At 42.8% G+C, this 72,089-nt stretch overlaps 3 protein-coding genes across 3 annotated transcripts in view; 1 reads left to right on the top strand and 2 right to left on the bottom strand.

Moving 5' to 3' along the window:
- The first annotated feature begins 577 nt into the window (after positions 1–577).
- LOC100492852 (IgGFc-binding protein-like) lies at positions 578–41,062 on the top strand. Its single transcript, XM_002940533.5, has 22 exons — positions 578–627; positions 6,485–6,532; positions 7,903–8,237; positions 9,845–10,733; positions 12,780–13,120; positions 14,727–15,300; positions 16,047–16,645; positions 17,228–17,792; positions 19,155–19,753; positions 20,893–21,448; positions 21,562–21,761; positions 21,904–22,045; positions 23,531–23,859; positions 25,195–25,768; positions 28,436–29,034; positions 30,337–30,898; positions 31,446–32,041; positions 32,703–33,273; positions 33,364–33,563; positions 35,456–35,836; positions 39,386–39,672; positions 40,162–41,062. Exons 2-22 carry the CDS (start codon positions 6,487–6,489, stop codon positions 40,169–40,171), a joined length of 8,955 nt encoding a protein of 2,984 aa, XP_002940579.4. The 5' UTR covers positions 578–627; positions 6,485–6,486; the 3' UTR covers positions 40,172–41,062.
- A 7,934-nt stretch (positions 41,063–48,996) lies between these two features.
- Positions 48,997–50,201, bottom strand: LOC116412267 (protein qua-1-like; the record flags this gene model as incomplete). Its single annotated transcript, XM_031906122.1, has 4 exons — positions 48,997–49,109; positions 49,181–49,450; positions 49,658–49,720; positions 49,754–50,201. Coding segments are annotated over 4 exons (894 nt in total), but the record flags the coding sequence as incomplete, so codon positions are not given.
- A 6,790-nt stretch (positions 50,202–56,991) lies between these two features.
- The window catches only part of fcgbp (Fc fragment of IgG binding protein), a 29,355-nt gene continuing 14,257 nt past the window's right edge, over positions 56,992–72,089 (bottom strand). The window contains exons 8-20 of the mRNA XM_012967593.3: positions 70,708–71,287; positions 70,085–70,284; positions 69,249–69,390; positions 68,834–69,162; positions 67,158–67,731; positions 65,331–65,929; positions 63,654–64,221; positions 61,852–62,447; positions 61,200–61,770; positions 60,120–60,319; positions 59,626–59,997; positions 58,749–59,032; positions 56,992–57,382 (exon numbers count right to left, since the gene is read on the bottom strand). Of these exons, the coding sequence (XP_012823047.2) occupies positions 57,373–57,382; positions 58,749–59,032; positions 59,626–59,997; positions 60,120–60,319; positions 61,200–61,770; positions 61,852–62,447; positions 63,654–64,221; positions 65,331–65,929; positions 67,158–67,731; positions 68,834–69,162; positions 69,249–69,390; positions 70,085–70,284; positions 70,708–71,287 (5,025 nt within the window). The 3' untranslated portion in view covers positions 56,992–57,372. The remainder of the gene's footprint in view (positions 57,383–58,748; positions 59,033–59,625; positions 59,998–60,119; positions 60,320–61,199; positions 61,771–61,851; positions 62,448–63,653; positions 64,222–65,330; positions 65,930–67,157; positions 67,732–68,833; positions 69,163–69,248; positions 69,391–70,084; positions 70,285–70,707; positions 71,288–72,089) is intronic.

The raw sequence follows: 72,089 nt of genomic DNA on the forward strand, positions 1-72,089 counted from the left end.
TATTCTCTGCCCGATTGGCTCTGTATCATTATAGTTATTTTGCCCCTGTATCCTCCATGGGTGCCCGGGGGCTATTCTCTGCCCGTTTGGCTCTGTATCATTATAGTTATTTTGCCCCTGTATCCTCCATGGGTGCCCGGGGGCTATTCTCTGCCCGATTGGCTCTGTATCATTATAGTTATTTTGCCCCTGTATCCTCCATGGGTGCCCGGGGGCTATTCTCTGCCCGATTGGCTCTGTATCATTATAGTTATTTTGCCCCTGTATCCTCCATGGGTGCCCGGGGGCTATTCTCTGCCCGATTGGCTCTGTATCATTATAGTTATTTTGCCCCTGTATCCTCCATGGGTGCCCGGGGGCTATTCTCTGCCTGATCCCAGCTGATGGCAATAAAGACTTTCCCCAATCCTTATAACAGTGAGCGGGGGGTCGGCTTGGGATCCTCGCACAACTGGATATTATATTGGCCGCACTTCCAGCAAGGCCCTGGGGACACTGATCCTTTCTCACATTTGGTGGAAATACCGGCGGCGCAGGTTTGACTCGTTGTGTGACGAGAGCGACTGATACGGGAACAAAACCCCTGGGACCCAGCGCTGGGCGGCAGTCAGGGGAAGCCACCGGCAGGTAAGGGACTCTCCTACTCCTCTCTGGCCAATGGGCCGGCTGCTCACTTACCCTTTATCCCCCCCCCACACACTTGCCTCCCGTATTCCTATTATTCACTGTATTTGGGGCAGAGAATAGAATTTATTTCCTGCACAGAATTTAGATTTTTCATAGGTTTTTGTACTGTTTTTCCTTCAATGTGATTTTTTTTTTGATAAAATATTATGGGGCAGATTAGAAAGGAATGGGTTACCAGCAATTCTGCCCCCTGTGCCCCCGGAGGCAATTAGTTATTTCATAGCGAAGGGGACTTTTTTATAATAAGATATCAAGACAGAAGGCAAAAAAAATGTAAAATTACCTACAAAAAAAGCCAATAATGCCCAATTCTGTTGCTCCACGTCGGGCAGATATTGACCTGATAATGCCTATTCTTAGCAACTTTTCAATTGGTCTTTATTTTTTATCTTTTATAGTTTTTCAATTATTTGCCTTCTTCTTCTGACTATTTGCAGCTTTCAAATGGGGGTCACTGACCCCGGCAACGAAACCCTATTGCTCTGTGAGGCTCCAGTTTTATTGTTATTGTTACTTTTTATTACTTATCTTTCTATTCAGCCCCACCTCTATTGATATTCCAGTTTCTCTTTCAAATCACTGCCTAGTTGCTAGGTTAAATTGGACCCTAGCAACTAGATAGCTGCTGAATTTCCAAACTTAATAGCTACTGAACTCAGAGCTAAATAGTTAAAAAAAAAACAGATAAAAAACAATGATGACCAATTGCAAATTGACTCCAGGGTGACCAGGGTTTTACCCCCTTTGGAAATGTTCCTGAGATGCTGGGTATTTGCCCCTGCAGCAAAAATAAGAATGACAGTCTTTCAAATTCTGTTTTGCTTCACTTGCAGAACCTCTGCCCTATATAATGTCTAATAACGGCTAAGTCACTGGTGGGGGGGTTTGGGATTGTGCGTGAAAAGTAGTGTAGAATTTTCCGCACTGTCACTGTCCGTCTAGGATCTCCTGGAGGGCTCATAGTTGTTTTATAACAATTTGTGGGTAAAAAATGCAAAATACTTCTGCCACAGCTGATATGCAATACCCCCCAGCAACTAGCATTCTGCCCCACTCCCAAAATTCTGCACTAGATCCAGATGTAAAATAAAACAGAACCTTGGACTTGATCCCAACTAAGATATAATTACCCCTTATTGGGGGCAGAACAGCCCTATTGGGTTTATTTCATGGTTAAATGATTCCCTTTTCTCTGTAATAATAAAACAGTACCTGTACTTGATCCCAACTAAGATATAATTACCCCTTATTGGGGGCAGAACAGCCCTATTGGGTTTATTTCATGGTTAAATGATTCCCTTTTCTCTGTAATAATAAAACAGTACCTGTACTTGATCCCAACTAAGATATAATTACCCCTTATTGGGGGCAGAACAGCCCTATTGGGTTTATTTAATGGTTAAATGATTCCCTTTTCTCTGTAATAATAAAACAGTACCTGTACTTGATCCCAACTAAGATATAATTACCCCTTATTGGGGGCAGAACAGCCCTATTGGGTTTATTTAATGGTTAAATGATTCCCTTTTCTCTGTAATAATAAAACAGTACCTGTACTTGATCCCAACTAAGATATAATTACCCCTTATTGGGGCAGAACAGCCCTATTGGGTTTATTTAATGGTTAAATGATTCCCTTTTCTCTGTAATAATAAAACAGTACCTGTACTTGATCCCAACTAAGATATAATTACCCCTTATTGGGGCAGAACAGCCCTATTGGGTTTATTTCATGGTTAAATGATTCCCTTTTCTCTGTAATAATAACAGTTATACAGCCATATGAGTTTTTTTTCTCAAAAAAATGGAATTATGAAATACAATCTTACTCAAACGTTGATAACTCTCCCTTCAGTGTTTTTCTTGATGTAATTTTTAGCCCCACTGTTACATTAGATGTATGATCTAGGAAAGAATGGATAATATGTACTTGTTTTATTCAAGTTTTTCCTAAATGTATCATGTTCTTGTTTAATTCCATAAATTACCAAATAATTTCATTTTGCCCCCTAAATTTAAAAAATTAATTATTATTATTAACATTTATTTATAAAGCGCCAACATACCCCGCAGCGCTGTACAATAAGTGGGTTCCATACATTGGGCATACAGAGTAACATATAAAGCAATCAGTAACCGATACAGGAGGGGAAGGGAGCCCTGCCCAAAAGAGCTTACACTCTACAAGGAGAAACATATAAAGCAACCAATAACCGATACAGGAGGGGAAGGGAGCCCTGCCCAAAAGAGCTTACACTCTACAAGGAGTAACATATAAAGCAATCAGTAACCGATACAGGAGGGGAAGGGAGCCCTACCCAAAAGAGCTTACACTCTACAAGGAATAACATATAAAGCAATCAGTAACCGATACAGGAGGGGAAGGGAGCCCTGCCCAAAAGAGCTTACACTCTACAAGGAGTAACATATAAAGCAATCAGTAACCGATACAGGAGGGGAAGGGAGCCCTGCCCAAAAGAGCTTACACTCTACAAGGAGTAACATATAAAGCAATCAGTAACCGATACAGGAGGGGAAGGGAGCCCTGCCCAAAAGAGCTTACACTCTACAAGGAGTAACATATAAAGCAATCAGTAACCGATACAGGAGGGGAAGGGAGCCCTGCCCAAAAGAGCTTACACTCTACAAGGAGTAACATATAAAGCAATCAGTAACCGATACAGGAGGGGAAGGGAGCCCTGCCCAAAAGAGCTTACACTCTACAAAATGAACTTGTTTCCTTAACTCTTTCCTTAAAAAATTCTCATCTTCTTGTTTCATTTCATAAATTACCTAATAATTTAATTTTTTCCCCTAAATTTCAAAAAATGAACTTGTTTCTTTAACTCTTTTTCTAAAAAATTCTTATCTTGTTTAATTTCATAAATTACCAAATAATTTCATTTTGTCCCTTAAATTTCAAAAAACGAACTTTTTTCTTTAACTCTTTTTCTAAAAAATGTTCATGTTCTTATTCAATTTTATAAATTACCAAATAATTTCATTTTTTTCCCTAAATTTTAAAAAATGAACTTGTGTCTTTAACTCTTTTTCTAAAAAATTCTCATCTTTTTGTTTCATTTCATAAATTACCTAATAATTTCATTTTGTCCCCTAAATTTCAAAAAATGAACTTTTTTCTTTAACTGTTTTTCTAAAAAATGTTCATATTCTTGTTTAATTTTATAAATAACCAAATAATTTCATTTTGTCCCCTAAATTTCAAAAAATGAGCTTGTTTCTTTAACTCTTTTTCTAAAAAATGCCCATTTTCATGTTTAATTTCATAAATTACCAAATAATTTCATTTTTTCCCCTAAATTTCAGAAAATGTTCTTGTTTCTTTAACTCTTTTTCCAAAAAATTCTCATTTTCATGTTTAATTTCATAAATTACCAAATAATTTCATTTTTTCCCCTAAATTTCAGAAAATGTTCTTGTTTCTTTAACTCTTTTTCCAAAAAATTCTCATTTTCATGTTTAATTTCATAAATTACCAAATAATTTCATTTTTTCCCCTAAATTTCAGAAAATGTTCTTGTTTCTTTAACTCTTTTTCCAAAAAATTCTCATTTTCATGTTTAATTTCATAACTTTCCAAATAATTTCATTTTGTCCCCTAAATTTCAAAAAATAAACTTTTTTCTTTAACTCTTTTTCTAAAAAATCTCATGTTCTTGTTTAATTTCATAAATTACCCAATAATTTCATTTATGGGGACCCCTGTGAGTTTCCTGCAGGTTTTTAGTCAAACAAAATCATGACACACCCCAAATAACAAGGGGTCAAAGATTTTATATCCCAAGGAAGGATTTGATTTATATCAATTTGGACTGAATCCATGTTCTTAGCCGATGGATCAAATCCAAGTTTGAATTTTGCCATGATCAGTTGTGTCATTGTTATGGGTCATGGGTCGACCAGAACCATGAAGTCAGAGTAGAAAAAAGAAATATAGAGAATTCACCATCAGCTTTTTTATATTATAAAGACAAGTAGGGAACTGATATCCTTTTCATCAAATGGGGGAAGAACGAGTGAGTATTGGTGGGTGAGTGAGAAGGAGATTTTACCATCAGCACAGGAAGGGTTCCTTTACTAAAAGAGCAGTCAAGTTATCTTGTTCCTTGCTCAGACAGGTGTTTAAAGGAGAACTAAAGCCTACAAATGAATATGGCTAGAAATTCTATATTTTATATACAGAACTCACTGTACCAGCCCAGAGGTTCAGTAGCCCTATGGCAGTAATGGTCCAGCTCCCCATCTTGGATCTTATTGGGCCACTATGGGAGCACTGGGCTGGTTCTGAAGCTCAGCACATAAGGTGTAGTATATTCTATATACATACATAAATACATAGTAATAAAAGTTGGTTAAATATTGTTCAGGGGGTTCGTCAAAGGAATGATCAGATTGTTAGCTCTTGGTGTTTTAGCTTTTCATACTGCCTGTTGTCCTGTGAGGGTGGAGTTTATTTGCTTTTCTTCTGCTCTATGAAAACTCAGGTTGATGGATCTCTGTGTTTGTTATAGTAGCAATAATACATTAGTTATGGTTACCCGAGCTCTTGGCATGAATAGAGGATTCACCCCCTGCTCTTTCTTGGAAAGAAAGCTTATGATAAGAATGGCTGGTATGTAGGGTGTTGGGCAGGACTTTCTGCCTGAAATAATACGTTTATTTGAAAAGTAAATTTTCACACAAAATATGAGCAAAATATGTATAGTACCCCAACTGGTGCCTTTGGCCTGTCTCTGTGGGCTTTGTGCCTTTATATGGGCACAGAACCCCTCTGTGACTGCTAATATCCTTATCATTTACAGTAGGGGGTACATTATCCCTTATAATACATGAGTGATACTCAGAGTTCCCTGTATAACTCAGCCTGCAGCCTTGTGCCTTTATATGGGGGGCACAGAACCCCTCAGTGACTGCTAATATCCTTATCATTTACAGTAGGGGGTACATTATCCCTTATAATACATGAGTGATACTCAGAGTTCCCTGTATAACTCAGCCTGCAGCCTTGTGCCTTTATATGGGGGGCACAGAACCCCTCAGTGACTGCTAATATCCTTATCATTTACAGTAGGGGGTACAGTATCCCTTATAATACATGAGTGATACTCAGAGTTCCCTGTATAACTCAGCCTGCAGCCTTGTGCCTTTATATGGGCACAGAACCCCTCAGTGACTGCTAATATCCTTATCATTTACAGTAGGGGGTACAGTATCCCTTATAATACATGAGTGATACTCAGAGTTCCCTGTATAACTCAGCCTGCAGCCTTGTGCCTTTATATGGGCACAGAACCCCTCAGTGACTGCTAATATCCTTATCATTTACAGTAGGGGGTACATTATCCCTTATAATACATGAGTGATACTCAGAGTTCCCTGTATAACTCAGCCTGCAGCCTTGTGCCTTTATATGGGCACAGAACCCCTCAGTGACTGCTAATATCCTTATCATTTACAGTAGGGGGTACATTATCCCTTATAATACATGAGTGATACTCAGAGTTCCCTGTATAACTCAGCCTGCAGCCTTGTGCCTTTATATGGGGGGCACAGAACCCCTCAGTGACTGCTAATATCCTTATCATTTACAGTAGGGGGTACATTATCCCTTATAATACATGAGTGATACTCAGAGTTCCCTGTATAACTCAGCCTGCAGCCTTGTGCCTTTATATGGGCACAGAACCCCTCAGTGACTGCTAATATCCTTATCATTTACAGTAGGGGGTACATTATCCCTCCCTATAGCATAATTGTTGCTTTCTGTTTATTTCAGCAATGGGGGTGAGTCTGCGCTCATTCTTCCTGCTGAGCCTGGGATACGGTAAGTGAAAGATATGGCGTGTGTATAACTGAGCTTTGTTAAGCAATATAAATCCTTAGTAACCAATAATGGCCTGTGTATACAATGAAAGAGCTATGGATCTTCATGAAGGAAGACAGAGAAAGACACCATGAGAATATGAACTCAGCAATGTAAATGGTGCAACTATTCCTCTCCAACCCACTACTTTCCAACCTACTCCCAACTCATCTACCTTGTGACCTATGCAGGACTCCTCTCTGAGGACTCCTATATGGGTGTAACCAACCACCCAAGGGAGGGGTCAGCACTATTACATCACCAAAGGGTGGGGCCCTGCTTCAATTTTGCCTGAACCCTCCCAACTTGTGGGTAAACCCCAAGTGGGCACCATTTCAACCCAGGTCAACCCACTCAAAACAAAAAGACAAGAACCTCAGGGAGAAGAATTGAAACCACAGATGAGTGGCATTTGAAACCTTTGTGTATATATATATTACAATATATATATACTATATGTTACAATAGGGGGCACTTTATTCACTATATATTATAAGGAACTCCTCTGTGACTTTTAATATCCCTATATGTTACAATAGGGGGTACTTTATTCACTATATATTATAAGGAACTCCTCTGGGGCTTATAATATCCCTATATGTTACAATAGGGGGCACTTTATTCACTATATATTATAAGGAACTCCTCTGGGGCTTATAATATCCCTATATGTTACAATAGGGGGCACTTTATTCACTATATATTATAAGGAACTCCTCGGGGGCTTATAATATCCCTATATGTTACAATAGGGGGTACTTTATTCACTATATATTATAAGGAACTCCTCGGGGACTTATACTATCCCTATATGTTACAATAGGGGGCACTTTATTCACTATATATTATAAGGAACTCCTCGGGGGCTTATAATATCCCTATATGTTACAATAGGGGGTACTTTATTCACTATATATTATAAGGAACTTCTGGGGGACTTTTAATATCCCTATATGTTACAATAGGGGGTACTTTATTCACTATATATTATAAGGAAATCCTCGGGGGCTTATAATATCCCTATATGTTACAATAGGGGGCACTTTATTCACTATATATTATAAGGAAATCCTCGGGGGCTTATAATATCCCTATATGTTACAATAGGGGGTACTTTATTCACTATATATTATAAGGAACTCCTCGGGGGCTTATAATATCCCTATATGTTACAATAGGGGGCACTTTATTCACTATATATTATAAGGAACCCCTCTGTGACTTATAATATCCCTATATGTTACAATAGGGGGCACTTTATTCACTATATATAATACTATTATAATCCCTGTACCGTATGTTAGTTGAAAGGCTACTGCTCTGTGTTTCAGGCCTTTGCATGGCTGGTGTTCCAGGAACAGAATTTGTCACCGTGTTTATCCCGAACACTAACTACCAGACCGGGTACCCAGACCTTCAGCTGATTATCACTGCCCTTTCCCCCTCTACCACCGTTACAGTCAGAGTCAATAAATACAACTTTAAAAAAATACTCACATTGGATAAAGGGGAGGAGAACACAGTTGCGCTGCCAAACAAAATACAGACCCAACCCGGCGTCTCTTTCCCCTATTCGGTTATTGTGATCTCAGACAACCCTGTGTCCGTTGTCTCTCGGAACATGAAGAAAGGAACCTCTGACAGTGCATCTCTCTATCCAGTAGAGGTTGGTATAGTCTTCTTTCTGTCTTTTCTGAACAGGTTCTTCAAGTTTCTTTGCATAGACACAATTTGGGAATGGGCTGCTGAGCATGGGCAGTGACCATCGAAACCCATGGACTACTGTAATATGATTTTTCCCCAGGTCTAGGAGCCCACAGCAACCAACCATCAAGCAGAAATTACTGCCCCCTTGTTCCGTAGCAAAAGTCTAATAGATTGCTATAGTTTAGAAGCCTGAAGTTTCCCATAGCATGAAGAAAGATGTAGGGTCAGTAGTATAACAATTAGAGAATGGGCAGCCAAGATTCCCACGTTACAAACAAAGAAGCTAGTACTGAAGAAGAGCTTGGGATAGAGACTGGACTCTTTAGGCATGATGTAAGTTCAATTGTCTGATCTCAAGCAGTTAAGGCTAGTGGGCCAGTGATTGTAGAAACATAGGACCCAGGAGGGGAAGAAGACATGGGATAGGCTCTGAAATCTTTTAGGCATGATGTAAAATGTAACATTAATGGTCTGATCCAAGGGGTTAGAGAATTAGCAGCCCAGTTGAGCCAGTGACCATAAAAGCAGTAGGGGAAGAAGATGTAGGATAGACACTGGACTCCTTTAGGAATGATGTAAGATGTAACATTAATGGTGGGATCTCATACAGTTAGGGCCTTTGGGCCAGTCACCATAGAAACACAGGAGGGAAGAAGACATGGGATAGACTCTGGACTCTTATAGGCATGATGTAAGATGTAACATTAATGGTCTGATCCAAGGGGTTAGAGAATTAGCAGCCCAGTTGAGCCAGTGACCATAAAAGCAGTAGGGGAAGAAGATGTAGGATAGACACTGGACTCCTTTAGGAATGATGTAAGATGTAACATTAATGGTGGGATCTCATACAGTTAGGGCCTTTGGGCCAGTCACCATAGAAACATAGGAGGGAAGAAGACATGGGATAGAAACTGGACTCTTTTAGGCATGATGTAAAATGTAACATTAATGGTCCAATCTCAGGTAGGGCCTGTGAGCCAGTGGCCATAGAAACATAGTACCCAGGAGGGGAAGAAAACTTGGGATATACACTGGAGCCCTTTAGGCACAATGAGGATGTAACATTTATGGACTGACCCAAGGCAGCTAGGGAATAGGCAGCACATTTGGGCCAGTGACCTACCAATGGATAGGTCTTATTTGGGTGAAGATAAGCAATGGGCTCTTAAGCATGAAATAGGACATATCATTAATCATTGATCCCAGGCATTTATGGAAAAGCCGGAGTAGTTAGGACAATAACAATAGAAATAAAGAACCCAGTAAGGAAGATGGGGCATTAATAGTCTGGTCCTTCCCAGTCTATTTAGGGCACCCCTAAGTTTGATGTAAGGGGGGGAAATAAAAGTTATATTGCAGGCAGTTAGGAAACTGGAGTCCAATTTGGATATTAAATATAGATAGAAACCAGAAAAATGCTTTGGATAAACCCAGTGCTCCCTAGCACTACAGTGTTTAAACAGCAACACAGAACCATGTGATCCATAATCCCATTGATGTCTTAACCAATGATGCCCCCCATGTCATACCCTCCTTATTGTAATGTATCTTTCTTTCTAATCCTAGGAACTCGGTACTGAGTATTATGTATTCACACCGCCTAGAGGTCCGGCGGGTTCCTACAAAGAGTTTGCTGTAGTTACTAAGGAACCCACCACAGTAACCATTTCCCTCACTGGATCAGTTACCTTCCAAAACCGTCAGTATCGCAAAGGGAGCAAACTTACAGTTAACCTTGAACCTTACGAAGCCGTGTCTCTTCAGAGTGAAGACGACCTAACTGGAACCAAGGTGGTCTCAGTTAAGCCGGTGGCTGTCCTGAGCGGTCACTCATGTGCCACGCTGAAGACTAGGTGCAGCCACGTCTACGAGCAACTCCAGCCTGTGCCTGTGTGGGGCAGCACTTACCTTATAGCGCCACTTGCTTACCAGACCTCGTTTGACCTGGTTTATATAACAGCTGCGCAAGATACCCTCGTGACATATCAGATTGACGACGAGAAGAACACCTTTAAGATGTCTGAAGGAGACACCACTGAAATTGAGCTCAAGTCCAACGCACCTATTTCCATAAGCTCAACGGAGGGCATCCAGGTCTTCCTATTCTCAGCAGGGGGAAGGCAAGACACCAGAGTATTTGACACCTTCCTACTAGGGGTTCCAGATGTAACATCATTTTGTACGTCCTACCAAGCAGTAGGCAAAGACACACCCAACAATGTAGCCTACATTGTAGCCAAAACGTCATCGTTGCAAGGAGTGACTGTCGACAAACAACCACTGGGGAAAGCCAACTGGCAGAACATCGTAGGAACTGGGTACTCATGGGGAAGTTTCCTGTTGAATTCTGATGATAGAAACTACATGGTTGAGAACACAGGCAGCACCTTTGGACTCATCGTGGTTGGAGTTTCTACAACAAATGTCTATGGAGAGCTTGCTACGTGTGTTGGTGGTAAGTGTAGTTAAATCAGTAATAAAACAGTATCTGTACTTGATCCCAACTAAGATATAATCACCCCTTATTGGGGCAGAACAGCCCTATTGGGTTTATTTAATAATTAAATGACTCCCTTTTCTCTGTAATAATAAAACAGTACCTGTACTTGATCCCAACTAAGATATAATTACCCCTTATTGGGGGCAGAACAGCCCTATTGGGTTTATTTAATGGTTAAATGATTCCCTTTTCTCTGTAATAATAAAACAGTACCTGTACTTGATCCCAACTAAGATATAATTACCCCTTATTGGGGCAGAACATTCCTATTGGGTTTATTTAATGGTTAAATGATTCCCTTTTCTCTGTAATAATAAAACAGTACCTGTACTTGATCCCAACTAAGATATAATTACCCCTTATTGGGGGCAGAACAGTCCTATTGGGTTTATTTAATGGTTAAATGATTCCCTTTTCTCTGTAATAATAAAACAGTACCTGTACTTGATCCCAACTAAGATATAATTACCCCTTATTGGGGCAGAACATTCCTATTGGGTTTATTTAATGGTTAAATGATTCCCTTTTCTCTGTAATAATAAAACAGTACCTGTACTTGATCCCAACTAAGATATAATTACCCCTTATTGGGGGCAGAACAGTCCTATTGGGTTTATTTAATAATTAAATGACTCCCTTTTCTCTGTAATAATAAAACAGTACCTGTACTTGATCCCAACTAAGATATAATTACCCCTTATTGGGGGCAGAACAGTCCTATTGGGTTTATTTAATGGTTAAATGATTCCCTTTTCTCTGTAATAATAAAACAGTACCTGTACTTGATCCCAACTAAGATATAATTACCCCTTATTGGGGGCAGAACAGCCCTATTGGGTTTATTTCATGGTTAAATGATTCCCTTTTCTCTGTAATAATAAAACAGCACCTGTACTTGATCCCAACTAAGATATAATTACCCCTTATTGGGGCAGAACAGCCTATTGGGTTTATTTAATGGTTAAATGATTCCCTTTTCTCTGTAATAATAAAACAGTACCTGTACTTGATCCCAACTAAGATATAATTACCCCTTATTGGGGCAGAACAGCCCTATTGGGTTTATTTAATGGTTAAATGATTCCCTTTTCTCTGTAATAATAAAACAGTACCTGTACTTGATCCCAACTAAGATATAATTACCCCTTATTGGGGCAGAACAGCCTATTGGGTTTATTTAATGGTTAAATGATTCCCTTTTCTCTGTAATAATAAAACAGTACCTGTACTTGATCCCAACTAAGATATAATTACCCCTTATAGGGGCAGAACAGCCCTATTGGGTTTATTTCATGTTCAAATTATTTTTATTGGATTAAGTGGTAACTGTAATGAGCACCAACATGGCCCCTATATATTTGAATTAATAATTCTAAGTAAAGTTTCTTGGGATGAACAAGGACACTGAGCCATGAGCTAACCTTACCCCGGTATCTCCATTGCAAGGAGATGTAGAGGGACTTCAAGTCAAATGATAGTTTATAATGAAATTAAAATATATTATATTTATATTTCATCATAAATATAATAAATAAATCTTGGAAACTTTTTACATGGAAACTGCACTCAGTTCAACCCTGTTTTTGAGACCCGTCTTGATGTTTCACCTACGGTGGAGGAGTTTTTCTAGTCGGACAAGTAGCGTAGTTGGCCTTGTAGTAAATCAAGTGTAGATGTTATCAAGAGCTGATGTGACACCTGAAGGGTTTACAACCAAAATAACCTACAAGTAGGGTGGGACTGGGGTATCCAGGGCCCACAGAACTGATCCCCACTCCAGTCATGGTGTCAAACCCCCTGTCGCATTGGGTGGAAGATTCACTGGCTCCAGCAGTTGGAGGAAGGAGTGGGCCTGGGGCTGTTGTGACCACTGGTTTTGCCCTATTACCCCATTGGCTCACAAAACAAAAGACTTTCCTCTTCTGAGTTCTGGGTAAATGGGGGTGCTCTCCCTATTTTTAGTGAATTTGTTTTTTCCTTAATTTTTTCATTTTTTTTTAGGATCAACCAGGCAATCATGCAGCCAACTCAAATGTAGAAAATACGAGACCTGCAAAATTGTACATGGCCAAGCCTTGTGTATCGCCAATGGCGAGGCCGTGTGTTGGGCATGGGGTGACCCACATTACCACACTTTCGACTCGAGAAACTACGACTTCCAGGGAACGTGTACATACACGATGTCCAAGACCTGCGGAACCGACCCGGACTTGCCTCCCTTCAACATAGAGACGACCAATGAGAACAGAGGCTCTTCGCTCGTGTCCTACATTAGCAACGCTCTGGTCCAGGTCTATGGGTACAATATCACCAGCTATAGGGCAGAAATTGGCATAGTGAGGGTGAGTATGGGCAAAGGGAAAATGTACAACTACAAATCGGAAAAACGGAAAAGTTGCAAATTCCACACTAGTGATGTGCGGGCCAGACCGATACCCGCATGTCGGGCGGGTTGGGGTCAAGTTGAGCTCTTCTGTCTGTTCTCCCCGCCCATGACCTTACACTGCCGGCTTCCAGCTTCCAAATTTATAGGCCCGTGTCTGCTATGCCCCACCCCGTTTGTGACATCATCAGTGGGGTGGGTCGGGGCGGGTCTATAAATTGAGGGGAGAAGCAGGTCGGATAGGGTTCAGGTTGGCAGGGGACAGGTTAGGATCACTAGTCCACACACATTATATTAATGTTTACTTTTGTCTCCATCTCAAAGCCTTTCCAATAGGCTGTGGTGCAACTTGAAAGGTGAATTGTGGCTCAGCAATGTTCTATATGGCAAATAGGTGGTTATATATTGCCCCATCTGTAGTTCCCAATTCATTGATTAACCAAGAAGTAAAGATTAATCTCATTAACTTTTAAGGGGAAGTAAACCCAACCATAAGGAAAGTAACTGAGTAACATTTGGTTGAGCAGTGTGGCGTAGTAGGGTTTAGTTCTTTAGGAGAGAGGTCAGAAGCAGGAGATAATTCATAACATGGTTCCAACTAAATTTCTTGGCACTGAAACCAACATAATGGTGAACCGAAGCTTTAGAGAGTTCACTCATTTCTAGTTATTTTAGTACTGGTCAATTTAAGTACACAAATAGGGCATTGGGGAATTAGGGACATTCCAAAGAGTGGCAACATGGCTAATAAAGTGTATGCATGATAAGTTAAGAGCTCTGTCATTTATGAGGTTGCTAAATGAGTGGATGTTTGCTCAGTCTGACCACCATCTTGCTTGGCCTAATGAGGATAAATTTGATCGTTTGGCCCTCAAAGTGTATAAAAGGTCTCAGCTAAGCTGACATACATGTAAAGATCTGCTCATTTGGGGAGGCCACCAGTCAATTCCCCAACCCACAATCAGGGAGAAGATCTGCTCATTTGGCGAGGCCACCAGTCAATTCCCCCAACCCACAATCAGGGAGAAGATCTGCTCATTTGGCGAGGCCACCAGTCAATGCCTAATTTTCCCCAGCCCACAATCAGATCTTAGGTGGGCATATCGGGACAAGATCTGCTCATTTGGCGAGGCCACCAGTCAATGCCTAATTTGCCCCCAGCCCTCAATCAGATTTTAGGTGGGCATATCGGGAGAAGATCTGCTCATTTGGCGAGGCCACCAGTCAATGCCTAATTTTCCCCAGCCCACAATCAGATCTTAGGTGGGCATATCGGGACAAGATCTGCTCATTTGGCGAGGCCACCAGTCAATGCCTAATTTGCCCCCAGCCCACAATCAGGTCTTAGGTGGGCATATTGGGAGAAGATCTGCTCATTTGGTGAGGCCACCAGTCAATGCCCCCAGCCCACAATCAGATCTTAGGTGGGCATATCGGGAGAAGATCTGCTCATTTGGTGACCTCACCAAAGCAACGGATCTTGCCATTTATGGCCACCTATTAAGTCTCCTGTAAATTGATTGTGCTGCAACATGACACAGTCTGATGCACTCCATTTATTGTAGGTGAATAACCAGAGGGTCCAACTTCCAGTCACACTGAAGGGCGGAAACCTGACCCTGCAGCAGAGCGGATCGTTACTGGTTCTCGTTACTGACTTTGGACTCCGAGTGTTCTATGACTGGAACATGCTCTTCAAAATTTACCTTCCAAGCAGCTTCTCTGAGAACGTTTGTGGCTTGTGTGGCAATTTCAACAATATCCCTGGAGATGACCTCTACTCCCAAGACCACGTCTCTCTCGATCCTATCGCGTATGGACAACTGTGGAAGGTCCAAGGCAGCAGCTCCAGTACGTGCTGGGATGACTGCAATGGGCCGTGCAAGACATGTTCTCCTTCCGATAAGCAGAAATATGCTGATCCGTCCTCGTGCGGCATCATTGCCCTAAAGGAAAATGGGCCCTTCAGATTGTGCCACGCGGCGGTCGACCCAAGAATTTACTTGGACAACTGTATCTACGACCTCTGCCTAAATGATGGCTTCCAGCAGATCTTGTGTCAAACCCTGAAGACTTACAGTGATGCCTGCCGAAGGGAGAATGTCCAAGTCTTTGAATGGAGAAATGCTACAGGATGCAGTAAGTGAGAAAAACCAAAACTTCTTTATATGTATATATGACATGATGTTTCTAGGGTAGTGATCCCCAACCAGTAGCTCGGGGGCAAAATATTGCTCACCAACCCCTTGGATGTTGCTCCCAGTGGCCTCAAAGCAAGTGCTTATTTTTGAATTCCTGGCTTGGTGGCAAGTTTTGGTTGAATAAAAACAAGATAAACTATCAAGCTGTCAGCCCCCTGTAGGGTGATAGTGCGCATAGAGGCTACCAAATAGCCAATCACAGCCCTTATTCTGTGCTCCCATGAACTTTTGTGATGCTTGTGTGGCACCCTAACTCTGTGCGAAGTGCCAAAAATAGCCATAATCTGCCACTTTTTGCACTTTTCATGAGAATAGAGAGATACTTTTTTGACGCCCACTGAGGAGACCATTTCCCTTGGGTGCCATCACCTTAAACCACATGAGCACAAGTACCCTCATTTATCTGCCCCTCTAGGAAGGGCTTTTACTACTTTTCCAAAAAGTTGGGTTCCTTGGACCTTGCTGGTTCATTTGTAATCAGAACATGGCTTTGGGGCGGGGGGGATAACCTATAACAACCAATCAGAAAGCAAACAAAGGTTGATATCTACCTTGAGCAAATTTATAGTAATAACATTTGTATCTGCATGGTGTATATGGCCCTGGTCTGGCAGGAAGTCATCCGTGAACATGTCTCCAGCTATAGATCTCAATGACGTTCATACATTTTTTGAATGTTTTTAGATATGGAATGCCTGCCCAACAGTGCCTACAAGTTCTGTGGGAGCGCTTGCTCTCCAACCTGCGAGGATCCAGATGCCCCATCGAAATGCACGGAGCCCTGTATCGAGACTTGCGAGTGCAACGCGGGGTTCGTTATGATCGAAGGAAAGTGCATGCCGAAGGAAAACTGTGGCTGCCTCTATCAAGGGCGGTTCCTTGCCCCCAACCAAACGTTCTGGGCAGATACCGGGTGCAAGCAGCGCTGCACTTGTGACGCCAACACCCGCACTGTGACGTGTAAAAAGACTGGATGTAGAAGCGGAGAGGAGTGCGTGGTAAAAAATGGCATCCAAGACTGCTACGCCATCAGCTACGGCCAGTGCTCCGCGTCCGGGGACCCTCACTATATCACGTACGATGGTCTTCACTACAACTTCCAGGGGACTTGCCAGTACAAGCTCTCGGGGCTTTGTAAGCAAAACAAGGGGCTGACGGATTTCCAGGTCAATGTGCGCAACCAGAATCGGGGGAGCCGCGCTGTCTCTTACGTCACGGCCGTTAATCTGACCATTTATTCCATGGAGATCCAGATTCGCAGGGACTATCCTGATCAAGTACTGGTAAGGTCAAAGTCAACTAGTGTTGCCAAATACGAAATTGATGTTTGTATCAGTGATGCAAGCCTGACCCTAAACCACCCTCTTTCAGCCTAACCCGGCATGTCATCAACGAGTGGGACATAAAGGGGTACATAAATTATGACCACCCGCTATTAAATAAAGTGCTCTTTGGGGTGTATAGAGCCCTTTCTTTCTTGGTTTTTATATTGGGCTACCTCCTTGTTACTGGCAAACTTGACTTTTTGAAGGGTGTGAATGAGCAACCAACCCCAGAAATCAGTTGCTCTGAAATCTCATGAAATACCGTCTCCATCTTCCATCATTCCTGCCAAACCACAGTAATGTTCTGATGCCATGGTCTGCAGTATTTGGTGCAACCCATATACCTCCTATTGGCCCTGTTCCATGAGCACTATTACATCTCATAGGTGTTCCACCCTCAATTCCTTTTTTAAAGTGGTAGCATCTATTATCATGGTTGCTGACCTGCATCTCAATGGATTCTTCTGGCTTGTTAGAAGATAGAAACCACTGCCTGACCATAACTAAACTATAATACTACTGTCTTTGTTTTCTTTGCAGGTTGATGGTTTATTGTCAAATCTCCCTCTGACCTTGAGCTCTGGCCGTATCTCAGTGTTCCGTTCTGGGCGACACTGTATCATTCAATCACAGCTTGGACTTCGCGTTGCTTTTGACTGGGATGCACGTGTTGCCGTCACCATTCCATCTTCTTACGCTGGGTCCGTTTGCGGCCTTTGCGGAAACTTCAACAACCAGCCCGATGACGACTTGATGACCCTGGATGGAAGTATTACCACTGACTCAATTGAATTTGGAAATAGCTGGAAAGTTGCTGACTTACCAGGTTGCTCTGGAGGTGCCCCTGAAAACTGTAACCTGACTGCTCTGGAAAAAGTTCAGAGGAAAAGCAAAACGGAATGCGGAATGATATTGGACAAGAAGGGTCCCTTCAGAGAATGTCACTCAATCATCCCACCTGAAGATTATTTCCAGGACTGTATCTTTGATATGTGTGCTTACGGGAAAAGGCCAGATATCAGCTGCCGCCTTATTAATGGATACACCTCTGCATGTCAAGAAGCCGGAGCCAATATCTATCCTTGGAGATCGGAAGAGTTCTGCAGTGAGTATCAACCTTTAACGACTGATTATTTCATTATTCTTGATTGATGTTGACAGGGAATCGTACTTTTCACCTTTAGTAAGATTTAATAAATTGCCAGTACCGTTGACCCAACAACGTTTTGGCTTAGGGCCCCAAGGAGCAGAGGGCCCTTTGGTAAGGAGAACATAGGTAAAAGCACAGAGCCTATATTATATTATGTAACGACTGTTAAAAATTTTCATCAGGGATGTCCAGCTGCAGTTTATATTGCAACTCCCAGACTTAATTGAAAGATATCTAAAAAAAAATAAATCAATAAGTTATAATATTATTATTATCATCATCACTGTAGCAATGAAGACCATGGCTCCATCATCTACCTTCACACCAGTGCCAACAGCACTTTTCATTTTAGAATGTCTGGAAACAACCTAAAACTTCTGTCTTCAGCAGAATACCTAATTTGTATGTGAAGCTTAATTATCTATCTCAGTGATCCCCAACCAGTGGCTCTGGGGCAACATGTTGCTCCCCAACCCCTTGGATGTTGCTCTCAGTGCCCCCAAACCAGGGAGTTATTTTTGAATTCCTGACTTGGGGGCAAGTTTTGGTTGAAAAAAAACAAGATTTCCTACCAAATAAAGCCCCCTGTAAGCTGATAGGGTGCATAGAGGCCCCTAATAGCCAATCACAGCCCTTATTTGGCACCTCCATGAACTTTTCTGGTGCTTGTGTTGCTCCCCAAGTCTTTTTACATTTGACTGTGGCTCACGAGTAAGAAAGGTTGGGGATCTCTGATCTATCTAGTCTGAACATATATAACAGTAGTGGTTTCTGATTTGTTTGATTTAAGACCCATTTGAACATTTGATCAGGACCCCGTTATCTCGTACCAAGGTTGCAGATGCCATATTAGCCACAGTAGAAAGACTACCTAGAACAGCAAATATATGTCATCGCCCTTATCACCATTATTGAGCTTTAAGCTGGGCTTCCAGGAGTACCGAGGAGATCATTTGATCTCCTCATTACTCTTGGAAGCCCAGCCTAAAGCTCAATTATGGTGATATGACCTTCCCCCAAATCCCAGCCACATTATGTAGAGGTTAAACAGCCCACGAACCCCATAGTCTATGAAGAACTACTCTAGGGTGTAAGAAATACAAGAGCAACTCTGAAATGCACCAGTCTCGCTAAATAACACTCATGATTTTCACGCTCGTTCATGAAATGCCAAGCTTCATGTTACATTGTTGGACATCCCATGATGTTACTTCTTTATACCACATTGAGACATTAGTAACCTATTAAGGAATACAGATATCCAAATTGCTTAATTTGCCCTTTTGTGAGCTTTAACGCTAATGTATTGTATTACAGAACTTCCATGTGACGACAACAGTCACTACAACGTGTGCACAAGTGCGTGCCCTTCCACCTGTCTTTCTCTGGCGTCCCACACAACCTGTGACATTAAGTGCCAGGAAGGCTGTGCCTGCGATGATGGCTATGTGCTGAGCGGTGGCCATTGTGTTCCCTTGTCCGATTGTGGCTGCACTTATAACGGAAAGTACTATAAACCAGAAGAAGTCTTCTTCCCGGAAGACAATTGTGACAAAAAGTGTTCTTGCGCCTATGGCGGCATCGTGACTTGTTCATCCTTCTCTTGTGATCCCTATGAAGAGTGCCGAGTAGAAAAAGGAGTTCAGAGCTGTCAACCAGTTGGATCCTCCACGTGCTCTGTTGTAGGAGATGGCAGCTACTGGACTTTTGATAATCAGAAATATGAGTTCTATGGAAATTGCTCGTATATTTTATCAAAGTCCTGTCTGCCTGACGGATCTAAGCTTACTCCATATGTCATCCATTTGCAAAATCAAGAAGTGGTCACCGGTGGGGTCACCAAGAGGAAGGTCCTAACATTAGAGGCTTATGGATATAACGTTACTATTTACATTGAGTCGGAAATTACAATGCTGGTAAGTACATAAATGTATATGTATTAAACTGCAGTTCATTAACTTCACAAGGAGTGGATTAGTTGTGTAATGCATATATATCAAACTATATGTTACAAAGGAGGCAGGACCCTTTCATGAAGTTAAGGTGGTCATACACAGTGTTGGACTGGGGTGCCAAGAGCCCACCAGAAAACCTTAGACTTTAGGCCCACTCTCCCCCAAGGCCAGAACTAGGGGTAGGCAGAAGAGGCAGCTGTCTAGGGCACAACGATTGAGGGGCGCCCCCAATCTTGCTTACCCCTAGACTGTGCTCCAGTTTTGACTCGGCCAGCCCCTGCTCTCCCCTTCTCTGTTTACTTACTTTCTTTAAACTCTTCATTACTTCTTTTTACATTCTATTATCTATCCTTTCCTCCATTTCTTTTGTTTCTTCTCATATAGAATTGAGTATTGGCCATGGTATAGGCATACAAGGCAAATGGCTGGGTGAGCAAGAGGGCCCACTGACACCTTGGCCTACCGGGAGTTTTCCTGGTATCCTGGTAGGCCAGTCTTACACTGCATACACAACAGATTTCAGCTGCCGATTCCGATCCTTCAGACTGATTCGGCCTGTGTATGGTCACCCTGAGGGGCCTACCCAACTGATATCTATCCTAAAATTGGGCCAATCTCAATTGGACAGGTTTCATTTTCCCATTGGATCGGGGACCACATCGGCTTGTTGATTCGGTCTGACAGTGGCATATTGGGAGAAGATTGGGCAACCTCCCCAAACGAGTAAATCTTCTAATGTATGGCCACCGTTACTTTATTGCCCCAGGGCCTGTTTAATAGTAAATCACTTCAATAGAAAGTAAATGCACAGTGTCAATATGTTGGTCCTAAACAAAGAACAATCCTCAAACGGAGGAGTGTTGAGGAAGGTCATCTGCACCTTGAGTAAGGACATCTATGGAAGATCCAAACCTGTGCTTTTATCTTCTGTTTTATATAACTACACCCTTATATGTATGCATTATATTTATTCTTCCTTCCAAAATCAGCACTAATTGGCCTGTAGCAAGCTGAACAGGTATATGACTAGTTACTTTATGAAGATACAAGGATTTACAATCACAACTGTGGTACCTAAAATGATGTTGTTCTTCTCTTAGGTCAACGGAATTCTTCAAAATCTTCCCTTTGATCTCGAATCTGGCAAGCTGAGAGGAGACCATCAAGGTTTAGGCGTAGTCCTCCGCGCTGACTTTGGTTTGGTGATAACCTCTGACTTCTCCCTTCACGTCACAGTGCCCGGAAACTACCATAACTACACCTGTGGTCTATGCGGTGATTACAACGAGATCCCTCAAGATGACATCAGCCCGGCTGATGATGTTGTCACGTTTGCCGATTCTTGGAAGGATTCAAATTCCGACATGTTCTGCGGTTCCAGTGAATTATGCGGTGGGGAAAATCAAACCTGCCCCATCTGCCCCTCAAATAAAGCAAAGATCTTAAAAGGAAATAACTACTGCGGCATTCTAGTGAAATCTGACGGGCCATTTGCTGCCTGCCACGGAACTATCGATCCTAAGATGTATCGAGCCAGTTGTGTGAATTCCCTCTGCGATGGGACTGGGGACCTATGCTTGATCCTTCAGAACTACGTAGCAATCTGCCAGGCTTCTGGGGTACAAATGAATTCATGGAGAACTCCAAGTTTTTGTCGTGAGTATCTTTTCCAAAAAATATCAAGAGTACCCAGTAGGAAACATGTTTAGAGGAAACCATTCACTTCCAAAGTTCTACTTCACTAATACTTTCCCCTTTTGTTTCTGTAGCACTCACCTGCCCAGAGAACAGCCATTTTGAATCCTGCGTTGATCTCTGTACAACCAGCTGCTCATCGCTCTACGACACCTCCATCTGCCCAACATCTTGCTCGGAGGGTTGCGAATGCGATGAGGGGTATTTATTCCAGGGAGGACAGTGTGTACCCCCAAAACAATGCGGCTGCTACATGAGTAATTCTTACTATAAGGTAAAAGATATTACAGACGCTACTGGTGTCTCAAAATAGGGGATGATCCCCCCTTGTTTCATCATAGTCAATAGGGATCTTGAGCAATGTTTGATGATGATAATGCAAAATACGTGACTTTCCATTTGATTCATGGTTTCAGGCCAATCAAACGGTTGTTTCCCAAGACTGCTCTCAGACCTGCACTTGCTATTCCAACCGAGGGATGATCTGTGAGCCCTACAGCTGTGGCCCCAAGGAAGTTTGCACCATCATAGAGGGAATTGTTGGATGCATTAATGTGGGTACGTAAGCAAGGAAGCCTTTACCCTGGAGATAAACTTAACTCCTCACATGGGGGGCAGATACGTTGCGTGTATGGTGGGTTGGAGACCAAAAGCCTTGGCTATTGGTCGTCTTGTTGATCAGGCAGGTCTGAAAATTTTGATAGGCACCTTTGAAGGCCCTAGGGCAGTGGTTCTCAACCTTTCTAATACAGTTCCTCATGTTGTGGTGACCCCCAACCATAAAATTATTCCTAAGACCATTGGAAATACGTGTTTTCCGATGGTCTTAGGAGACCCTCTGTGAAAGGGTTGTTTGACCCCAAAGGGGTCCCGACCCACAGGTTGAGAACCGCTGCTCTAGGGGTAGAATTCCTATAGTTCCTAGCTGCATCTGATGATTCAACTCTTAAGGTTAGTGGAATGGTTGAACAATCATTCCAGCGACCAATAAGGAAAGATCGTTATTGTAATGTGTATGGCCATCTTAAAACCTGGATCCTTGGCAGAATTCATCTCTAGGACTGTAGATAGGCAACAAATGTTGATTACTGGATATAGAGCCCCTTTTTTTTTCAAACTTACACCCAAAGTTGAAATAGGGTGAAGCTGCATCCATATAATTCAGCGGTTCTCAACCAGTGGGTCGGGACTAGTGATGAGCACATTTTTTGCGCCATGCATCGATTCACAGCGAATTTCCGCATTTTGCCATTTGAGAATTTTTTTTGCGAGATTTACGTCAAAATTCGCAGCGGAAAAATTCATTTCGCAAATTTTTTTTGTTTTGTGTCAAATTGGGCGCGGTCATGACAAAAAAGGGTGTGGTCGCATCAAATTGGGCGGAGCCACTTCAAAAAAGGGCGCATCGATTTGCAGTGAATTTCCGCATTTTGCCATTGGAGAATTTTTCCGTGACATTTACGTGAAAATTTGCAGCGGAAAAATTCATTTCACAGATTTTTTGGTTGTGTGTCAAATTGGGCGCGGTCATGACAAAAAAGGGTGTGGTCGCATCTAATTGGGCGGAGCCACTTCAAAAAAGGGCGCAGTTGCGTAAAAAAGGGCGCGGTCATGTCAAAAAGCACGGGTGACAAAGAAATATTGACGCAGGCGACAAAAAATAGACGGGGGGCTACAAAAAAAAATTTCGCAACAAATGCGTTTCACAAATTTTATGGCAAAGCGAAACGGGACAGATTCGCTCATCACTAGTCGGGACCCCTTTGGGTCGCCTAAGACCATGGGAAAACACATATTTCCGATGGTCTTAAGAATAATTTTATGGTTGGGGGTCACCACAACATGAGGAACTGTATTAAAGGGTCGCGGCATTAGGAAGGTTGAGAACCACTGTTATAACTAATAAGCCCCTTCATAGCGAAATAATGGAATTCATTCTAAATTTCAATGATTTCATACAATTCTAAAATAGAATTAGATTTTTTTTTTACATCAAACTCGTTGCTTTTCATTCATATAACCTGCTTGCGTCTCTAATTCCAGATCCGTGCAAGTCTGTAACATGCAGGAATAAAGAATCATGCAAAGTTCAAGATGGAACCCCAGTTTGTGTCCCCGATTATACAGGCGTTTGCTGGGCTTGGGGGGCGCCACACTATCAAACCTACGACAACTTCAACTATCAGTTTGAGGGAACCTGCACGTATGTCCTGACCGAGTACATTGGTCAAGATACGACCTTGGTCCCATTCCGGATTGAGGAGCAGAAAGAGAACCGGGGAAGTCCAATCATCTCCTTCATCAGACAGATTGACGTCTTTGTTTATGGCTACAAGATTTCTGTGGCCAAAGGAGAATATGGCAAAGTCAGGGTAAGTAACTGAGACTCCAGAACGTTTGCAAGAATTTCTAGACTGATGGTTATTTTCGGCTGCAGTTGGCAAATGCCCTTGTTCTTCAGATATTCTCATTGCCGATGATTCCAGATATTGCTAGCCTGTAGGCATCAACATTTTTATTGATTGACTATATTATTATTGTGGAAAAATAACTCAACTCGAAGTTTTTGCCATCGCTTATAAATGCAATCATGTTTTTTCTGCAATCGTGTTCATATTAAGAAAAAAAGTTAGGTCAATCATGGGAAATTGTGACGAAAAATCCAGAATCATATTTTTCCGATATATTTTTCAGATTTATAAACAAAATTTGTGATGAGCAAATCTGTCCCATTTCACTTCGCCATTAAATTCACGAAATGGCAAGAAAATTCGCGAAACGCATTTGCCGCACGATTTTTTTGTCGCCGTGTCTATTTTGTCCCCGGTGTCTTTTTTGGTTGACCGCGTCTTTTTATTTGTTGCTTGTGTTTTTTTTTTATGCGACCGCGCCCAATGTGACGTGACCGCGCCCAATTTTTACGCGAGCACGCCCAATTTGACACGCAACAAAATGTTTTTACACGCACCCAATTTTCACAGACATTTTACAAAACAATTGCCCAATGGCGAAATGCGGAAATTCGTACGCGAATCCATGCCTGCTGAAAAAATCACTAAACAAGATAATTCATTGACAGTAGGTGAGCCTTACCCCTTTCTTTTGTCATTTAAGGGGGCATTTACTGAACTGCAACTTTTTCAGGTTGCAGAAAACCCAAATTTGTTGCAGAACCCCCTCCCACAATATTTCCAAGATTTATTATGCAACAAAACGGAGACAATTCAGAATCCAAAAATACACCAGCTAAAACATGTCGAGATCATGTAGAAGTCCTTTTACAATTGGAAAATCTTTCATTGCTTCATGGTTTTAGAGGTTTTTGGGGTTTTCGACGCTGTCTTTTGTGCAATAATTCAAAAAGTTGTGCTTATCATGCAACGAGTTGAAAAAATCAAGGTTTTTGTGACTTTTCTGCAACTTTTTTTCATCCATGATCTTTTGATAATGTTTTTCTAGAGCCTTTTTTATAATTAAGATGAAAAAAGTTCAAAAAGACTAAACAGTAATGCATATACATGTTTTGGAAATGTTCTATTTCCGATGGTGTTGGGAATAATTTTATGGTTGGGGGGTCACCACAACATGAGGAACTGTATTAAAGGGTCGCGGCATTAGGAAGGTTGAGAACCACTGACATAGACAAAGGTACAAAGGCCATACTGTATTGTATCTCAAATTCTGTATTTTCTTATCTCTAACTCAAGGTAAATGATGAAATTGGCAACACCCCAGTGACCTTGCTGAATGGAAAGATCTCAGTAACATTCAGTGGATCTGAAGCTATATTGAACACCGATTTTGGCCTTCAGGTGACCTACGACTATAACACCAAAGTGATGGTCTCCATCCCCAGCAGTTACTATGCAAGCACTGGAGGTCTCTGTGGAAACTTTAACCAAGACCCTGATGATGAAAAAGTCTCCTCGGATAATAAACCAGTAGAATCTGTCACAGAATGGGCCAAGAGCTGGAAAGTGAACGTAAATGATTCATTCTGTTGGGACGCCTGTGAAGGGAACTGCACCGCCTGTGACGACAACATGATCAGTCAGTATTCTCAGGATAACGCCTGTGGGCTCCTTAACAAAACCATCAATGGACCATTCAGAGAGTGCCTCTCCATTATCAACCCAGAGAGGTTCTTCAGTAATTGCTTATATGATCTTTGCAATAGCGGGCAAGCGCTGAACATTCACTGTACCACCCTTCAGTCCTACGCTGAGATGTGTAGAAGCCAAGGGGTCACGATTTATGACTGGAGGACTTCCTCTGAATGCCGTAAGTAATGGGCTGGGGGTTTCGATGTGGGAATGCCAACATTTGAGATAAGCAAATATAGATTAAGAGATTGGGATTGATATGTATAGAGTCATTTATAAGTATGTGGAACAGGGAGAAGACATATTTTGTAGTATTATTTGTGGTGGGAGATACCAAAAGAAGGTCCATACTCTTCTCATATAAAGCATCTGATCTTCAATATATCTAACATAAACCAGATAAACAAGATTGTTATTTACAAATAAATACCTACTCTTCCTATGAACCCTCTCCCTGCCGGTGGTCTACAAGACCACTCCTGAGCTGTATATTGCAAATAAATACCTGCTCTTCTTATGAACCCTCTCCCTGCCGGTGGTCTACAAGACCACTCCTGAGCTGTATATTGCAAATAATTACCTACTCCTCCTATGAACCCTCTCCCTGCCGGTGGTCTACAACACCACTCCTGAGCTGTATATTGCAAATAATTACCTACTCCTCCTATGAACCTTCTGCCTGCCGGGGGTCTACAAGGCCACTCCTGAGCTGTATATTGCAAATAACTACCTACTCCTCCTATGAACCCTCTCCCTGCCGGGGGTCTACAAGGCCACTCCTGAGCTGTATATTGCAAATAATTACCTACTCCTCCTATGAACCTTCTGCCTGCTGGTGGTCTACAAGACCACTCCTGAGCTGTATATTGCAAATAAATACCTGCTCCTCCTATGAACCTTCTCCCTGCCGGTGGTCTACAAGACCACTCCTGAGCTGTATATTGCAAATAAATACCTGCTCCTCCTATGAACCTTCTGCCTGCCGGTGGTCTACAAGGCCACTCCTGAGCTGTATATTGCAAATAAATACCTGCTCCTCCTATGAACCTTCTGCCTGCCTTTGGTCTACAAGACCACTCCTGAGCTGTATATTGCAAATAAATACCTGCTCCTCCTATGAACCTTCTGCCTGCCGGTGGTCTACAAGACCACTCCTGAGCTGTATATTGCAAATAAATACCTACTCCTCCTATGAACCTTTTCCCTGCCAGTGGTCTACAAGACCACTCCTGAGCTGTATATTGCAAATAAATACCTACTCCTCCTATGAACCTTCTCCCTGCCGGTGGCCTACAAGACCACTCCTGAGCTGTATATTGCAAATAAATACCTGCTCCTCCTATGAACCTTCTGCCTGCCGGTGGTCTACAAGACCACTCCTGAGCTGTATATTGCAAATAAATACCTGCTCCTCCTATGAACCTTCTGCCTGCCGGTGGTCTACAAGACCACTCCTGAGCTGTATATTGCAAATAAATACCTACTCCTCCTATGAACCTTCTCCCTGCCGGTGGCCTACAAGACCACTCCTGAGCTGTATATTGCAAATAAATACCTGCTCCTCCTATGAACCTTCTGCCTGCCGGTGGTCTACAAGACCACTCCTGAGCTGTATATTGCAAATAAATACCTGCTCCTCCTATGAACCTTCTGCCTGCCGGTGGTCTACAAGACCACTCCTGAGCTGTATATTGCAAATAAATACCTACTCCTCCTATGAACCTTTTCCCTGCCGGTGGTCTACAAGACCACTCCTGAGCTGTATATTGCAAATAAATACCTACTCCTATGAACCTTCTCCCTGCCGGTGGCCTACAAGACCACTCCTGAGCTGTATATTGCAAATAAATACCTGCTCCTCCTATGAACCTTCTGCCTGCCGGTGGTCTACAAGACCACTCCTGAGCTGTATATTGCAAATAAATACCTACTCCTCCTATGAACCTTCTCCCTGCCGGTGGTCTACAAGACCACTCCTGAGCTGTATATTGCAAATAAATACCTACTCCTCCTATGAACCTTCTCCCTGCCGGTGGTCTACAAGACCACTCCTGAGCTGTATATTGCAAATAAATACCTGCTCCTCCTATGAACCTTCTCCCTGCCGGTGGTCTACAAGACCACTCCTGAGCTGTATCCCATTGATATAAACAGAACCCACAAATAATAACATGTTTTTATTTTAAAGATCAAATGGATTGAGGCTTAGTTTTAGTCCGTACTCTTAATAATATGATTTTATTTTCTTTGGGGCAACAGTGGGTACATTGTTTGTTAAAGAGCCCCACCCAACACAGAAACCCCTAATATACCTATCACTGTAATCTGTTCCTTCTCAAAGTAGGAATAAATACCATTTTTATATGCTGAAATCCAGCTGCAAAACAGTTCTTCTCCGTCTGCATCATTTGAAATCCTGAGGGGGAGGAGGGACTAAAACACTGATGTTACAGATTGTAACAACTTCTCCACAGCTTACAGACAGCATGCAGGAACTACATAACCCACAATGCATTGCACAGTGATGTTCCTTACCTTATTGTGGGATTGGGAGAATGCAGGCTGAAGTCTCAAAGTAGTCAGCCAGATCAGCAGTAGAACAGGGGGGCGGGACTTATGGAACAGGAGGCGGGGCTTAGGGAACTCTTCCAAACCATATTATTACATATTTTTTAATTGATGTATATTGCCAAGTTGCTTAAACTTATGCTTAGGTTGTGTTTGGGTGGAGTTCCCCTTCAAGAAACTTATGTAATTGTTTCCCCTAATTTTATTCTATGGTAGGAACTGTTATTCTTATAGCATTTTTGCTCGTATTTATTTTTTAATTTCTTGACGTTTCCAGCCTTCCCATGTCCGGAGAACAGCCACTACGAAGTCTGCGGCACTTCTTGCCCGGCCTCTTGCTTTGACAGAAATGCCCCCAACAGATGCACGGAAGCCTGCGTGGAGACCTGCCAATGCGATGACGGGTTCATCCTCAGCGCCGGCAAATGTGTCCCCATAGAAAGCTGCGGCTGCAGCCAAAATGGTTTCTACTACCAACCCAACCAGGAGTTTTGGAACGACGACAAATGCAGTGTCCATTGCAAATGCAACCCTCTCCTGGGATTGGTGGAGTGCAAAGACTCCAGCTGCAAAGCCGGTGAGAGATGTGCGTTGGTTGACGGTGTCCAAGGATGTTATCCTGAAGACTACACCACCTGCGTATCATCTGGGGACCCCCATTACACCACCTTTGATGGACGGAAGTATAACTTCATGGGAACCTGCATATACCAACTGGCCGGAGTCTGCTCCACTGACCCAACCCTAACACCCTTCCAGGTCAATGTTCAGAACGAGGCAAGAGGCAAAAAAACGGTGTCGTACACGAAAGCGGTGACCCTACAGGTCTACGGCCAGAACATCACTTTAACCAGAAATTATCCTCTTCAGATCCTGGTACGTGTTCTGTTTTGGTTAATGGGGGGGGGGGGGGGGGGTGAAAAGTCCATATATACTCAATCCTCTGTATTTATAAATCATAAAAATAGAATTTATTTATAGTTTGCCCATTTAAAAAATTATTACATTCAGAAGAAATAGCAACAGGAATGGGGTTATTCATAAACTATAAAAAAAAGAGTATTGCTATTATTGGGGAGTTCACCCCTCGGAGTATATACCCAAATAGGGTGCAATTGCTGGACCTTGTATAGGAATCAATATACAATCATAAAAAAATCCAGTAGCCCCAATATATAATCGTAAAAAATCCAGTAGCCCCAATATATAATCGTAAAAAATCCAGTAGCCCCAATATATAATCGTAAAAAATCCAGTAGCCCCAATATACAATCGTTAAACTCCAGTAGCACCAACATACATTTGTAAATATCCAGTAGCTCCAATATACAATCATAAAAAATCCAATAGCCCCAATACACAATCAGAAAAAATCCAGTAGCCTCAATATTCAATAGTAAAAAAAACAGTAGCCCCAATATACAATGGTAAAAATCCAGTAGCCCCAATATACAATGGTAAAAATCCAGTAGCCCCAATATACAATGGTAAAAATCCAGTAGCCCCAATATACAATGGTAAAAATCCAGTAGCCCCAATATACAATGGTAAAAATCCAGTAGCCCCAATATACTATTGTAAAACTCCAGTAGCACCAATATACAATTGAAAAAAAATCCAGTAGCCCCAATATACAATGGTTAAAATCTAGTAGCTCCAATATACAATGGTAAAACTCCAGTAGCCCCAATATACAATGGTAAAAATCCAGTAGCCCCAATAAACAATTGTAAAACTCCAGTAGCACCAATATACAATGGTAAAAATCCAGTAGCCCCAATATACAATGGTAAAAATCCAGTAGCCTCAATATACAATGGTAAAAATCCAGTAGCCCCAATATACAATGGTAAAAATCCAGTAGCCCCAATATACAATGGTAAAAATCCAGTAGCCCCAATATACAATGGTAAAAGTCCAGTAGCCCCAATATACAATTGTAAAAATCCAGTAGCCCCAATATACTATTGTAAAACTCCAGTAGCCCCAATATACAATTGAAAAAAATCCAGTAGACCCAATATACAATTGTAAAACTCAAGTAGCACCAATGTACAATTGGTACCCTTGGTCCCGAGCATTCTGGATAACGGGTCCTATACCTGTACTGGCAAGTGCTTAACGTTTCCTTTAAAAAGTTACATGTGGTTCTCAACGTTATTTTTTTTATTTTTGTAGGTCAATGGGGTCCTCAAGTCTTTGCCTTTCTCCTTCCGCTCAAACAAAATTAAGGCATTTATGAGGGGGGAACATTGCTTTGTCAGGACTGATTTTGACGTCACTGTCAATTTCAACTGGGATAATTACGCCCGGGTGGTGCTGCCCAGTCGCTATATCGGTGCTGTCTGTGGCCTGTGTGGGAACAACAATAAAGACCCAAAGGACGACGTCCCTGTGGCCGATGGGGATCAGGTTCCTGACAGTTTCGGAGATGCATGGAAAGTGGGTGACGTTGCGGGGTGCACCTCTGGGTGCAATGGGAAGTGCCCTGAGTGCAGCGAGACAGATACCCTGAAGTACAAGGACGAGAAGTATTGTGGGATCCTCAGCAAGGATGATGGACCTTTCAAGGAATGCTACGGGGTGATTGACCCGACCCCCTACCTCACTGATTGTGTGTATGACAGCTGTCAGTACAAAGGCTACTATTCCGCTGTGTGCGATGCCTTTGCCCTATATGCCTCCCGCTGTCAAGAAAAGGGGGTCAACATCGAACCGTGGAGAACACCTACGTTTTGCAGTAAGTGACCATAACAGTTAAACTTTGATTCTGTATCAATAGTAGCTATACTATTTATTGGTGTGTAGGTGCCATCTCAGTGCATTGTGCCTGAGTCTGAGCTTTCAGCCAGCGCTACACATTAGAACTGCTTTCAGCTAACCTATTGTTTCTCCTACTCCCATGTAACTGGAGGAGTCCCAAGCCGGACTTGGATTTCTTTCTATTGAGTGCTATTCTGATACCTACTGGGAGCTGCTATCTTGCTCCCTTCCCATTGTTCTGCTGATCGGCTGCTGGGGGTGAGGGGGGGATATCACTCCAACTTGCAGCGCAGCAGTAAAGTGTGCCTGAGGCTTTCAGAAGGAGCCAGCGCTACGCATTAGAACTGCTTTCAGCTAACCTATTGTTTCTCCTACTCCCATGTAATTGGAGGAGTCCCAAGCCGGACTTGGATTTCTTACTTCATCATTATTTTACCCTTTATATCTTTCTAGAGTGAAATAATCTATGGAATCATTGTTCAGATGTCCCAGGATACTTAAAATTCTTTCTACCTTTGCCCTAGGTCCAACTTGTCCTCCAAACAGCCACTATGAGATGTGCGGCAGTGGGTGCCAACCTACATGCTCCGGCCTTATTACATCTGACGACTGTCAAAAATCGTGTACAGAAGGATGTTATTGCGACAGTGGTTTCCTACAGAGCGGGGGCCAGTGTGTCCCCTTCGCCGAATGCGGTTGTCTGTATAGAGAAGCTTATTATAAGAAAGGAGAAGAGTTCTACCCTGATGGAGATTGCAAACAGTTCTGCCAGTGTTTGGAGAACGGAGAAGTCCAATGCCAGGAGAAAACATGTGGCGCTAATGAGGAATGCATGGTTATCAATGGCGTCCAAGCTTGCCATTCCACCAACATCGGGACCTGCGGGGTATCGGCCAGCACTCACTACAGCTCATTTGATGGCCTTTCCTACAACTTCCAAGGGTCATGTTCCTACACTCTTACTGAGGTCTGCAGAGGGGACTTGCGCCTGGCCAACTTTTCCATCGTTGTAGAGAATGGAAACGACAAGCAAAGTAACCAAGCTGTTCTACGGTCCGTAAGCATCAACGTTTATGGACACGAAATCGTCTTAACGAAGGATACACTGTGGACAATACAGGTAAGTCAAGTTACTGACTAGTAAAAAAATATCTAAAAAGGGACATATTTGGAAGAGGTCTTGCTTTTATGTATATATATACAGGGCAGAACTTGGCCTTATGTTCTTGAGTAAGCAGACACTTTGGGGCTCATTTACAAATCATTGATTTTGTATTTTGAACTGGATTCTGATTTTTTTTCCAAAAAAGTCAAAAACACCGCAACATTTTCGAGATTTATTATTTATCAAAACAGCTAATTCACCCAATTAAACTTGGCGAGTTCATGTAGAAGCCAATGGCAAACATTCCTTCCCTTTCCTTGAAGACTCTTCTTTTGTCTCGAAACTTTCGAGATTTCGGATTTTTTGACACTGGGTTTTGACCCAAAAACTCAACTTTATCGAATTGTCGCAGAGAAAATTCGATAAATTCTAGATTTTCATGGTGTCAATTTGAAAACGTTGAGTTCTTTGGGACTCAGTTAACTATGCCCATGTAATGGACATAAATTTATATAGAGATTATCAGACTTTTTGACCCACCCCTTTGCTGGTATTTTGCCCATAGTCTTGGGAAGCCCTTGCCTTCCTTCAGAATGGCTCCTCCTCCAATCATGAAACAATATACTTTATACAACAGTCCATTGATTTATACTAAAGTCTATGTTTTCCCCCACAGGTCAATGGTGAGACGAATGCCTTGCCCCTTACTCTTGAGAATAAAAAGATACGTATTACTCCCGAGGGCTCTAATATACTGCTTCAGACCGATTTTGCCCTGACAGTTCTATACAGCACCCTGGGTTCTGTCCAAGTAACCGTTCCCGGTGATTACCAGGAGGCCCTTTGCGGACTATGTGGTGATTTTAATGGCCAATCGAATGACGATTTCCGTTTGCCTTCTGGGCAGCTAGCTGACAGTTTGGAGGACTTTGGTGAAGCCTGGGTAACGAATCAGGAAAGATCTGACTGTGGTAACGTCTGCAAAGCCAATTGCGATGGCTGTGACCCGCTGAGGGCTGCCATATTTGCAAGGGACGAGGCTTGTGGGCAGATACTCCTTGAAACGGGTCCGTTTGCGGAATGCAAGGCCCTAGTGAACGTAACAGAATATTTTGACCATTGTTTGTTTGATATGTGCGCCAGTGATGGACAAAACCAGGCTCTGTGTGCCAGCCTCCAAGCTTTCGTCGCAGCGTGCCAGGCAGCCGGGGCCAATGTCCAACCTTGGAGAACATCTACTTTCTGCCGTAAGTTGTCTTCTCCTTATTTTATATGGTGGTATGGTATTCTATGGTATATATAACAAAGGAGACTTTTTTTTTTTGCTCTCGTTGCAGCTCCTTCCTGCCCACGGAATAGTCACTATGATGTTTGCGCCCAAACGTGCGATGGCTCCTGTGCCGCCATTGATCTATCAGGATCTTGCTCAGAGCGATGCTTTGAGGGGTGCGAGTGTGACGATGGATATATGTTTGATGGTAAAAATTGCGTCCCGATGGAAAAATGCGGCTGTGTGTACAATGGAAGATACTTAAGTGTGAGTCCATATTATATTACTGTATGTTACCAATGGTCCAATGGCCAACTACGTTCCATTCCACAATTCCTCATGGGAAATATGTCTTAAATGTTGACGTACTGGTCAATCCTCCATGAATGATATTATCCTGGTCAATCTGCTCCAGCTTTACTAAGAGAGACTTAGGGGTATATTTATCAGGCTGTGTAAAAAGTGGAGTGAAGCATTAACGGTGATATTGCCCAGGGCAACCAATCAGCAATTAGATTTCAACAGTTAGAAAATCAAAGCAAAGCATCTGATTGGCTGCTATAAACAACCAGTGAGGTTTTACTCCACGTTTTACACAGCATGATAAATATACCCCTTAATAACTTTCCTCCGCTGCCGCTCAAGGTCCAAATAGGTAGATTAGGGTTCCACTGAGTCTGGGAGGAAGCTTTAAGGACCCTTAGTGCTTGGCCAGGCCCCTACAAGGGTAGGAAGTGTAGCTAAATTGCAAGAAAAGAAAGAAGACCAATTGCTGTAGAACAAGTGGTTCCAACCTGTGGGTCGGGGCCCCTTTGGGGTTCGCCCAAGACCATTGGGAAACACATATTTCCGATGGTCTTAGGAATAATTTTATGGTTGGGGGTCACCACAACATGAGGAACTGTATTTAAGGGTCGCGGCATTAGGAAGGTTGAGAAGCACTGATGTAGAAGAAGTCTTTCACCATGCTTAAGGCTGGAACTTCAAGGGTATATTTTACACATCCATGATTGGTTATTCAATTTTTTTGAAATATTCAAAATGGTTCCACTATAGATATTGACCTCCTTTATACCGAAATCAATTCAGGTTATGTTTGTTATCCGTTATCCGGAAACCCAATATTTATAAAGTTCCGAATTATGGAAAGGCCATCTCCCATAGACTCCATTATAAGCAAATAATTCACAATTCACGTTTATTTAATGATTAAATGATTTCCTTTTCCTGTGTAATAATAAAACAGTACCTGTACTTGATCCCAACTAAGATATAATTACCCCTTATTGGGGCAGAACAGCCCTATTGGGTTTATTTAATGGTTAAATGATTCCCTTTTCTCTGTAATAATAAAACAGTACCTGTACTTGATCCCAACTAAGATATAATTACCCCTTATTGGGGGCAGAACAGCCCTATTGGGTTTATTTAATGGTTAAATGATTCCCTTTTCTCTGTAATAATAAAACAGTACCTGTACTTGATCCCAACTAAGATATAATTACCCCTTATTGGGGGCAGAACAGCCCTATTGGGTTTATTTCATGGTTAAATGATTCCCTTTTCTCTGTAATAATAAAACAGTACCTGTACTTGATCCCAACTAAGATATAATTACCCCTTATTGGGGGCAGAACAGCCCTATTGGGTTTATTTAATGGTTAAATGATTCCCTTTTCTCTGTAATAATAAAACAGTACCTGTACTTGATCCCAACTAAGATATAATTACCCCTTATTGGGGCAGAACAGCCCTATTGGGTTTATTTAATGGTTAAATGATTCCCTTTTCTCTGTAATAATAAAACAGTACCTGTACTTGATCCCAACTAAGATATAATTACCCCTTATTGGGGCAGAACAGCCCTATTGGGTTTATTTAATGGTTAAATGATTCCCTTTTCTCTGTAATAATAAAACAGTACCTGTACTTGATCCCAACTAAGATATAATTACCCCTTATGAGGTTTTTGCTATTGACTTGGATATTACTTTGGGATAACCCAACCCACACTTGGAATGAACTCACAGTAGGAAAGCCTAATGTTGCTCTATGAACCACATTAATAATTGGGCAGTGGGAAATGGTTTATATGAAGGACTAATCCAGCGAGGAGCCTATATATACTAACGTGTATTCTTTTTATGGTTTGTCTGTAGGCTGGGGACTCACTGCTTTCCCCTGACTGCCTCCAAAGCTGCACGTGTGGGAATGGTGGGGTGGTCTCGTGCACAAACGCCTCCTGTTCCGACGCACAGTACTGCGACCTACAGAATGGAGTGCGAGCCTGCTACGACAAACGCGGCACTTGTTCCATCGATATCGAGGGCGGCTTGATCACGTTTGACAAGCTCTCCGGCCAAGTTCCTCGCAGCAACATCTTTGACTTTGCCTCAGTGTGTAACCTCGATCTCAACGCCTGGTTCAGACTCGTGGTGATTACCCAGAGCTGCAGCGGAAACGACGGTTTCATTATATCGGCAGTTCACGCTTATTTCCAAAGTGTGTCAATTGCAATAAATCCTTATGGACAGACCTGGGTAAGAACTACAAACAGCACCTTATGCACATAGAGCTATTGGTTGTATTTATTAGGGATGCACCAAATCCCGGATTCGGTTCGGGATTCGTCCGAATCCAGGCTTTTTTTAAAGGATTCGGTTTCGGCCGGATCAACAGTCCCGGCCGGTTCGGGGGTTCGGTGCATCCCTAGTATTTCTATAAGGACCTACAGATGGAACACACATGTTCTAGCTCTCTGCAATTCTAATAGTGATGAGTCTGTCCCATTTCGCTTAGCGGAAAAATTAACAAAACTGCAGAAAAATTCTCGGAGCAGCAAAAAATTTGTGAAATGCGAGTATGACAAAACTTTTTTGATGCAACAACAGCCATTTTAGATGAGGCTGCACCTTTTTTTCGACGTGGTTGCGTCAATTGGGTGCGACCATGCCTTTTTTATAGGGATGCACCGAATCCCAGATTCAGTTCAGAGAAAAGGGAATCATTTAACCATGAAATAAACCCAATAGGGCTGTTCTGCCCCAATAAGGGGTAATTATATCTTAGTTGGGATCAAGTACAGGTACTGTTTTATTATTACAGAGAAAAGGGAATCATTTAACCATTAAATAAACCCAATAGGGCTGTTCTGCCCCAATAAGGGGTAATTATATCTTAGTTGGGATCAAGTACAGGTACTGTTTTATTATTACAGAGAAAAGGGAATCATTTAACCATTAAATAAACCCAATAGGGCTGTTCTGCCCCCAATAAGGGGTAATTATATCTTAGTTGGGATCAAGTACAGGTACTGTTTTATTATTACAGAGAAAAGGGAATCATTTAACCATGAAATAAACCCAATAGGGCTGTTCTGCCCCAATAAGGGGTAATTATATCTTAGTTGGGATCAAGTACAGGTACTGTTTTATTATTACAGAGAAAAGGGAATCATTTAACCATGAAATAAACCCAATAGGGCTGTTCTGCCCCAATAAGGGGTAATTATATCTTAGTTGGGATCAAGTACAGGTACTGTTTTATTATTACAGAGAAAAGGGAATCATTTAACCATTAAATAAACCCAATAGGGCTGTTCTGCCCCAATAAGGGGTAATTATATCTTAGTTGGGATCAAGTACAGGTACTGTTTTTATTATTACAGAGAAAAGGGAATCATTTAACCATTAAATAAACCCAATAGGGCTGTTCTGCCCCAATAAGGGGTAATTATATCTTAGTTGGGATCAAGTACAGGTACTGTTTTATTATTACAGAGAAAAGGGAATCATTTAACCATTAAATAAACCCAATAGGGCTGTTCTGCCCCAATAAGGGGTAATTATATCTTAGTTGGGATCAAGTACAGGTACTGTTTTATTATTACAGAGAAAAGGGAATAATTTAACCATTAAATAAACCCAATAGGGCTGTTCTGCCCCAATAAGGGGTAATTATATCTTAGTTGCGATCAAGTACAGGTTCTGTTTTATTATTACAGAGAAAAGGGAATCATTTAACCATGAAATAAACCCAATAGGGCTGTTCTGCCCCAATAAGGGGTAATTATATCTTAGTTGGGATCAAGTACAGGTACTGTTTTATTATTACAGAGAAAAGGGAATCATTTAACCATGAAATAAACCCAATAGGACTGTTCTGCCCCAATAAGGGGTAATTATATCTTAGTTGGGATCAAGTACAGGTACTGTTTTATTATTACAGAGAAAAGGGAATCATTTAACCATGAAATAAACCCAATAGGGCTGTTCTGCCCCAATAAGGGGTAATTATATCTTAGTTGGGATCAAGTACAGGTACTGTTTTATTATTACAGAGAAAAGGGAATCATTTAACCATTAAATAAACCCAATAGGGCTGTTCTGCCCCAATAAGGGGTAATTATATCTTAGTTGGGATCAAGTACAGGTACTGTTTTATTATTACAGAGAAAAGGGAATCATTTAACCATGAAATAAACCCAATAGGGCTGTTCTGCCCCAATAAGGGGCAAATCCCGGGTTTTTTTTAAGGATTCGGTTTTGGCCGGATCTGCGGTCCCGGCCGAACTGAATCCGAATCATAATTAGCATAAATTAGCATATGCTAATTAGGATTTGGATTCAGTTCGGGATTCGGTCAAATCCTGCTGGGTGGGTTCAGGGGTTTGGCCTAACCCAATAAAGTGGGTTCGGTGTTTCCCTACTTTTTAATGTGACCCCGAATTTTCCCAGCGAAATTTTGCAGAAGTTTTGCGAAACAATTCACCAATGACGAAATGCGGAATGTCGCTGCGAATTCACGTCTGGCGAATGAAATTCACTCGTCGCTATTTATCTGTCTTAGCCCAGAGACTGGAACTTGACCATCAAGTTGAATCACTGATTGTATAATATTTTTATATAGATTTTAATATATTGTATGGGAATTCCAATCATACTTGTCTCATAGTATGTTGGATAAAAGTAAAAGTACAACAAATGAAAGAATATAAAGAAGAAGGTGGAAAAAAAAGTAACAATGATGATATCTATGAAGATTCCCATTCATCAAGGTCATGATATACAGTATCTACTAAAATTAAGTCTAAAGCAACTGCACTTTTTTGGGTTTTCTTGATAACGTTTTACCACTCATCCAAGTGGCTTCTTCAGTTCCTATCCAAGTGGCTTCTACAGTTCCCATCCAAGTGGCTTCTTCAGTTCTCATCCAAGAGGCTTCTTCAGTTCTCATCCAAGTGGCTTCTTCAGTTCTCATCCAAGTGGCTTCTTCAGTTCTCATCCAAGAGGCTTCTTCAGTTCTCATCCAAGTGGCTTCTTCAGTTCTCATCCAAGAGGCTTCTTCAGTTCTCATCCAAGAGGCTTCTTCAGTTCTCATCCAAGAGGCTTCTTCAGTTCTCATCCAAGTGGCTTCTTCGGTTCTCATCCAAGTGGCTTCTTCAGTTCCCATCCAAGTGGCTTCTTCAGTTCCCATCCAAGAGGCTTCTTCAGTTCTCATCCAAGAGGCTTCTTCAGTTCTCATCCAAGTGGCTTCTTCGGTTCTCATCCAAGTGGCTTCTTCAGTTCCCATCCAAGTGGCTTCTTCAGTTCTCATCTAAGTGGCTTCTTCAGTTCTCATCCAACTGACTTTTTTAGTGCAACCAAATGGCTTTTTTTAGTTCAACTGAAGAAGCCACTTGGATGAGTGGTGAAATGTTTTCAAGAAAACTCAGAAAAGTCCAGTTGTTTTAGACTTAATTCTACTAGATACTGTATAACAATGATGATCACTATGCACTCTAGTACTTACCATAAAATAGCCTTTAACTATACTCCCTAATTTTTTTAAATTAATCCAAGAATTCACCCAAGTATCAGGTCTTAAATTAAACCAAGAAAAAAAGTGAATTTATACCCTTCGGACTCCCTAAGAATCTTACAAAACCTATTGAGCTTTAACGTTGAAATATGGGAAAAATACCTCCCATACTTAGGAATCCACCGTACCCCTACTGTAGATACTATGTACAAACACAATTACCCACAACAATATAAAAATGTAACACAGGGAATTCAGGAATGGAATTAGAATCCATCTTTGTTTTACAGGTCAATGGACGGAACGTTGCCATCCCCGCTCAATTATCTGGATCTTTGTCGGTTTTCGCGGTGGACGATTCCATTGTGTTAAAGAAAGGTGAGGACATGGTGCTTGTTATGGGTACAAATGGACAGCTGACCCTTAACGTGAGCCCAGAACTTTCCGGTGCAATGTGTGGTGCTTGTGGGAACTTCAACAGAAAAATATCCGATGATCTGCAGGGACCAGACACTAAGCTGACTGATAACTTCAGGGAGCTTATTACATCCTGGAGATCTTCTGACTTCTACATGTGGTGAGTGATGCATTTTTTTGACCTGTTTGAACTGCTTAGGGAAGGGTTTATTTTTCCTTTTCACAAATATCTTTACTGGTACCAGCCTATACAGTGTTGATGCACGTTTCTACATCCAATTCTGCGTTCCTTGTTCAAAGGAACCTGTCCAAGGGAATTGGATGTCTACATGTGTATCTCTATAGTCTATAGCAGCGGTTCTCAACCTGTGGGTCGGGCCCCTTTGGTGGTCGAACGACCCTTTCACAGGGGTCGCCTAAGACCATAGGAAAACACATTTCCGATGGTCCTAGGAACTAATTTTATGTTTGGGGGTCACCACAACATGAGGAACTGTATTAAAGGGTCGTGGCATTAGGAAGCCTGAGAACCACTGGTCTATAGCAACACAATATGGCTGTTGAATACAATGGGTGTATAACACAACCTATGATTCATTTTATATAACATTTTCAGCCTTTTCTAACAACATTCTTCTTATCTCCCCAGTGCGCCGTGAAATCCACATCTCTTCTACATTCTTGAAGAAAGGACGGATGACCAACCTTGGTCTTGATCCAATTACAGTGCCCTGAATATATTTTGCATATTTTCAATGGAGGAAAAGCCCAAGTAAAAATCAAGATCACAGATTTCCTGAATGTGCAGCAGAACCCGTTGATTGGACCTGACTCAATTATGACTACTATCGTAATTAAAGGGACAGTGGACACCTAACAACGCATTTTATCATTCTAAAGCACTAATTTGAACGTTTTCTTTTTCTGAACACCCCTCCCCCACCCCCTTTATAAACAGGGCACTTGGTTCAGATTTCTTAATCTACCGCTAAATAAACAAATTCCTAGTTTCTCTAATCAACATCCCTTGAGCAGCTCATTATCAGGAACATCTCAGCTCTTCCTCTGCTCATTGGAACCAGGAAGTGGTAATAAAGTGAAATTGGCTTTGTATCCTTATGTAGTGCCGGAAATAACAAAAACATACAAAAAAATAGGCAAAAATTATATTCAGCCCATTCCCCATTCGTTCATGGTGAAAAGGGGTGCGTACTGTCACTTTAAAACTAATGAGAATCCATGTTCATGGGAAGTATCTTCATCGATAATATGGCAATGAAGGGTTTTTATTATGTCTTGTATTTTTTATTGTATCATGTTTTTTTAAAAGCAAAAAGCACTGGAAAGGGCGTATGTGTTTGAGGCTAAACTTTCTTTAGTAAACTAAAGCATTCCAATATTGTCTATGTGTTTCTGCTTTATTACTGTGGCAATTGGTGACCGACAGTTTCCAACGATGTTAAAGCTCGCTTGGATTTTGTTTGCAGAGTTTTGGTCTATTCTTCTGGGAAAATTGGTCAATAAAGTCAATAATTTGGGTGCAGCATCCAGCACGGTCTCCGGGATCATTCTTGTCTCTTTAATATGCCCATACATGATAGATAGTGATGAGCCAATCTGTCCCGTTACGTTTGGCTGGAAAATTAGTGAAACGACAGAAAAATTTGTGAAACTCAAGTTGTCGCGCCCAACTTTTTTTGCCATGACCGTGCCACAACCGCACCCATTTTTTTGCTTCCGCCCCATTTTATCTAGACTGCGTCCAATTTGACACCCAACTAATTTCTCCCCTGAAGTTCCGCAAAACAATTGGCCAAAGGCGAAATGCGGATATTCGCTGTGAATCCAAACCTGGCGAAAAAATTCACTCATCACTAATGATAACGTGTATCAGTGGTTCTCAACCTTCCTAATGCCACGACCCCTTAATACAGTTCCTTATGTTGTGGTGACCCCCCAACCATAAAATTAGCTCCTAAGACCGTCGGAAATATGTGTTTTCTGATAGTCTTAGGCAGGGGTCCCCAACCTTTCTTACTCGTGAACCACAGTCAAATGTAAAAAGACTTGAAGAGCAACAATAGCACCATAAAAGTTCATGGAGGAGCCAAATAAGGGCTGTGATTGGCTATTAGGCAGCCTCTATGCACCCTATCAGCTTACAGGGGCTTTATTTGGTAGGAAATCTTGTTTTTATTCAACCAAAACTTGCCCCCAAGTCAGGAATTCAAAAATAACTCCCTGGTTTGGGGGCACTGGGAGCAACACCCAAGGGGTTGGGGAGCAACATGTTCCCCCCGAGCCACTGGTTGGGGATCCTTGGTCTTAGGCGACCCCTATGAAAGGGTTGTTGACCCCCAAAGGGGTCCCGACCCACAGGTTGAGAACCGCTGCTCTATATAGTCACTGAAATGGACATCAAAGAGTAGAAGAGGGTTGTAACCATAATCTAAGAAGGATACACAGAGGCAGATGGAGTAGTCCACTTTTGACCAAACCAAAACAGAAGATATTTTCCCATGTTTATCAGTCTGAGCTGATTTCCTATCAGAATTTAATTGGAATTAAGGGGATTCTGATCAGACAAATCCATTCAGTTGATGGTTTCTTACAATCATTAGATCAGGGATCCCCAACCTTTCTTACTCATGAGCCACAGTCAAATGCAAAAATACTTGGGGAGCAACACAAGCACCATAAAAGTTCATGGAGGAGCCAAATAAGGGCTGTGATTGGCTATTAGGGGCCTCTATGCACCCTATCAGCTTACAGGGGCTTTATTTGGTATAAAATCTTGTTTTTATTCAACCAAAACTTGCCCCCAAGTCAGGAATTCAAAAATAACTCCCTGGTTTGGGGGCACTGAGAGCAACATCCAAGGGGTTGGGGAGCAACATGTTCCCCCCGAGCCATTGGTTGGGGATCACTGGTCTAGATGAATGGGTATCCTATCCAGTAGCTGCAGTGCCATAATGATGCAGAAATGACATATAAAGGTGGCCAATCATGGGAAGATTTGCTTGTTGGTGAGATCGCCAAGCAAGCAGATCTTCTCCCATTATGCCCACCTAAAGGTGAGGGATATTAGGCTAATTTGATCGTTCGGCCCTAGGATTGGGCACCACATCAATGAGCTGATCTGACTAAAATAAAGCCCTGCCCAGTCGAGATCTGGCCAATTTTAGGCCAGGTATCGGTCGGGGAGGCCCGTCAGGGGTGCACATACATGGGCAGATAAGCTGCCAATCAGCCTGAAGGACCCAAATCTGCAGCTAAAATCTGTCCGTGTTCATGTTTCAGAGTAATATAAACATAAACCCCCCCCGAGACCCAAACCTCCAGGCCTGAAACACTTGAAAATATCACAAAAATTGTCGGTGCAATTAAACATAAATAAAGTATTCATCACTAAATACAGATAAGCCAGTGTTTCAGTCCCCATAGGAACCTTCATGGGGGTAAAGAAATATCTATAAGGTTGTGGCCAACAACCCAACTTCTTTGACACCTACATTGGTGCCACTGAAAATGGACTTTGGGAATTGGCCTTAAATAACTGTTATTTGCCATATACAGGTATGGGACCCCTTATCCAGAATGCTCGGGACCTGGGGTTTCCAGATAAGGGATCTTTCCGTAATTTGGATCTCCATACCTTAAGTCTACTAAAACATTATTTTAACATTAATAAACCCAATAGGGCTGTTCTGCCCCCAATAAGGGGTAATTATATCTAAGTTGGGATCAAGTACAGGTACTGTTTTATTATTACAGAGAAAAGGGAATCATTTAACCATGAAATAAACCCAATAGGGCTGTTCTGCCCCCAATAAGGGGTAATTATATCTTAGTTGGGATCAAGTACAGGTACTGTTTTATTATTACAGAGAAAAGGGAATCATTTAACCATTAAATAAACCCAATAGGGCTGTTCTGCCCCCAATAAGGGGTAATTATATCTTAGTTGGGATCAAGTACAGGTACTGTTTTATTATTACAGAGAAAAGGGAATCATTTAACCATGAAATAAACCCAATAGGGCTGTTCTGCCCCCAATAAGGGGTAATTATATCTTAGTTGGGATCAAGTACAGGTACTGATTTATTATTATATGCCCTATAAATATTGATAATGGGGGAGTGCAGAGGGGCTCTTGTCTATATGAGTTTTGTGGTCACAGCCTCATTGCACCCTCACCTAATGGTTTATAATATATCTATGTATAGTGTATAGTGTTAATTATAGACTGACATCCTTGGAATGTGTGATAACATCATGAATAGGTGGCCCAGGGCCAAAACAAGGAAGAATCCGGCCTATCCAGTCACTGATTACGCTTATTGTCCCCTTTAATCATATCAGGTTTAGCAGGGTTAAGGTATGAACTACCCCCAAGTCTGCCCCCAAGTCATGCATTTGTACTCTCTACTGCACTCAATCTCAGCTTGTATTCTGTCTCATACATGGCCAAAGGCATAGGGTATAAGCAATAATGTTAACTATGAAGTCAAACTTGCTACAGTTGCCAAACTTGTTGGCCGACTCAGTTCCCCCCATACAAAATGGTGGTTCTTGCTCCCTACATTCGCATAGAGACAATCTGAGCTGAAATAACCTCCTGTTGTACTGGGATGGGGACCTCAAAAGACTTTTCTGCAGATTAAATGTAAAACTATAGATAAAACAGGGACGTTATAGATGGTTGAAGGTTGGGAATTGACTGGGACACGTGGGAAGCCTTGGAGGAAAGATATTAAAATCTATTTGCCCTTGAGATGTTCTGAGAAAATGGAGCAGGTTAGGAACCTCACTTGACCCCAATGAAGTTTATTCCAACTAAACGTGAGATCTTCATTAGTTCATCATGATTCATTTATGACTGACATGAGATTATCCAGATACAGGTATGGGATCCCTTATCCGGAAACCCATTATCCAGAAAGCTCCGTCTCCCATAGACTCCATTTTAATCAAATAATTCTGATTTTTTAAATTGATTCCCTTTTCTCTGTAATAATAAAACAGTACCTGTACTTGATCCCAACTAAGATATAATTACCCCTTATTGGGGGCAGAACAGTCCTATTGGGTTTATTTAATGGTTAAATGATTCCCTTTTTCTCTGTAATAATAAAACAGTACCTGTACTTGATCCCAACTAAGATATAATTACCCCTTATTGGGGGCAGAACAGCCCTATTGGGTTTATTTAATGGTTAAATGATTCCCTTTTTCTCTGTAATAATAAAACAGTACCTGTACTTGATCCCAACTAAGATATAATTACCCCTTATTGGGGCAGAACAGCCCTATTGGGTTTATTTAATGGTTAAATGATTCCCTTTTCTCTGTAATAATAAAACAGTACCTGTACTTGATCCCAACTAAGATATAATTACCCCTTATTGGGGCAGAACAGCCCTATTGGGTTTATTTCATGGTTAAATGATTCCCTTTTCTCTGTAATAATAAAACAGTACCTGTACTTGATCCCAACTAAGATATAATTACCCCTTATTGGGGCAGAACAGCCCTATTGGGTTTATTTAATGGTTAAATGATTCCCTTTTCTCTGTAATAATAAAACAGTACCTGTACTTGATCCCAACTAAGATATAATTACCCCTTATTGGGGCAGAACAGCCCTATTGGGTTTATTTAATGGTTAAATGATTCCATTTTCTCTGTAATAATAAAACAGTACCTGTACTTGATCCCAACTAAGATATAATTACCCCTTATTGGGGGCAGAACAGCCCTATTGGGTTTATTTAATGGTTAAATGATTCCATTTTCTCTGTAATAATAAAACAGTACCTGACACAATGTTCCTTTTTAAACACATCATACACCTTTAAATTAAATTATGTTATAGAATGGCCTATAATTAGCAGTTATTCATTGGCCATCATTATTTGTATTTTAAAGTTTTTGTCTTCTTCTTCTGCCTCTTTCCACCTTTATCTTCCCTTACACCAACACAATATCAGTTTGAGCCACTGGGTGGCGCTGTGTGGCTGCATACATATTCCATTTTATCCCGCTCCCCGGCATTAATTGGTTGAAGTGCTGGTTGTAATTAATTCAGCAGCAAGTTTTATTATTTTTTTAAATTATGATTACTTTTTCTGGATATCTGTTGACTTTTAGAATGTTATAGAATGATCTCTTCAAAGTAACTTTTCAATTGGTCTTCATTATTTATTTATTATAGTTTTTCAATTATTTGCCTTCTTCTTCTGACTCTTTCCAGATTTCAAATGGGGGTCACTGACCCCGGCAGCCAAACCCTATTGCTCTGTGAGGCTCCAGTTTTATTGTTATTGTTACTTTTTATTCCTTATCTTTCTATTCAGCCCCTCTCCTCTTTATATTTCAGACCACTGCCTGGTTGCTAGGTTAAATTGGACCCTAGCAACCAGATTGTCAAAAAACCGTAATTATAGATGCAAGGAAATTCCCCAATGAGAATTCTACTGAGCAACAATGTGAGTGTAAGTGCAAGAGAAGTGACCAATGAGAATGCTGATTCCCAGCACTGTGTCAGGCCCCTTGCTGGTACCTTACATATAGAGATAATGATGGCATTTTTCCCCTCATTATATGGCACAGGAATCAGACATGGGGATAAAGGGACAGACTTGTTCAGTGCTGGGAAACTGTGCTTATTGCTCCCAACTCCAATTGCAGGAACAGAGAACAGGGAGCCGGATTTACTCACATCAGCTGGGATTCTCATTGGGGGATTGAATTGCATTTTAATGGGGGAAAGTTTTATTGGGCAATATTGCTTTAAGAATACAGCCCTGATGTTGCTGGACTACAGCTCCCAGCATGCCTCACCCTTCATTATAAGTTACATTATTCTGGGATTTGTAGTCCGGCAACAGCTGAGTAACGTTTGGTTGATCCGTGCTGTGCCGCAGGGTTTAGTTCCCCTTTAAGCCTTCCCCTTTACCTTCCCCTTTACCTTTCCTTTTACCTTCCCCTTTACCTTCCCATTTACCTTCCCATTTACCTTCCCCTTTACCTTCCCATTTACCTTCCCCTTTACCTTCCCATTTACCTTCCCATTTAGCTTCTGCTTTACCTTCCCCTTTACCTTTCCTTTTACCTTCCCCTTTACCTTCCCCTTTACCTTCCCCTTTACCTTCCCATTTACCTTCCCTTTTACCTTCCCCTTTACCTTCCCTTTTACCTTCGCCTTTACCTTCCCATTTACCTTCCCATTTACCTTCCCATTTACCTTCCCCTTTACCTTCCCCTTTACCTTCCCATTTACCTTCCCTTTTACCTTCCCCTTTACCTTCCCTTTTACCTTCGCCTTTACCTTCCCATTTACCTTCCCATTTACCTTCCCATTTACCTTCCCATTTACCTTCCCATTTACCTTCCCATTTACCTTCCCCTTTACCTTCCCCTTTACCTTCCCATTTACCTTCCCTTTTACCTTCCCCTTTACCTTCCCTTTTACCTTCGCCTTTACCTTCCCATTTACCTTCCCATTTACCTTCCCATTTACCTTCCCATTTACCTTCCCATTTACCTTCCCCTTTACCTTCCCATTTACCTTCCCCTTTACCTTCCCATTTAGCTTCTGCTTTACCTTCCCATTTACCTTTCCATTTACCTTCCCCTTTACCTTCCCCTTTACCTTCCCCTTTACCTTCCCCTTTACCTTCCCATTTACCTTCCCCTTTACCTTCCCATTTACCTTCCCCTTACCTTCCCATTTACCTTCCCATTTACCTTCCCCTTTACCTTCCCCTTTACCTTCCAATTTATCTTCCCATTTACCTTCCCCTTTACCTTCCCATTTACCTTCCCCTTTACCTTCCCCTTTACCTTCCCCTTTACCTTCCCCTTTACCTTCCCCTTTACCTTCCCATTTACCTTCCCCTTTACCTTCCCATTTACCTTCCCCTTTACCTTCCCATTTACCTTCCCATTTACCTTCCCCTTTACCTTCCCCTTTACCTTCCAATTTATCTTCCCATTTACCTTCCCCTTTACCTTCCCCTTTACCTTCCCATTTACCTTCCCCTTTACCTTCCCCTTTACCTTCCCCTTTACCTTCCCATTTACCTTCCCATTTACCTTCCCATTTACCTTCCCCTTTACCTTCCCATTTACCTTCCCATTTACCTTCCCCTTTACCTTCCCCTTTACCTTCCCATTTACCTTCCCATTTACCTTCCCCTTTACCTTCCCCTTTACCTTCCCATTTACCTTCCCCTTTACCTTCCCATTTACCTTCCCATTTAGCTTCTGCTTTACCTTCCCATTTACCTTTCCATTTACCTTCCCCTTTACCTTCCCCTTTACCTTCCCCTTTACCTTCCCATTTACCTTCCCTTTTACCTTCCCCTTTACCTTCCCTTTTACCTTCGCCTTTACCTTCCCATTTACCTTCCCATTTACCTTCCCATTTACCTTTCCATTTACCTTCCCCTTTACCTTCCCCTTTACCTTCCCTTTTACCTTCGCCTTTACCTTCCCATTTACCTTCCCATTTACCTTCCCATTTACCTTTCCATTTACCTTCCCTTTTACCTTCCCCTTTACCTTCCCTTTTACCTTCGCCTTTACCTTCCCATTTACCTTCCCATTTACCTTCCCATTTACCTTCCCATTTACCTTTCCATTTACCTTCCCCTTTACCTTCCCCTTTACCTTCCCTTTTACCTTCCTCTTTACCTTCCCATTTACCTTCCCATTTACCTTCCCATTTACCTTCCCATTTACCTTCCCATTTACCTTCCCTTTTACCTTCCCCTTTACCTTCCCTTTTACCTTTGCCTTTACCTTCCCATTTACCTTCCCATTTACCTTCCCATTTACCTTCCCATTTACCTTTCCATTTACCTTCCCCTTTACCTTCCCCTTTACCTTCCCTTTTACCTTCCCCTTTACCTTCCCCTTTACCTTCCCATTTACCTTCCCATTTACCTTCGCCTTTACCTTCCCATTTACCTTCCCATTTACCTTCCCATTTACCTTCCCATTTACCTTCCCATTTACCTTCCCCTTTACCTTCCCATTTACCTTCCCATTTACCTTCCCATTTACCTTCCCATTTACCTTCCCCTTTACCTTCCCCTTTACCTTCCCTTTTACCTTCCCCTTTACCTTCCCATTTACCTTCCCATTTACCTTCCCATTTACCTTCCCATTTACCTTCCCATTTACCTTCCCATTTACCTTCCCCTTTACCTTCCCATTTACCTTCCCATTTACCTTCCCATTTACCTTCCCATTTACCTTCCCATTTACCTTCCCCTTTACCTTCCCCTTTACCTTCCCATTTAGCTTCTGCTTTACCTTCCCCTTTACCTTCCCATTTACCTTCCCCTTTACCTTCCCCTTTACCTTCCCATTTACCTTCCCATTTACCTTCCCCTTTACCTTCCCATTTAGCTTCTGCTTTACCTTCCCATTTACCTTTCCATTTACCTTCCCCTTTACCTTCCCCTTTACCTTCCCCTTTACCTTCCCCTTTACCTTCCCATTTACCTTCCCCTTTACCTTCCCATTTACCTTCCCCTTTACCTTCCCATTTACCTTCCCATTTACCTTCCCCTTTACCTTCCCCTTTACCTTCCAATTTATCTTCCCATTTACCTTCCCCTTACCTTCCCATTTACCTTCCCCTTTACCTTCCCATTTACCTTCCCCTTTACCTTCCCCTTTACCTTCCCATTTACCTTCCCATTTACCTTCCCATTTACCTTCCCCTTTACCTTCCCATTTACCTTCCCCTTTACCTTCCCCTTTACCTTCCCATTTACCTTCCCCTTTACCTTCCCCTTTACCTTCCCCTTTACCTTCCCATTTAGCTTCTGCTTTACCTTCCCATTTACCTTCCCCTTTACCTTCCCCTTTACCTTCCCCTTTACCTTCCCATTTACCTTCCCCTTTACCTTCCTTTTTACCTTCCCCTTTACCTTCCCATTTACCGTCTGCTTTACCTTCCCTTTACCTTCCCATTTACCTTCCCCTTTACCTTCCCATTTACCTTCCCCTTTACCTTCCCATTTACCTTCCCCTTTTCCTTCCCATTTACCTTCCCCTTTACCTCCTTTTACCTTCCCCTTTACCTTCCCATTTACCGTCTGCTTTACCTTCCCCTTTACCTTCCCATTTACCTTCCCCTTTACCTTCCCATTTACCTTCCCCTTTACCTTCCCCTTTACCTTCCCATTTAGCTTCTGCTTTACCTTCCCATTTACCTTTCCATTTACCTTCCCCTTTACCTTCCCCTTTACCTTCCCCTTTACCTTCCCCTTTACCTTCCCATTTACCTTCCCCTTTACCTTCCCATTTACCTTCCCCTTTACCTTCCCATTTACCTTCCCATTTACCTTCCCCTTTACCTTCCCCTTTACCTTCCCATTTACCTTCCCATTTACCTTCCCCTTTACCTTCCCATTTACCTTCCCCTTTACCTTCCCCTTTACCTTCCCCTTTACCTTCCCCTTTACCTTCCCCTTTACCTTCCCATTTACCTTCCCCTTTACCTTCCCATTTACCTTCCCCTTTACCTTCCCATTTACCTTCCCATTTACCTTCCCCTTTACCTTCCCCTTTACCTTCCAATTTATCTTCCCATTTACCTTCCCCTTTACCTTCCCCTTTACCTTCCCATTTACCTTCCCCTTTACCTTCCCCTTTACCTTCCCCTTTACCTTCCCATTTACCTTCCCATTTACCTTCCCATTTACCTTCCCCTTTACCTTCCCATTTACCTTCCCATTTACCTTCCCCTTTACCTTCCCCTTTACCTTCCCATTTACCTTCCCATTTACCTTCCCCTTTACCTTCCCCTTTACCTTCCCATTTACCTTCCCCTTTACCTTCCCATTTACCTTCCCATTTAGCTTCTGCTTTACCTTCCCATTTACCTTTCCATTTACCTTCCCCTTTACCTTCCCCTTTACCTTCCCCTTTACCTTCCCATTTACCTTCCCTTTTACCTTCCCCTTTACCTTCCCTTTTACCTTCGCCTTTACCTTCCCATTTACCTTCCCATTTACCTTCCCATTTACCTTTCCATTTACCTTCCCCTTTACCTTCCCCTTTACCTTCCCTTTTACCTTCGCCTTTACCTTCCCATTTACCTTCCCATTTACCTTCCCATTTACCTTTCCATTTACCTTCCCTTTTACCTTCCCCTTTACCTTCCCTTTTACCTTCGCCTTTACCTTCCCATTTACCTTCCCATTTACCTTCCCATTTACCTTCCCATTTACCTTTCCATTTACCTTCCCCTTTACCTTCCCCTTTACCTTCCCTTTTACCTTCCTCTTTACCTTCCCATTTACCTTCCCATTTACCTTCCCATTTACCTTCCCATTTACCTTCCCATTTACCTTCCCTTTTACCTTCCCCTTTACCTTCCCTTTTACCTTCGCCTTTACCTTCCCATTTACCTTCCCATTTACCTTCCCATTTACCTTCCCATTTACCTTTCCATTTACCTTCCCCTTTACCTTCCCTTTTACCTTCCTCTTTACCTTCCCATTTACCTTCCCATTTACCTTCCCATTTACCTTCCCATTTACCTTCCCATTTACCTTCCCTTTTACCTTCCCCTTTACCTTCCCTTTTACCTTCGCCTTTACCTTCCCATTTACCTTCCCATTTACCTTCCCATTTACCTTCCCATTTACCTTTCCATTTACCTTCCCCTTTACCTTCCCCTTTACCTTCCCATTTACCTTCCCATTTACCTTCCCATTTACCTTCCCATTTACCTTCCCATTTACCTTCCCATTTACCTTCCCTTTTACCTTCCCCTTTACCTTCCCTTTTACCTTCGCCTTTACCTTCCCATTTACCTTCCCATTTACCTTCCCATTTACCTTCCCATTTACCTTTCCATTTACCTTCCCTTTTACCTTCCTCTTTACCTTCCCATTTACCTTCCCATTTACCTTCCCATTTACCTTCCCATTTACCTTCCCATTTACCTTTCCATTTACCTTCCCCTTTACCTTCCCATTTACCTTCCCATTTACCTTCCCATTTACCTTCCCATTTACCTTCCCATTTACCTTTCCATTTACCTTCCCCTTTACCTTCCCCTTTACCTTCCCATTTACCTTTCCATTTACCTTCCCCTTTACCTTCCCCTTTACCTTCCCTTTTACCTTCCTCTTTACCTTCCCATTTACCTTCCCATTTACCTTCCCATTTACCTTCCCATTTACCTTCCCATTTACCTTCCCTTTTACCTTCCCCTTTACCTTCCCCTTTACCTTCCCATTTACCTTCCCATTTACCTTCCCATTTACCTTCGCCTTTACCTTCCCATTTACCTTCCCATTTACCTTCCCATTTACCTTCCCATTTACCTTCCCATTTACCTTCCCCTTTACCTTCCCATTTACCTTCCCATTTACCTTCCCATTTACCTTCCCATTTACCTTCCCCTTTACCTTCCCCTTTACCTTTCCTTTTACCTTCCCCTTTACCTTCCCATTTACCTTCCCATTTACCTTCCCATTTACCTTCCCATTTACCTTCCCCTTTACCTTCCCATTTACCTTCCCATTTACCTTCCCATTTACCTTCCCATTTACCTTCCCTTCCTTCCTTTACCTTCCCCTTTACCTTCCCATTTAGCTTCTGCTTTACCTTCCCCTTTACCTTCCCATTTACCTTCCCCTTTACCTTCCCCTTTACCTTCCCATTTACCTTCCCATTTACCTTCCCCTTTACCTTCCCATTTAGCTTCTGCTTTACCTTCCCATTTACCTTTCCATTTACCTTCCCCTTTACCTTCCCCTTTACCTTCCCCTTTACCTTCCCCTTTACCTTCCCATTTACCTTCCCCTTTACCTTCCCATTTACCTTCCCCTTTACCTTCCCATTTACCTTCCCATTTACCTTCCCCTTTACCTTCCCCTTTACCTTCCAATTTATCTTCCCATTTACCTTCCCCTTTACCTTCCCATTTACCTTCCCCTTTACCTTCCCATTTACCTTCCCCTTTACCTTCCCCTTTACCTTCCCATTTACCTTCCCATTTACCTTCCCATTTACCTTCCCCTTTACCTTCCCATTTACCTTCCCCTTTACCTTCCCCTTTACCTTCCCATTTACCTTCCCCTTTACCTTCCCCTTTACCTTCCCATTTAGCTTCTGCTTTACCTTCCCATTTACCTTCCCCTTTACCTTCCCCTTTACCTTCCCCTTTACCTTCCCATTTACCTTCCCCTTTACCTTCCTTTTTACCTTCCCCTTTACCTTCCCATTTACCGTCTGCTTTACCTTCCCCTTTACCTTCCCATTTACCTTCCCCTTTACCTTCCCATTTACCTTCCCCTTTACCTTCCCATTTACCTTCCCCTTTTCCTTCCCATTTACCTTCCCCTTTACCTTCCTTTTTACCTTCCCCTTTACCTTCCCATTTACCGTCTGCTTTACCTTCCCCTTTACCTTCCCATTTACCTTCCCCTTTACCTTCCCATTTACCTTCCCCTTTACCTTCCCCTTTACCTTCCCATTTAGCTTCTGCTTTACCTTCCCATTTACCTTTCCATTTACCTTCCCCTTTACCTTCCCCTTTACCTTCCCCTTTACCTTCCCCTTTACCTTCCCATTTACCTTCCCCTTTACCTTCCCATTTACCTTCCCCTTTACCTTCCCATTTACCTTCCCATTTACCTTCCCCTTTACCTTCCCCTTTACCTTCCAATTTATCTTCCCATTTACCTTCCCCTTTACCTTCCCATTTACCTTCCCCTTTACCTTCCAATTTATCTTCCCATTTACCTTCCCCTTTACCTTCCCATTTACCTTCCCCTTTACCTTCCCCTTTACCTTCCCCTTTACCTTCCCCTTTACCTTCCCCTTTACCTTCCCATTTACCTTCCCCTTTACCTTCCCATTTACCTTCCCCTTTACCTTCCCATTTACCTTCCCATTTACCTTCCCCTTTACCTTCCCCTTTACCTTCCAATTTATCTTCCCATTTACCTTCCCCTTTACCTTCCCCTTTACCTTCCCATTTACCTTCCCCTTTACCTTCCCCTTTACCTTCCCCTTTACCTTCCCATTTACCTTCCCATTTACCTTCCCATTTACCTTCCCCTTTACCTTCCCATTTACCTTCCCATTTACCTTCCCCTTTACCTTCCCCTTTACCTTCCCATTTACCTTCCCATTTACCTTCCCCTTTACCTTCCCCTTTACCTTCCCATTTACCTTCCCCTTTACCTTCCCATTTACCTTCCCATTTACCTTCCCCTTTACCTTCCCATTTACCTTCCCCTTTACCTTCCCATTTACCTTCCCATTTACCTTCCCCTTTACCTTCCCCTTTACCTTCCAATTTATCTTCCCATTTACCTTCCCCTTTACCTTCCCATTTACCTTCCCCTTTACCTTCCAATTTATCTTCCCATTTACCTTCCCCTTTACCTTCCCCTTTACCTTCCCCTTTACCTTCCCCTTTACCTTCCCCTTTACCTTCCCCTTTACCTTCCCCTTTACCTTCCCATTTACCTTCCCCTTTACCTTCCCATTTACCTTCCCCTTTACCTTCCCATTTACCTTCCCATTTACCTTCCCCTTTACCTTCCCCTTACCTTCAATTTATCTTCCCATTTACCTTCCCCTTTACCTTCCCCTTTACCTTCCCATTTACCTTCCCCTTTACCTTCCCCTTTACCTTCCCCTTTACCTTCCCATTTACCTTCCCATTTACCTTCCCATTTACCTTCCCCTTTACCTTCCCATTTACCTTCCCATTTACCTTCCCCTTTACCTTCCCCTTTACCTTCCCATTTACCTTCCCATTTACCTTCCCCTTTACCTTCCCCTTTACCTTCCCATTTACCTTCCCCTTTACCTTCCCATTTACCTTCCCATTTAGCTTCTGCTTTACCTTCCCATTTACCTTTCCATTTACCTTCCCCTTTACCTTCCCCTTTACCTTCCCCTTTACCTTCCCATTTACCTTCCCTTTTACCTTCCCCTTTACCTTCCCTTTTACCTTCGCCTTTACCTTCCCATTTACCTTCCCATTTACCTTCCCATTTACCTTTCCATTTACCTTCCCCTTTACCTTCCCCTTTACCTTCCCTTTTACCTTCGCCTTTACCTTCCCATTTACCTTCCCATTTACCTTCCCATTTACCTTTCCATTTACCTTCCCTTTTACCTTCCCCTTTACCTTCCCTTTTACCTTCGCCTTTACCTTCCCATTTACCTTCCCATTTACCTTCCCATTTACCTTCCCATTTACCTTTCCATTTACCTTTCCATTTACCTTCCCCTTTACCTTCCCCTTTACCTTCCCTTTTACCTTCCTCTTTACCTTCCCATTTACCTTCCCATTTACCTTCCCATTTACCTTCCCATTTACCTTCCCATTTACCTTCCCTTTTACCTTCCCCTTTACCTTCCCATTTACCTTCCCATTTACCTTCCCCTTTACCTTCCCATTTACCTTCCCATTTACCTTCCCCTTTACCTTCCCCTTTACCTTCCCATTTACCTTCCCATTTACCTTCCCCTTTACCTTCCCCTTTACCTTCCCATTTACCTTCCCCTTTACCTTCCCATTTACCTTCCCATTTAGCTTCTGCTTTACCTTCCCATTTACCTTTCCATTTACCTTCCCCTTTACCTTCCCCTTTACCTTCCCCTTTACCTTCCCATTTACCTTCCCTTTTACCTTCCCCTTTACCTTCCCTTTTACCTTCGCCTTTACCTTCCCATTTACCTTCCCATTTACCTTCCCATTTACCTTTCCATTTACCTTCCCCTTTACCTTCCCCTTTACCTTCCCTTTTACCTTCGCCTTTACCTTCCCATTTACCTTCCCATTTACCTTCCCATTTACCTTTCCATTTACCTTCCCTTTACCTTCCCCTTTACCTTCCCTTTACCTTCGCCTTTACCTTCCCATTTACCTTCCCATTTACCTTCCCATTTACCTTCCCATTTACCTTTCCATTTACCTTCCCCTTTACCTTCCCCTTTACCTTCCCTTTTACCTTCCTCTTTACCTTCCCATTTACCTTCCCATTTACCTTCCCATTTACCTTCCCATTTACCTTCCCATTTACCTTCCCTTTTACCTTCCCCTTTACCTTCCCTTTTACCTTCGCCTTACCTTCCCATTTACCTTCCCATTTACCTTCCCATTTACCTTCCCATTTACCTTTCCATTTACCTTCCCCTTTACCTTCCCCTTTACCTTCCCTTTTACCTTCCCCTTTACCTTCCCCTTTACCTTCCCATTTACCTTCCCATTTACCTTCCCATTTACCTTCGCCTTTACCTTCCCATTTACCTTCCCATTTACCTTCCCATTTACCTTCCCATTTACCTTCCCATTACCTTCCCATTTACCTTCCCATTTACCTTCCCCTTTACCTTCCCCTTTACCTTCCCTTTTACCTTCCCCTTTACCTTCCCATTTACCTTCCCATTTACCTTCCCATTTACCTTCCCATTTACCTTCCCATTTACCTTCCCATTTACCTTCCCCTTTACCTTCCCATTTACCTTCCCATTTACCTTCCCATTTACCTTCCCATTTACCTTCCCCTTTACCTTCCCCTTACCTTCCATTTAGCTTCCGCTTTACCTTCCCCTTTACCTTCCCATTTACCTTCCCTTTACCTTCCCCTTTACCTTCCCATTTACCTTCCCATTTACCTTCCCCTTTACCTTCCCATTTAGCTTCTGCTTTACCTTCCCATTTACCTTTCCATTTACCTTCCCCTTTTACCTTCCCCTTTACCTTCCCCTTTACCTTCCCCTTTACCTTCCCATTTACCTTCCCCTTTACCTTCCCATTTACCTTCCCCTTTACCTTCCCATTTACCTTCCCATTTACCTTCCCCTTTACCTTCCCCTTTACCTTCCAATTTATCTTCCCATTTACCTTCCCCTTTACCTTCCCATTTACCTTCCCCTTTACCTTCCCATTTACCTTCCCCTTTACCTTCCCCTTTACCTTCCCATTTACCTTCCCATTTACCTTCCCATTTACCTTCCCCTTTACCTTCCCATTTACCTTCCCCTTTACCTTCCCTTACCTTCCCCTTTACCTTCCCCTTTACCTTCCCATTTAGCTTCTGCTTTACCTTCCCATTTACCTTCCCCTTTACCTTCCCTTACCTTCCCCTTTACCTTCCCTTTACCTTCCCTTACCTTCCTTTTTACCTTCCCCTTTACCTTCCCATTTACCGTCTGCTTTACCTTCCCCTTTACCTTCCCATTTACCTTCCCCTTTACCTTCCCATTTACCTTCCCCTTTACCTTCCCCTTTACCTTCCCATTTACCTTCCCCTTTACCTTCCCCTTTACCTTCCCCTTTACCTTCCCATTTACCTTCCCATTTACCTTCCCATTTACCTTCCCCTTTACCTTCCCATTTACCTTCCCCTTTACCTTCCCCTTTACCTTCCCCTTTAGAAGTGAATCATGTACTTATAAACCAGACTATAAACATCAACTCTCATAGGTCTTTGAAATTATTTTTATTTGAATGCTTTTTTTTTTTTTTTTCTTTTATATGGCGGCCGTGCAAAACCAATTTTATGACATTTATATACATTTGCCCGGATTATAGGAATGAGTTATATTTTTTAGAGACATTGCCCAGAGCATACCAAATCATTTAGCCTGGTTATATTGGTTTGTACTTGGTTTTTCACATTTAATAGCAATATCTAGGACAATATTTCAATATCTATAACATTGTGCCTTCTGTTTCATTCCTCTGTCATCCCAAGAGATACTGTAGAAAAGGAGGAGATACCAACCAATCTGTCATCTAAAATAGTGGGCATTTGGGTTGGCGTGTAGGGAAACAAGGGTGTGGCCATCTTTTTTCATCTGTTCAGGCATTGCTGTGGGAGAAAGAAAAAAGTGCAAAATGACCACTGTTTTATTAAAGGGACACTGCCATGATATTTATGGGGCACTTTTTATCTCTAAATGACACTGTTACACAGCAAATAATTCCCTCTGCCATTTAACCTTTTATTCTTGACCCAACAAATGTATTTGTAGCTGTAATATTGGTGTGTAGGCGCCATCTCAGTGCATTGTGCCTGAGTCTGAGCTTTCAGCCAGCGCTACCCATTAGAACTGCTTTCAGCTAACCTATTGTTTCTCCTACTCCCATGTAACTGGAGGAGTCCCAAGCCGGACTTGGATTTCTTACTATTGAGTGCTATTCTGATACCTACTGGGAGCTGCTATCTTGCTCCCTTCCCATTGTTCTGCTGATCGGCTGCTGGGGGTGAGGGGGGGATATCACTCCAACTTGCAGCGCAGCAGTAAAGTGTGCCTGAGTCTGAGCTTTCAGCCAGCGCTACACATTAGAACTGCTTTCAGCTAACCTATTGTTTCTTCTACTCCCATGTAACTGGAGGAGTCCCAAGCCGGACTTGGATTTCTTACTATTGAGTGCTATTCTGATACCTACTGGGAGCTGCTATCTTGCTCCCTTCCCATTGTTCGGCTGATCGGCTGCTGGGGGTGAGGGGGGGGGGATATCACTCCAACTTGCAGCGCAGCAGTAAAGTGTGTCTGAGTCTGAGCTTTCAGCCAGCGCTACACATTAGAACTGCTTTCAGCTAACCTATTGTTTCTCCTACTCTCATGTAACTGGAGGAGTCCCAAGCCGGACTTGGATTTCTTACTATTGAGTGCTATTCTGATACCTACTGGGAGCTGCTATCTTGCTCCCTTCCCATTGTTCTGCTGATCGGCTGCTGGGGGTGAGGGGGGGAATATCACATTTCAACTTGCAGCGCAGCAGTAAAGTGTGCCTGAGTCTGAGCTTTCAGAAGGAGCCAGCGCTACACATTAGAACTGCTTTCAGCTAACCTGTATGTGAGTGTATAGATTGGTAGGTGTGGGTTAGGTGTGCTGGGTTTACTTGGATGGGTTGAACTTGATGGACACTGGTCTTTTTTCAACCCTATGTAACTATGTAACTATTGTTTCTCCTCCTCCAATGTAACTGGAGGAGTCCCAAGCCGGTCTTGGAAATCAAACCTGTCCAATCTTGATCTGGTTATTTTCAGGCCCGATGTCAGTTGGGAAGGCCCATCACTGGTGCCCATACACGGGCAGATAATCTGCCTAATCGGTCTAAAGGACCGCTATCGGCAGCTGAAATTTGCCCATATAGGACCACCTTTAGAAGATCTTCTTTTCTTTATCCCAGCTAAACACATCCAAAATTGTAGATATATCCCTACTCACCAGCTGCTGAAGTCCCGAGCTGTCCATGATGTAATAAACTGCACAATATTTGTAACGACTTTTCCACCAGGACCAACAAGATCATCTGCGCTTACATCGTTGAAGTTGCCACAAGCTCCGCATAGAGCGCCGGCCAATCCCTCAGCCACGCGGAGTTTTAGTTCCCCGCTGTCGCTCAGCTCTATCCTAAGGTCCGTGCCAATCTGAACCAGGGTGGTCTTCTCAACGACGCTGACATCTAAACCAGAGAGCCGAGCTGGAAGTGATGATGACCGTCCATTAACCTAGAAGAAAGGGTAGAAAGATGGGTCCATCTAGAATTCACTAAAGACACAAAGTATTCTGGTCTTATATAATTTAATGGAGACAGATAGGATAAGGGAAAATACTCCTAGTCCCGATGGCAATTATGAAGAGTGGGCGTGTCCTAATGGTCCCTGCCACAGTAGGAGGGGGTTAGCCAATCACAGCCCTGCAGTCTCACAAGCAAAGACAGGCTTCAGTTCCCTATCAGGTCATCCTAGTTGCTGATTGGTTCCTATCCTATAGTGCATTGTGCTGAGTGCCACCGCCCCCCCTGCACAGCCAGGAAGTGGAACAAATGGGCGGAGCTAGTGGTTCTTGGAGAAAATTTCATTAAATCAGCCTGAAACACTACTTGTTATGATGAGTACAATTCATTGGCACAATGTTGATTTCCACACAATATGTCCCCTTTAATATTGCCTGGAATTATTTTATTTTATTGTCTACCCATGAAATTGGATGTATTATCCCTTGATATTTTCCTACATGCATTAACTCCTATAGTTCTTTAATAATTGAAACCTGATCCTTGGTCATCTATTAGGTGGTGGAGCAGAAGAAGAAGACTCACCCAGATTTCTTTATCCTTAGTAATGGTCACCAGGGAATTTTGAATGAAAATATGTAGCCTAGCAACGGACGAGGGTCCCTTTCCACAAGTCTGGATGTCTGCAAGGACTCGGAACCATGAAGCCACATCAACTTTGCAAAGGGAAGCCACCTCCAAGGGACCATTCCCAACAGGTCCTCCAGACAGGCCGTCAAAAGTCACAAGGTTCTGTGGGTTCAAGGAGCACTCTCCTTCCTCCTTGTAGCAGCCTCTGACTCCATTTTTGAGTCCACAACGTTCCTTGGCACGACATGAAATAGCTTCACAAATGACTCCCCCTGCCTGACACTTGCATCTCTGGCGGCAGTCACCAGTGATAAAGGACTCGCTGTCCTGTTAAGAGAAAAAAAAGAAAATGTTTGGTAAAGGGAAACTAAGTAATTAAGTGCTACTTGTAGTTTGACCTTCTCTGGGGTGGGTTATAGATCATGAGATGTCTTCAAATAAAGTCTTACACTCAGGTATCTTCCATTGAAGGTGCAGCCACACTTGTCCATAGAGACGCATTTCTCTCCATCAGACACAAAGCCGGCGTTGCACTCACATCCTTCGAAGCACCGGGTTGTGCACTTGGTCGGGGAACTGATGCCCGTGCAGGTTTGATCGCAAGTTCTGGTGCAGAGTTCATAATGGCTATTGGCTGGGCAAGACAGAGCTGGAAGGATCAAGAGAAATCATTGGGATTAATTAATAGGCTAGGACGTTATGGTTGGTTTAACAGAGAAGGAAAGGTAAAAACTAAGTAAGCTCTATGTAAATACAGCCATAAGCACTCACAGAGTCCTCTATCGAAAGAAACACTGCTCTTCTTTTGTCTACACATGTTCTGCTGTGTCAGACTTTGCCTCTCAGAAAAATCCTTCAGGGCAAGGGCACGAGTCTGCTCAGTTTGCTTCTCTCTACCTCCCTTTTCCTTCTCCCCCTCCCATCAGAATATGCTCCCCCTCCCATCAGAATTCCCCCCCCCCATCAGAATTCGCTTCCCCTCCCATCAGAATTAGCTCCCCCCTCCCATCAGATTTCACTCCCCCTCCCATCTTAATTCGCTCCCCCTCCCATGAGAATTTGCTCCCCCTCCCATCAGAATTTGCTCTCCTCCCATCAGAATTTGCTTCCCCTCATATCAGAATTTGCTCCCCCTCCCATCAGAATTCCCTCCCATCAGAATTTGCTCCCCCTCCTATCAGAATTCACTCCCCCTCCTATCAGAATTCACTCCCCCTCCCATCAGAATTATCTCCCCCTCCCATCAGAATTTGCTCCCCCTCCCATTAGAATTTGCTCCCCCTCCCAACCCTGTGTAATCTGAGTTACCAGCAGCTAGAGTTGCATCACGGAAGCTACTGAGACCAAGCTAAAATGGCCGCTGCTATCCTAAACAAACAGAGGGAGCTTCTAGGGCTGTTTACTCAGGTATGGTAAAGCTTTCTGCAGAATAAATATAGCATTCTAGGTGGCACTAATGTGGCCAAAATGCCTTTCCTTCTCCTTTGAGACACAATTTATAACTCACAATGTCAACATATAGTACTTACGGCAGAAAGAAGCCGTTCTCCAATTCTCAATAGCGACACCTACGGTTTGGCAGACAGCAGTGTAGGCCTGAAGGCTTTTGCAGAGGAAATCATCCTTCCCTTCTGCTGCACAGGAGTCATATGTGCAATGATCAAAGTATTCCGTTGGGCTGATCTTAGAGTGGCAGGCTCTAAATGGACCTGATGGATTGGTGATCATGCCACAGGACGCGGTGCCTTTGAAGGGTTGTAGTTTGGGGGGGTCACACACAAAACACTTGTCACCGCAGTCGTCGTAACATTTGGCACCGGCAATGCTGACCTTCCAGGCTGCACCAAACTGATTTACATTTTTGACGACTTGCTTGTTAGGAAGCTGGAATTCGTCGGATTTATCCCCGTTGAAATTGCCGCACAAGCCTCCCATTTTCCCTCGGTACGAGCTGGGCACGTTGACAACAACATGGTAGACGGCGTCATAGAGAACCTTCAAGCCAAAATCTGTCTGGATCACAATATTATTCCCTTCTTGGTTTATCACAACACTGTCATCATCAAGGCTTAGGGGAAGTTTGAGTATCTCTCCATCGACCTGTTTAATAAATGAATTCATTGGATTACCAAACACAGTTTATGTTATTTGTAACCGTTAAAATGAATGGCTAGGACTAACCTTGGCATTCCACTTCATGCCTCTTTCAATGGCTACGGAGTATCCATATACAGAGACCACCACCAGCCTTGTTACTGCCACATTGCCATTTCCGTAGCTTTCATTTTCAACTCCCACCGAAAACTTGACCAGTCTGGAGTCGTCATCCACCACCTTGGCCAGTGTGTAGGTGCAAGTGCCTTGGAAGTCGAAGGTGAGGCCATCAAAGGAAATATAATGTGGATCTCCTTGAGCCACACATCTACCGCACTCTTTGGGTTGACAGCCACGAACTCCATTGACCACTGTGCATTCTTCATTAGGTCCACATTTTTCAGACTGGCAGTTGGCAACACCGTTCGCTCCACACTGGCACCTCTCACTGCATTGGCCGTTGGGATAGAACACTTCGTTGCTCTGGTAGTATTTGTTTTGGTAGACGCATCCACAGCTGGCAATGGGGACACATTTGTGACCACTCAGGATGAAGCCATTGTCGCAAGAACAGGATTCCTTGCAGGGGGCGACACAGCCGGTGGGTGAGGCAAGACCACTGCAGGTCACGGGGCAGCCATTTCCACAGAGCTCATAGTGGCTGTTCAAAGGACACGATAAAGCTAAGGAAATACAAATAAAGAAACCTGTTAACTATCTGTTTTATGGTTGTTTACATTGTTTACATAAATATTTTGATACATGAGCTAAATAGCTCTCATAGAGCTTACAATCTGCTTTAAAGGGCAAGGAAAGGTGCCAATATGTTGAATTAAATCGCTCTTTTCCATCTTCAATAAATTGCATCAGTCTGGGGATCTTACTAATTGCCAGGGCCAGAACTATGGGTAGGTGGAAGATGAAAAGGCACCTACCTAGAGTGTCAACGGTGGGAGGGCGTTGGGCAGGTACATCATCTGCCTACCCCTAGTCCAGGTTCGCTTACCCTTACAGTTGCTCTCCTCGTGCTCCCCCTTCCATCTGCCATGTCAATGGGTGGGTGAGAATGGGCACGCTGGCCAGCCGGGCTGCCTAGAGTGCCCGGTTAACTTGGCCCGCCAGTGCTAATTGCTGCACTGCCATCTTAGTAGTTTCTTTTAAGGCTCCATTGTGGGTTTTTTGGCACCCTGGGCTTGCGTCCATCTTCATAGGGTTTACCAAGGGCCTTTTGTGGCTCTATAGATAGCTGCCCGGGGAGCTTTTGGAAGTTATATGAAGATGGTGGTACTTAGTAGTAAGATCCCCAGACCAGTGCAATTTTTACAGAACATGAGGACATGACTCCTGTTTGTACTGGGGTGGGGAGGTGCCTAAAGTACTGGAACCCAAAGTCAGTAGTAAGTCTAAAATAAAATATCTGGCTTGGACCATATGGTTTTTCAGCACCTTTGGCATGATATAATCAATCTAAGAAATGGAAGAATAACTATATACCAGTGATCCCCAACCAGTGGCTCGGGGGCAACATGTTGCTCCCCAACCCCTTGGATGTTGCTCTCAGTGCCCCCAAACCAGGGAGTTATTTTTGAATTCCTGACTTGGGGGCAAGTTTTGGTTGAATAAAAACAAGATTTCCTACCAAATAAAGCCCCTGTAAGCTGATAGGGTGCATAGAGGCTGCCTAATAGCCAATCACAGCCCTTATTTGGCACCTCCATGAACTTTTATGGTGCTTGTGTTGCTCCCCAAGTCTTTTTACATTTGACTGTGGCCCACGAGTAAGAAAGGTTGGGAACCTCTGCTTTATACTAAAGAACTTCTATATTTGCATGGACATCTATTCACGGACATCTATTTAGGGACTTAATTATAAATAAAAGAAGACTTACGACAGAAAGTAGCAGATCTCCATTCTTGTATTTGTACCCCAGCAGCCTGGCAGGCAGATACATAGAGGCCGATGGCATTGCAAAACGATGACGGGTGCCCGCGGTACTGACAAGCGTCGAAAACACAATCGTTAAAGAAAGGCGTTGGGTCAATGACGGATGAACATTGGCTGAATGGGCCGTTGGCCTTTGTGATGATTCCACAGTACTTTTCACTCTTGTAATCTTGTTTTTGAGCTTCAGAACACAGAGGGCAATTGGAAGTACACTCGGGGGTGCAACCAGGGACCTCGCCAACCTTCCAGCTATCACCAAACTGCACGGCATTGCCCGCGGCATTGCCATTCTTCATGGTTAGGTCATCGTTGGGGTTTTTGTTGTTGTTGCCGCACAAGCCATTAACAGCATTAGTGTATGTGCTGGGGACAGTCACGGCTACGTAGCTACTCCAGTCGTAGACCACTGTGAGATCAAAGTCTGTCTTAATTATGCCCTGGTTGCCACTGATATACGCACTGACTCTATCAGTTCCATCGTACCAAGGTAACGCCGTGGCAACACCATCAACCTAAAATAGAGAAAATGATCAGATCAACGTTATGAACTGTCACTATCCTATATATCAATGTCCATCATCACAATAATGAACATTTTCTTGCTTTTATCTGTTCATTGAACCATTGTTTTTTATGATTTTTCCCTGGTGCTATTGGAACCTATGAGCTTGTGGAAAACCATGCCAACTAGTTACCGAATCTGCAGCAGATATTGGGTCAATTGTTGACCCAGAAATGCAAGGGTCTCAACTGAGTGGTCTGTACTACTTGGCACACATAAGGTCATTTGATGCGAATACCAGGTTAATGGTCCAGTGGAATAATTGGTTGGAAGTAGCTCACTTGGCCCATTTGTAACCAGCTTAATATCAACCCAGCCGGTAAGTATGGTAAGAGATAACAACCTACACCATCATCACCAGTTCATTGTTTCATCAAATGTATATATAATAAAATATAGGTCTCTTACAATAAATACCCCTTTGTTACTCATATAACCTCTTTCCAAGGTTAAAGGGGAACTAAACCCTGCGGCACAGTGCAGCTCAACCTAACGTTACTCAGCTGTTGCCGGACTACAAATCCCAGAATAATGTAACATATAATGAAGGGTGAGGCATGCTGGGAGCTGTAGTCCAGCAACATCAGGGTTGTATTCTTAAAGCAATATTGCCCAATAAAACTGCATTAAAATGCAAGAAATCCCCCAATGAGAATCCCAGCTGATGTGAGTAAATCCGGCTCCCTGTTCTCTGTTCCTGCAATTGGAGTTGGGAGCAATAAGCACAGTTTCCCAGCACTGAACAAGTCTGTCCCTTTATCCCCATGTCTGATTCCTGTGCCATATAATGAGGGGAAAAATGCCATCATTATCTCTATATGTAAGGTACCAGCAAGGGGCCTGACACAGTGCTGGGAATCAGCATTCTCATTGGTCACTTCTCTTGCACTTACAGTCACATTGTTGCTCAGTAGAATTCTCATTGGGGAATTTCCTTGCATCTATAATTATGTTTTTCGACCACTTCTATAGCAAAACCAGGGGGCGCTGTGGGGCAGTGTTATGGTTCATGTCAGTTAAAGAATTGGAAAGTATAGTAAGAAGAATACAAACACATACCAGAATACGACGTGGGAAGTCCATGCTGAGGGTCAGGACCATGTTATAAACCTCCACGGTGACCACCTTGGTATAAGACACGGCTTTGTTGCCTCTGTTATTGTTCTGGACCTTCACAGTGAAGCGAGTGAGAGAAGCATCGCTGGAGGTCACACCTACTAACTGATAGACACAGGTGCCCATGAAGTCAAACCTCCTGCCATCGAAGGTCGTGTAGTGAGGGTCGCCATAAGCCGAGCAGGTGGAGAAGCTGATTGGATGACACCCTCGTACTCCGTTCACAACGAGACACTTCTCACTTGCTTTGCAGCTCGTTGGGGTGCAGACCACGAAACCCAAGCTGGCATCGCACTTGCAGAGGACGCGACAGTTATTGTCGGACCAAAACTCTTCGTCGGCCTTGTAGTAGGCGCCGTTATAGGTGCAGCCGCAGCTTTTGACCGGAACGCATTTGTCGGCGCTGAGGACGAAGCCATCGTTACACTGACAGGTCTCCACGCAGGCGTCGGTGCAACGCGATGGGGCAGTGCGATCCGAGCAGCTGGCGGGGCAAGCGTTCCCGCAGAACTCGTAGTGGCTGTTCTCGGGACAAGGCAACGCTGAAAAAAAAGGCAAAAAGTGAATAAGAATCAAAAATTTGCCAAATCATTAAATAGCACTAAGCCTTTTTGATACCTGCAACATCACTTCCTTTTCTTCCTCTGCCCCCTCCCTTAGGAATTTGCTTTGGCTCTTGGCTACTGAGCATGCTCAGTTCTTCTCAACTCAGGTTACCAAACACACCCTCCAGTCTAGCAGCCAATGAAAAGATGGCAGTGCTGGTTTCCATAGAAACTCTGCTCTAGCCGTGCACTCCTGAGCTCAGCTGAGCTTTTACAGGGCTCAGTCCAAGCAAAACTTTTTTCTGCCTGTGTAAGCCTGCATTCTTAATTGTATGAACTTTACAGCGCACATGTACTGTTTGCAGATGTAAATGTCACTGATGATGCAGTACAAGTGATGCATTGTGGGTAGGGGAGACGTGCCCAACTTATATACATGGTAGGAAAATGTAGGGTTAATATAAGGGATGCATCGAATCCAGGATTCGGTTCGGTATTTGGATTCGGCCTGTTCTGGCAGGTACCTGTAATTGATCCCAACTAAGATATAATTACCCCTTATTGGGGCAGAGCAGCCCTATTGGGTTTATTTCATGGTTAAATGATTCCCTTTTCTCCGTAATAATAAAACAGTACCTGTACTTGATCCCAACTAAGATATAATTACCCCTTATTGGGGGCAGAACAGTCCTATTGGGTTTATTTAATGGTTAAATGATTCCCTTTTCTCTGTAATAATAAAACAGTACCTGTACTTGATCCCAACTAAGATATAATTACCCCTTATTGGGGGCAGAACAGCCCTATTGGGTTTATTTCATGGTTAAATGATTCCCTTTTCTCTATAATAATAAAACAGTACCTGTACTTGATCCCAACTAAGATATAATTACCCCTTATTGGGGCAGAACAGTCCTATTGGGTTTATTTCATGGTTAAATGATTCCCTTTTCTCTGTAATAATAAAACAGTACCTGTACTTGATCCCAACTAAGATATAATTACCCCTTATTGGGGGCAGAACAATCCTATTGATGGAAAAGACCCCTTATTCGGAATACCCTTGGTCCTGAGCATTCTGGATAACGGGTCCTATACCTGTATAGGGTATATGGGGCCATTGTTTTTGAAACTAAAGGATAAATATGGTTCCTTTAGGGCTCTACATCTTCACATGGTGCTTATCTTCTGATATCTGAGATAATTTGGAAAATCGGTGCCTTACCACATCCAGATGGGGTCCTCCAGTCGTAAATCTTAGCCCCTTGTTTTCTGCAAGTATTGGCGTAGGCAGTAAGAGCCTGGCACAGGAATTGCTTTGCTCCACCATTAATGCAAACATCATACAGGCAGTTGTCAAAGAAATTGTCTGGGTTAATTTTGGGGTGGCATTCCCTAAATGGCCCGTTGGCTGCTTTACTGATGAGGCCACAGAACTGTTCACCACCATAAGTGCTCTTCTTGCTGTCATCGCACGTCGGGCAGTTTCCCCTGCAGAAGTCCCAGCAGAAGGGATCTCTGTCATTGACCTTCCAGGTTTTGGCCCAGTCGACGATCGCTGTCACTTTGCTACCATCCGCTGCGATCATTTCATCGTTGCTATTCTGGTTGAAGTTTCCACAGAGGCCGCCAGTTGCCCCATAGTAGCTGCTGGATAGAGTGACTACCACATACCAGTTGTATTCATAGGTCACTTGAAGGCCAAAATCGGTCTTCACCACAGCATTGGCACCGCTTATACTAACGGAGATCTTTCCATCGAGCAGCGCCACCGGTAGATTGGCGACGACGTCATTGATCTAAGGGGGAATGGATTTAGAATGAAGATAAATAGTGATGAGCGAATCTGTTCCGTTCCGAAAATGTTGTGCGGCAAAAAAAGTTTTGCCCGCGGCTATTATTTTGTCGCCCGCAGCTATTATTTTGTCGCACAGCTATTCTTTTGTCGCCCACGGATATTCTTTTGTCGCCCGCAGCTATTATTTTGTCGCACAACTATTATTTTGTCATGCGGCTATTATTTTGTCGTCCATGGCTATTATTTTGTCGCACAGCTATTATTTTGTTGCGTGGCTATTATTTTGTCGCCCGCAGCTATTATTTTGTCGCACAGCTATTCTTTTGTCGCCCGCGGCCATTATTTTGTCGCCCGCAGCTATTATTTTGTCGCACAGCTATTCTTTTGTCGCCCACGGATATTCTTTTGTCGCCCGCAGCTATTATTTTGTCGCACAACTATTATTTTGTCATGCGGCTATTATTTTGTCGTCCATGGCTATTATTTTGTCGCACAGCTATTATTTTGTTGCGTGGCTATTATTTTGTCGCCCGCAGCTATTATTTTGTCGCACAGCTATTCTTTTGTCGCCCGCGGCCATTATTTTGTTGCGCAGCTATTGTTTTGTTGTCCACGGCTATTATTTTGTCGCACAGCTATTCTTTTGTCGCCCGTGGCTATTATTTTGTCGCGTGGCTATTATTTTGTCGCGCGGCTATTATTTTGTCACGCGGCTATTATTTTGTCGCCCACGGCTATTATTTTATTGCACAGCTATTCTTTTGTCGCCTGCGGCTATTATTTCGTCACGTGGCTATTCTTTTGACGCCCGCAACTATTCTTTTTTGACGCCGGCGACAATTTTTGGACGTGCGGCAAATTTTTTCATCCGTTTCGCAAAACAATCCGCCATTGGCGAAACGCGTAAATTCTCTGCGAATCCATGCCTGCCAAAACATTTCGCCCCCCTAAACTAAAGATAAAGAGACCCGTAGCCAACAAAAATAGAAGATGGGAGATGGTATAGGTTATATATAATGTTTCACCTTGTAAGGTGCTTTGGTTACTGGTAGTCTGAATGGGTCTAAAACACTAAAATTGTTGACCCTCCTTGATCAACTTACCCTAACTTTGCCGAATTCACCCTTCACGATGGAAACCTTGTAGCCGTACATGTAGATATTGACCGTTCTGACGTAAGCCACCGTCTGGCTTCCTCTGTTATCATTCTTCTCCTCAATCGTGAACGGCACCAGTCCAGGATCGTTACCGATGTATTTAGAAAGAATGTAGGTGCAAGTGCCCTGGAAGTCATAGTTGTAGCCGTCGTACGTGTGATAATGTGGGTCTCCCCACGCCCAGCAGGTACCAGTATAGTCGGGGACACAGACTGCGTTTCCATCTTGAATCTTGCAGGTCTCCTTGGTTCTACACTTCATGGATTTGCATGGATCTGAAAAACAATGGCAACGGATCTATGTGTGAATATAATCAGGCAGAATTGCGAGTAGCAACAGAACCATTTGGGACAAAAGGTACCTTTATTGACACATTTTACGATGCCGTCCGTGACCTTGCAGATTTCATCACTTGTGCACCCCGTCTTTTCACAGATGAGGCCTCCCATTGGGCTACAGGTACAGACTTCGCTGCAGTCGTTGGATACGACTCTTTCGTTGAGCTGTTGGAATAAATCAGTGGCGCATTTGTCACGAAAAGTGAAGACATTCCAAAATGGCGGCTTTCCTGAATGTTTCCACGATAGGGTTTTCTTCTAGTTCAATGTTTAATTATATACTTGCTCCTCCCCCTGTATGACTGCCATCAGGGTCCACTGCCCCACCTATTAAGAAACACTAATCTTTCCCCAGCCCTCTGCTAAGCTTCAATACCAATGCTTGGGTTATGGAATTCCTGTCTTAGATGTTATCTGCTTGCCTTTTCCCCCTTAAGCTGCCATCAAAATGATTGCCTCTAGGGTTGCCACTTTTCCCCCTGCTGAAAGCCAGGCAGGGGGGTGGGCAGTGGCCTCAGGGGCGGAGACAGTGATGTCATGAGGCAAAGCTATAATGCAACGATTGACCAACTGTCAACCTAGGAATGTCCTGCTTAGTTTTCCAAATCTATCCCAGACAGGTGGCAACCCTACCAAGGTCATTGACCAACAAGTCAACGAGTCTCAGAAGTAAATGGGATATGGACAAGTTTGGAAAGTTGGGATAAAGTTGGTAGCTTTCAAAATGTTGTTGACTGGGTCACTATAAAGACTCCTTGACCCTCCCTTGAGTCAACTGCCATCAGAGCATTTTCCTTTGGCTCTCTGTTTGTAAAGGGATCTGATATTTTACCAAAGGAAAAGACATAATTCTACTCACGTTGTAATATCTGCCATCTTCAAAGCAACCACAGTTGTCCATTGATACACAGTTCTTCCCATCAAAGAAGAAACCATCATCACACTCGCAGCCTTCGGAACAGGTGGTGGGGCATTTGGTGAAGTCCGTAACTCCGGCACACGTTGTCGAGCAGACATCAGCGCACACCTTGTATTTGCTGTTGGCTGGGCAAGTAAGAGCTAGAATGGAAGAGTAACATGAAAGTGAATTGGATATTCCTGTTTTTGATATGCCATGCCTTGGACCAGTGATCCCCAACCTGTGGCTCGGGGGCAACAGGTGTTTTTTTTTTAATTCCTGGTTTGGTGGCAAGTTTTGGTTGCATAAAAACAAGAGGTACTACCAATCAAAGCCTACTGTAAGCTGAGATTATGCCTAGAGGCTTCTTAATAGCCAATCGCAGCCCTTATTTGGCACCCCTATAATGTTTTATGATGCTTGTGTTGCTCCCCAAGTCTTTGTAGGTTTCTCACGAGTGAGAAAGTTTGGGGATCCCTGCCTTAGACAATAAACTGGATAATACTGTAGACTTTTTTTGATTGGGGTGAAGAAACCAGTGGTTCTAAACCCCCTTAGGAATTAAAAGGTGAATGATATCTTACGGCAGAAGGAGTCCGATCTCCATGATTGGATGGCAATGCCGGCTGCTTGGCACACAGCGACGTAGCTCTGAATACTGCGACAAAGGGTATCCCCATCCCCAGCACCGGCACAAACGTCAAACAGGCAATTGTTGAAGTAGGTATCAGGGTTGATGGTTCCATAGCATGCACTCAGAGGTCCATCCTTCTTCTTCAGGAAGCCACAATAGTTATCTGTTTGGAATATTTCCTTCTTCTTAGCGTCACAGGCAGGACAAGGATTGCCATTTCCGCCACATCCCTCATCGCAGGACACGCCGGGGATCTGAACTTTCCAAGATGATCCAAATGTCGTTGCGTCAGCTGTCAGCCTCTTGTCTGGAAGTTGGAACTCATCCTTTCTGTCATCATTGAAATTACCGCAAAGACCACCCACTTGGCCTTTGTAATTCCCTGGGACGGTGACTATAACGTGGTAAACGAGATCGTAACTAACTTTAACCCCGAAATCGGTTTCTATGTTTGTCCTTATGCCGTGCTGGTAGGCCCGAACCTTTCCATCCTCCAGTGTTAGTGGCAGATTGTAGAGGACATTATTTACCTACGGGAGAGGGGAACATTCTTATTATTATACAGATATTGGACCTGGAATCCACAATGCTCAAGGCCTGGGGGTTTCTAGATAAGGGATCTTTCCCTAATTTGGATCTCTATTTCTTAAGACTGCTAGAAATGTATTTGAAGAATAAATAAACCCAATAGGACTGTTCTGCCCCCAATAGGGGTAATTATATCTTAGTTGGGATCAAGTACAGGTACTGTTTTATTATTACAGAGAAAAGGGAATCATTTAACCATGAAATAAACCCAATAGGGCTGTTCTGCCCCCAATAAGGGGTAATTATATCTTAGTTGGGATCAAGTACAGGTACTGTTTTATTATTACAGAGAAAAGGGAATCATTTAACCATTAAATAAACCCAATAGGGCTGTTCTGCCCCCAATAAGGGGTAATTATATCTTAGTTGGGATCAAGTACAGGTACTGTTTTATTATTACAGAGAAAAGGGAATCATTTAACCATTAAATAAACCCAATAGGGCTGTTCTGCCCCCAATAAGGGGTAATTATATCTTAGTTGGGATCAAGTACAGGTACTGTTTTATTATTACAGAGAAAAGGGAATCATTTAACCATTAAATAAACCCAATAGGGCTGTTCTGCCCCCAATAAGGGGTAATTATATCTTAGTTGGGATCAAGTACAGGTACTGTTTTATTATTACAGAGAAAAGGGAATCATTTAACCATTAAATAAACCCAATAGGGCTGTTCTGCCCCAATAAGGGGTAATTATATCTTAGTTGGGATCAAGTACAGGTACTGTTTTATTATTACAGAGAA

The sequence above is a fragment of the Xenopus tropicalis genome, chromosome 7, assembly GCF_000004195.4.
Source record: "Xenopus tropicalis strain Nigerian chromosome 7, UCB_Xtro_10.0, whole genome shotgun sequence".
NCBI classification, from domain to species: domain Eukaryota; kingdom Metazoa; phylum Chordata; class Amphibia; order Anura; family Pipidae; genus Xenopus; species Xenopus tropicalis.

Coding starts and splice junctions, on each gene's coding strand:
- LOC100492852 (XM_002940533.5), top strand. CDS start 6,487: ATGGGGGTGAGTCTGCGCTCATTCTTCCTGCTGAGCCTGGGATACG. Junction 25,769..28,435: donor GAGGACTTCCTCTGAATGCC/GTAAGTAATGGG, acceptor TGACGTTTCCAG/CCTTCCCATGTCCGGAGAAC. Junction 35,837..39,385: donor ATCCTTATGGACAGACCTGG/GTAAGAACTACA, acceptor TTTGTTTTACAG/GTCAATGGACGGAACGTTGC.